Source organism: Durio zibethinus, chromosome 9 (genome assembly GCF_047325235.1).
Source record: "Durio zibethinus cultivar Kanyao isolate XHJ-2024 chromosome 9, ASM4732523v1, whole genome shotgun sequence".
NCBI lineage: Eukaryota > Viridiplantae > Streptophyta > Magnoliopsida > Malvales > Malvaceae > Durio > Durio zibethinus.
Window position 1 is genome coordinate 24,749,113 of NC_143170.1, and position 60,948 is coordinate 24,810,060.

Genomic DNA, 60,948 nt, shown 5'->3' on the forward strand with positions numbered 1-60,948 from the left:
AGATTCTCTAGCTAACGAAATATCTTAGGTAAATTACAAGTTTAGCCATTAAATTTGGAACTATTTTTTATTTTAATTATTCAATTATTAAAAATTATTTATTCATTAACATTTATAAAATTAATTTTTTTATCATTCAATTGCTACATACTGATATGATATTATCATATCATTTATTAATTATCACAAAATATTATCATGTTATTTGATTAAACATAAGATTTTTTATGAAGTGTTTTTATTTTTGTAAGAATGATTTTTTTTATATGGAATCCTTAAAATATGATCCGTAATTGTAATTTGTTTAATTAGTGAAATGAAGACATGGAAGATTAAAATTTGGGATGTTTATTCTATTTGTATCCATTTTTTTATTATAAAAATATCTCAAATAAAATTATTTAATTAATTTTGATAAATTATTTTTTAATCCCATTTATTTTAATTTGTAGTGCATACAAAAATGTATATTTTAAAAGTTTAAAAATCTTTTTGAAGCTTATAAACCTCACTTCTCAAACTCCAAATCACAAATTTCAAAATTTTCAAATTTATATTTTCGAAAGATTTTAAAAACATTTGAATTTATATATTCAAAAATTTTTAAAATTTTTTATAAATGTAAATCTAAAAATTTGTAAAAGCAAACAAAAAAGCATTTTAATAAATAATGATTTTACAAAAAAAATATAAATTATAACTCATAAAACCATTCAATTATTTAAACTTCATAAATAAAAGTATTAGATGAGTTGTAATTATTGATTTCATTTGAAAATTAACAATTTCAAACTTTGATTTGAGTGACAATCAAATAAAAGGGAAAGGAAGAGATTGAAATAAAAGGATTTAGAGGCTTAGATTGTAAATGGGAAATGAGGATAATAAAGGAATTGTAATTTTAGGAGCTTGGAGTGTATGTAGTAAAAATAAATTTAAGGGTTTGAATTTGGGGATTGTTACTAACAGGATGTGTACAGTAAAAATTAGGTGCAAATAAAAGCACCCAAAAATTTGCTTAAGTTCGGTTAAAAAAATAAAAAAATAAAAAGCTGAGTAAAAAAGTTAAAAAAAAAAACCCCGCAGAAAGTAAATAAATTAAAAAATGTAACAATGACATAAAAAAAAAAAGAAAGTACAATAGAAAGAAACGGAAACACCTGGCTGCCATAGTTAACCTTGATGACACAGTGCTAGAAGCTTAAAGCCTGCTGTGACAACCGGCCTTTCCCATGAATATCGCACCTTTCGTCAATTTTTTTCTATTTTAAAATTATTTTAATTAATTAAATAAAAATAAATTTAGTAATTTCAAACATAATATATAATATCATACAAAAATATATAAAAATAAAAATTATATAATTAAATTTTAAATAAAAACTATCATGTAAAAATATTAAAGTGATTTTGTTTAAAATATTAATAAAAATTGTATATAAATTTGATAAAAATTAATAACTATGTTTTATATTTAATAAAATTATATAAATTATAATATAATAATTTCTATATTTTATATAAAATAAATACAAATTAAATACATGAATTATTTTATTTAGGTGCAAATTTTTTTGGCAAGTATAATTTTTTAGTTAAGAATTAAGATTTTCTTAATATATAATAAAAAAATAGCACCGTTCGATTTCAAATCAAAAGTCCCGTTATTAGTCCTTTCAACATAATAATACTACTAGTAAATTACTTTTTTTTATTATAATCGGTGGATTTTTTTAGGATCGACCGACTTCTCCCTCTCTGTCTCTTAATGCGTTCCCTTGCTTCATAACCAAACTCTTTCCTTTCTTTCTCCTTCTCTCTTCGGAGAAATCTATAAAATTTCTCCTCATTTTCTCAGTATCCGTTTCTTTGGGAGGAGAGGGAAACTTTTTTTTTTTTTTGTGAAATGAAGAAATCAAAATCATCGAAGCTAGACAAATTAGACAGATTTGACATGTTTATTTCGTTAGCGAAACAACGATCGGTTCAGATTCTAATCATCATTGGTTTCTTGTACCTAGTTTTGGTCACTTTCGAGATCCCTTTCGTGTTCCGAACTGGGTTCAGTACTTTGTCTCAAGAACCGTTAGCTCGGCTTCCCAGACTCGCCAGCGAGGTCGATGTTCAGGAAAAAGAAGCACCGAGTCGTCCCTTGAATTGGGTTTCCCAAAACTCGCCTTCGCCAACCCGGTTTCAATATCAAAATCAACATCAACAGCAACTCAGAACTCAGTCTGGGATCGTTTCCAATTTGTCTTTCGATGCCAAATCCTTCTACCCGAGTGACAAAGACGGGTCCTTGGAGCTCCATAAGTCCGCAAAGGTCGCTTGGGAACTTGGGAGAAAGCTCTGGGAGGAACTCCAATCAGGAAAAGTTAAAATTGACTCGACAAAGAAGCCCAAGAATGGATCCGAACTGTGTCCGTCTTCGGTTTCTTTATCCGGGTCGGAGTTTTTGGCCCATCGCAATGTCGTGGTGCTGCCCTGTGGGCTTACTTTGGGATCTCACATAACGCTGGTGGGGAAACCTAGAGGAGCCCATGCGGAGACAAATCCGAGGATTGCGTTGATAAAGGACGGGGAGGATCCTGTAATGGTTTCGCAGTTTATGATGGAATTACAGGGTTTGAGGACGGTTGATGGGGAGGAACCACCGCGGATTCTTCATTTTAATCCGAGGTTGAAAGGGGATTGGAGTAGGAAGCCGGTAATTGAGCAGAACACTTGTTATAGGATGCAATGGGGATCTGCTATGCGGTGCGAAGGGTGGAAGTCTAAAGCCGACGATGAGACTGGTTAGTTTGATTTTTGTTGTTGTTGTAGCTTTTGTTTAATTGATTTTGTGAAAAAAGATGTGATTTTTTAAGCTTTCAATAGCTTGCTTAGAGGTGAAGTGTTTAGTGTTTAGCTTAGTAGATTGTTGTGTTCTATATGCAATTTATATAGGAAACTGAGTTGATGCATCATGCACATACTAATTGGAGGTGGAGGAAATGAATTGTGTTTCTCATTGATTTTTTCTTAGCATCTAATGGATAACAGAAATATTTAAGACATGTCAAATATGTTTCTGTTTGGATGTATGTTAAATCAAGAATTTGGGTGTTTTAGAATACAAATTTAATTACTACTGAAGTTCTTAGCAAATTTACTCGTCATCCTTACATGAAGAAAGGATAAGTTGGTATGTGGATTTGGAAATACGATTTCTTTCCATTTTTATTTTTTGGCTCTTTCTTTCTCGTTTAATTGATGGATTATGACACACATGGTGGTCATAATCGAGCTTTGCATTTGCTTTTGACTTGTGATTTTATAGATAGCATGTTCGATTTGTCTGCTGCAAGGAAAATGCTACCGTTGCTAGGATTGCTTCTTCAAAATCTCCTTTCTAAATTTGATGGGTTGCCATTTTAACTTGGGTTTTATCAAAATATGGGCTACTAATGTATGTAACTTAGAAGCCGATAGGAGAATCTTTAAACTTGAAATTAATATCAGGGATTTGTAGCCTGAATAGTAGCTGGAATATACCGATACTCTTATGTCATATGGAGCTATATTGCCCCCCCGCCCCCCCCCCCCCAAAAAAAAAAGAAAAGTAGATAAAATAAGAAAGAAAGTTTTCTTCTCGCATTTGAGAAACTCCATGTCTTGCTCTCTTTTCTTCCTTTTTCCTTGCAATCCTTGCTTTGCCACTGTATCTTTGCAACTGTTTGACAGCCAGCAAATAATGATATGTTGTTTTGAATTGTTCCAGTAGGTGTTCTTTATTTTCATTGATCCTTTATTCTCATGCCATAAAATGTCTAATTCTTTATATTTTCAGTTGATGGTCAGGTGAAGTGTGAGAAGTGGATCCGGGATGATGATGATCACTCTGAGGAGTCTAAGGCAACATGGTGGTTGAAACGGTTAATAGGCCGAACAAAAAAGGTGAATGTTGACTGGCCCTTCCCATTTGCTGAGGGCAAGCTTTTTGTCCTGACTCTTAGTGCTGGTTTGGAAGGATATCATGTTAATGTTGATGGGAGGCATATTACTTCTTTTCCCTATCGAACTGTAAGTTATATAATGTAAACTTAATATTATCCATTATGTTGCATCTTGATTCGTTCTTGATGTGATTCCATAATGTTGGCAGGGGTATACCCTTGAGGATGCCACTGGACTAACTTTAAATGGGGATATTGATGTCCATTATGTATTTGTGGCATCTTTGCCTACATCAAATCCTAGTTTTGCTCCTCAAAGACATCTTGAGATGTCCAACAGATGGAAGGCTCAACCACTTCCTGAGCAGCCTGTGGATCTGTTTATCGGTATACTTTCGGCAGGCAATCATTTTGCTGAGCGGATGGCTGTAAGGAAGTCTTGGATGCAGCATGAACTTGTTAAATCTTCAAATGTGGTTGCTCGTTTCTTTGTGGCAATGGTAAGTTAAGACTATTGTAGTGCTTAAAAGTTTGATAATTTCATGCTTAAATTCTGTATTTAACAACCTTCTCTGACTGTTTGGACAGCATGCAAGAAGGGAAGTGAATGTAGAATTGAAGAAAGAAGCAGAATTTTTTGGAGATATTGTTATTGTGCCTTATATGGACAACTACGATCTTGTTGTGTTGAAAACTGTTGCCATCTGTGAATATGGGGTGAGTAGTGAAATTCTTTCCCGTTTTAAAGAAATGAATACTTTTAACTTGTCTTGAGAATGTTTAATGGGTTTGTTTGTTATAGGCCCGTGTGGTGGCTGCCAAGTTCACAATGAAGTGTGATGATGACACATTTGTGAGAGTAGATGCAGTTATCAATGAAGCGAAGAAAGTAAATGAGGATAGGAGTTTCTATATTGGTAACATAAACTATTACCATAAGCCCCTACGATCTGGTAAATGGGCAGTAACATATGAGGTATGTGGCGGTCTAATATACTGTTGTTTATTTCATTTGTTCAGTTAAAGTGCAGTTAAATGAATCATGCATGATTTGGGTTGTAGAAAGACCTACCTACATAAGTTGTGCATTTCTGTTGTTTCATCACATAATTTTGCTCACTTGTGACTGTATTTTATTTGTTGAAAGTTTGAGCAATTGGAATTTTGTAAATAATTTAGGGTGAATGCAAAATTGCTATACCATAATTTGCTTCAGTGATTGATTTTGTGGAATCTGTGGGAAGCAATATGCATTTGTAAATAATTTGTGTTGATGTTCTTATTGGCTCTTAAGTTCTAACCCATGTATTTGGCGTTTTAGGAGTGGCCAGAGGAAGCTTATCGGCCCTACGCAAATGGACCTGGATACATATTGTCATCTGACATTGCGCACTTCATCGTTTCTGAGTTTGAAAGACACAATTTAAGAGTGAGTAAACTATTTCCTCTCCCTTTCTCTCTCTGAAGATCATGGTGTCTGGCACGTTTTACATAATATTTAAATAATTTGCAGTTGTTTAAGATGGAAGATGTGAGCATGGGACTGTGGGTGGAGAGATTCAACAGCTCAAAACCGGTGGATTATCTTCACAGCTTGAAGTTCTGCCAATTTGGATGCGTAGAAGATTATTACACAGCTCACTACCAGTCCCCAAGACAGATGATGTGCATGTGGGACAAGCTGCAAAGGCAGACAAGGCCTCAATGTTGCGACATGAGATAGTGTTTCTCTCATATGTAGACAGATTTTGCAGTCTTAGCCTCTCTCTCTCTCTATTGTATATTTTATGGAGGGATAGGTTAGTTGTATTTAGGTTGTCTTAATTCAAATTTATTCTTTATTTTTCCGGAGATCCTTTTTCTTTTCTTTTTCTTCCTATTTTTTAGGTTTTTTTCTTAAAGAAAGTGGGGAATCTTAGAGGCAAAAGAGGGCAGTGAATCATTCATATCAGAAAATGAAAGAGAGGTGGCAGATATAGGAACATTTTGGTCACAACTCCTTCTGTGATCTTTAGTATGATAAAGGCATTAGATGGGAATAATTCCTCTCACTTGGGCTTCTTTTTTTTTTTTTTTAAAAGACCATTCTTTCAGACCTTTAGCACTAAAGTTGTCTGCCATGCAACCAAAGCAGACTCAATTTAGTGCAAAAATGCCTCTAATTCTTCGACAATGTATCGACCTAAGCGCAATAGCAGCATACCATGATATCATTTATAATCATTTTAGTATAATTAATTAATTATAATTTAAAATTATGTGAAATTTATCAAAATTTTATATGAAATTTATATTTATAAGTGGTGAACTTTTACATAATTTTTTTATTATGATTAAATAATTGTAAGATTATAATAAAAATAATTATAAGTAAAATATTATTGCACAATACTCATTAAGTAATAAGTAATTAGTAAGTGACCCAAGCTTCGTATGGTTTTTTGTATGTATTGTATAAACATAGTTAAAGAAGATGAAAAGAAAAATGAAAGAGAACAAAATACAGAAGTAAAAGTTATATTTAGAGTTGTCAATAAAGTTCAAAAGTTTGATAGAAAATCTAAATAAATACAAAAACTTCCTCAAGTAAAGATAAGCACTTTAGAACAACAATATTTACTTTAGTAGTTACTAAATAAGTTAAAAGTTCCATGAAAAAGTTGAGGAAGTAACCGCAAAAACTTTCTCAACGAAATATTAGTACTTTAAGAAAACTATTGTAAGCAAGTTAGACAAATTATTGATTATTAATTGTTCTTATAGGCAATAAATTTCATTTTTTTTTTGGTCCAACATTGATGAAGATGCAATGGTCTCCTAGATTGAGGTTATTGTCATTTGCAAATTGGCACCAACCTCCAAAGAAAACTTTGTTTTCCCTTCACATATGTACTAGACCTCCCATTTTTTGTCACTGTTTGGAATGGAAAAGGTGATGAGGGATGGTTTTTTGGGTAGATGTTTTTTGACAAATCAATTTGGAATGTGTTGTTCTCAATACAAATGTTATTTAAGTTAGATAAAAAAATAAAGTCAGTTTATTAATATGTGAAAGATGAAGTTGTTCATTACCAAAACGTAGAAGGTTCGAACATTGGTTTTAGTTAGCATGCAAATGAATGTAGTTATGTCCTTTTCATTGTTGAAGTTGTTTTTAAAGTCATTCTTCTTTATCAAAATCTTTAATGTTATATAGAATGAAAATTTCAGATTGTGAAGCCAGGTCTTCCAGGTTGAAAGCTTCCATGTCAACATTTGTTAATTGTTATCCTTGGGATGAGTTAGCTTGGTTTCGAGTATCATGTAGTGTTGGTGTCAAAAAAAAAAAAAATGATTCAATAATTGTTTTGAAGTGAGAAGTAAAGAAATAAGAAATGAGAAACCTTTTTTGGTTTGGATTGCATTGGTAGTCAACATGATTCTGCTACAACTAAAGAAGTAAACATCAAATATTTTGTTGTTTTGGTTGTATTTAAAAATGGCAAAGTCTCCTAATTGGAGGCAGTAGGTAGCAACAAAGTTTCTCCAACCATTGTGGAAGTGCAAAGCATTATGAGTCATAGTCAAGTTAACTTTGAATGTTTGTGGGTCTAATCCTTTGAGGTAAACTTTTTTTTTTTTTTTAGTTTGTAAATCTCGCATGTATAGCTAAATAAAAGCTTATGGAAATGGTTGGATTTTTTTTTTCTTTTGTAAAATGAAGAGTTTGTTAGTTTTTTAACTGTAATTGTCCTAATTTTTTTTTCATAGAAAAGATAACATGCATGGAGTATGATGTTTGTTTACTATTATAATATACAAATGTAAAGAATTAATTTTTCTTGATTAAATAAATGTCAAAACACAAAATGCAAATAAGTACAAGAAATTTGGGGCCTATATCATGGATATAAAACAAATAGATGAATGGAAAATGTTACTTGAAATAGACATATTAAATTCAAACAAAGAAATGGTGTCGTGTTCGTGTATAGTTTTGGGTTAATAGGATTGTTAGAGAAACAAATAGATTATAATAACAAAGAAAAAAAAATTGATTATAGCAACAATGAAACAAAAAATTGTCAAGGAAAGCAATAATAATAAATCTTGATTGCCAAACAATGGAACAATGCAATAAAAGAAAATTAACAATAGTAAAAAACAAAACAGACTTGTGTAGAAATCTTGTATCTATTCTAAACAACAATAAGAAATTTTGTTATGATAGAACCCTAAATCTTTGCAAAGAAATAAACAATTGATCAATTTATTTGCTTACCATTGAGTCATGTATAACTGTTGATCGAAGCATAAACATGATGAATTGGGGCAAATTGTCTACAAATGCCATATTGAGAGAGGTGAAAGTAGTGGCACAGCCAACTATTGAGGAATAGATAGATGTAGAGTTTTAATCCTTCTATGTTTTATGTGCCAAGAAGATGAAGAAATTTGTTTTCGAATGGGTTTACATGGGTAAAGGCTAAAGGGTTTTGGAGAATTTGGTAAGAAAAAATTTTTTTTCAACAAAACATAGTAGTAATATATTTAAGACCATCATTTTAGTTATAGTTTTTTTTTTTCATTTTTATTAATGTATTATTGTGAAAATAAATTTTTTTACTAATATAAATATAATAATATATTTGTTTATTATGGAAGTGAAATATAATTAAAGTAATTATTTGTAGTTGTATTCATTTTATATTTCAAAGTTAAATTTAAATATTAAATAAAACTAAATATTTTATTGATGGAATAAAATAATTATCTTTTTTGTAAAATTTTTAGGAATATGTATGATATTATTTGCAAGAGTAGTTTACATTTATACAATCAAATGGTAAATTTGATTATGGAACAAAACTTTATTTACTTGAAATATAGTTAAAGTTAAAAAAAATTATTAATTTTAAAGCGTGCAGTTGTAATTTAGTGTGAATACTTGATAAAGAAAAAATTTTGTATTCAATTTAAACTTAATATTCTACATCTATATATTTTTGCAAATGTTTAGAGAAGTTATATAAATAAAATAATTCAATCAAGAATGCATGCTAAGTAGCAACAATTTTTTTTTTCTTGTGACATAGAACCTACAAATTAGGATTAATGTTTATATGTGTTAAACGTTAACAAATTAGCATAATCATAGAAACCTACAAATAACCATCACATTTTGGTAGTTTTGGAATAAATATTGAGGGCCAGCTGTAAAACTTGCTGGCAATATGACTCATTTACTAATAGAATTACGTTGAAGCTCACCTATTGCAATTCAGTTCCATATATCTTTATACATTTTAGATAAAATAGCTTTTTGATTATCTTTTATAAATTTGAGTCACATTTTTTCAACACTTGCATATGTATCCACAATAAACTGTTGAAACACTTGACTGCCCTTCAACAAAGTATTACCTAGGTCTATTCTGTTTTGGATTATATACGCATAAAATTCATTCATTGTCAGTGTTTTTCATTTACACCTCTCTTTCTTGGATGAACTGACATATTTAATATCAATATTATAGTCATCATCACCATAAGGAAATAAGAGAGAATATTACAAAGCCATTAAAGAATGATGAAGATTACTGATTCTCTTCAAACCATTAGTTCTATGATTAACAATTATATTATGCCGCCTATCATACTTACCTATATCTCTTACTATTAGTGTTGCAACTTTACCAGATGGAGGAATATAGCTCTATCTCTTTGTTCCCTATCCATATCAACCTTAATCTTATAGGAATTTAATTTGAATTCCTAAATCGATCCCTAGCTGATCTGAATATTTTAAAAATCTCATTAATTGTGTCAAGCACCATAATCAATTCATCCACAAGTGTAGCATCTATCCTTAAGCTTTCATTATCATCTATAAATACAGCCATGCGATTCAAAATTTCATGTTCATTATCATATCTATACATCTGAGCAAACTTAAGATTTTTACTAAGTAGTGGAATCGAAAACCTATCCTATAATGATTTTGAATACAAATCTTAAAAGCATAAAAACATGCTCTATTATTTATGCTATTATTAACCTTGCCCTCAATCGAAGTAAATTAAAACATTGAGCTATAAATTCTAATGTTATCCTTAAAATCATCATGACTAAGGAGATTATCTAAAAAATTTGGGGTCTTCCTAAAAGTAAGTAACCAAACAATTTCTTATTGACAATAAAAACTAAACGTAAGATTATAAATTTTTTTTTTAGAGATATCAACATCTCTTCGTACCACATTAAAGCATTACAAAAAAGGACAGATACATTTAAAACCACCAAAATTAAAAAAAATAAAATAGGTTTATAAAAGAATGACAAACAAAATAGACCCGTAAAACACTTATCAACATGGTACAAAATAAACCTAATATATTAAATCATAAATTATTAAAATAAATCAAATGCAACCAAATTTACTTGAATGTTGTATTAATCTTTTTCCCTACTAGAACAGTTCAAATCTCATTGACTTTTTAAGCAAATTGTCATATCATGCTTCTTTCCTTCACAAATTAAAGTAAAAAAATTGAGAACTAAACATAAATAAAGTATTTTCATAACAAAAAACAATTTAAAAAAATAAATGAATCGAAAATTATCAACATGCTTTATGACCACAATATATGAACCTCTACCATGGCCAAAATAACTCATTGAATCATCTAATGAAAGCTTAAATTTTTTTTCTTGATAAAAGAGTTATTGAATCTCTTGAAATAAGAGATTTAGATGATTCAACCATAATTATCTCTAATTCTCCAATAATATTAACCATTGAATACAACAATATATGATATTGATATTAATTATCTCCATTACAATCAACAAAATCATCACTCAAAACAATAATGGTAAATCACACCAAATCATCATCCAGAATTAAAGGTTTTTTTTTATATTAATACATGTATCACTATATCTTATAATACCCAGCCTTTACCTTGACCAATAGTTATATCATTCGAACATCCATCAATAATAAATTAAGAAAATATACCCAAAGAAACACCATGCTACCTTATTAACTTAGTAGAATTCAACATTTTTAATCTTTTAATTCTATTATCTTTTGCTTAATTAACATATCCATAATTAAAACCTACTGCTCAATAAACCAAAATACTAAAAAAAACAAAAAAACAACACAACAACTTCAAATACAAATGAAAACATTAAACAATAAAAGATAATAATAACGAACACTCAAAAACAACAGAAAGAAGTAAAAAAATAATAGAAAACAACAGAATATCACAGGTAAATAAAGAAAAAAAATAATAAGAACAAAACAAAACCTTAACAGTGAACTCACTTCAAACTAAATTAAGCAACAATATTCAAAAAATCATATCATTGAAAAAAATATACAATATTGCATTAAAAACGTTTATCAAATAATAAAAAAAAATTATTCAAACAACAGTTTTCACATATATATTTTTTAACATTTCTACAAAATAATCACCAACACTAGAATTTATTACATAATTTTTATAAAAAAATTATAAACATAAAATGGATTTTACAATTCAACTTAATATAAATAAATCCTCAAATAAACTCACATCAGATCAAAACAACACAAAACATCTAAAAATTCTTGCATAAAATATAAAATACTTATCAAAATGAAAAAATATTCTTTCTCACAATATGTAAAAACCTTAACCTTTCCAATCTATTAATCTCATTCTCTCTTTACCTGATTAACAACATCAATGATTTACAACAAATATAGAGATGAAAAAAAATAAAGAAACAATAAATAACTTGCAGCAACAAATGAAGACATAAAAAAAAAGAAAATAATTGTAAATACTTAAAAACAATAAAAAAAAATAGCACAATAACTTCCAGCAACAAATGAAGACAAAGCAAAATACTTATCAAATTAAAGAATAATTTTCCTTAACAACATACAAAAACCTTAACCTTTCAAATATATTCATTCTATTCTCTCTTATCAGATTAACAACATTTAGGACTTATAATAAATGTATAAAAAAAATGCATAACAACTTGCTACAATAAATGAAACAATACACCAGAAAGTAAATTTTAATTGAAAGCAATACACCAACACAGTCAAATAAATGAAAAAACAACAATAACAAAACAAAACAAAACCTTAACAATCAACTAATTTCAAACTGAAGTAGGCACTGACATTCAAGAAATTCTATTAAAGAAGAAAAAAATATATGATGTTACATCAAAACTCTTCAAAAAATATATAAATAAAAAAAAATTCCATTTAAACAATAAATCACACATGTATTCTCTCCAACATTTCTACAAAATAATTACCATTATTGGAATTTACTTCATAATTTTTATCAAAAAAATTATAAATGGATTATAAATTTTATAATTCAACTCAATATAGGCATATCCTAAACCAAGCTTATTTTATATCAAAACAACACAATAACTTGCAACAACAAATGAAGCAACACTATAAACATATTATTGAACTTACATTTTGACTCAACATAAATAAACTCTCAAATAAACTCATCTTAGATAAAAAGAGTACAAAACCTCTAATAGTTCTTGCATAAAAAAATAAAGTACTTATCAAATTAAAGAAAAACTCTTCTAAAAAACATGAAAAAAAAATAAATATACTGAAACAATTTTACCAAATATATAAACATAACCCCAAAAAAAAAACATAGATAATGAAAAAGAAAAAAAAATTAGAAACAATTTGAGAAAAATGGCCATAAACTAAGAACCTAAAAAATTTCTCACCAATTAAAAAAGAAACTCATTAATAAAAGAAAACTTGAAATTTCTCAACAACCAAAGGACATAGAACCTTTCATAAACTAAAAAAAATTAAACAAGAAAAAATTTCATTCAATCACAAATTTAAAAAATAATACTAATAAAAATCAAATAAAACCTACACATAAAAAAAATAGCCATCAGAATATCAAATATAGAAAAAATATCGAAGTAGAGAAAAACCTCAAACCCAAAAATAAATAAACATGATTAAAAATAAAAAATAAAGAAAGCAGCAATAAACGATAGAGAAACAACATTAAAGCTTGCATAGACTTGACACAATTGTTCTATACTTCATGCCACTTTTCTTCTTTCATTTCAAATCTCATTTAATGTTAGCTCAACTACCAAAATAAAATTTTAGAAATAGCAAAAACAAAGCGTAAAAATAATACAAAAGCAAAACAAATGTCATGCTCTATAGCCATCAAAACAAAAGCAAAGTAAACATCTACAAAAGGAAAAAAATCGTGGAAAGAAAATATTAAAACTAGACATGTATAAGTTCGATGATCCTTTGAGATCTTTTTAATATGTAGTTGTATAGATGTCCAAAAGTTTGTAAACAACAATGTGAACCCTCATACTTGAAAAATAAATACAACCAACATTATTAGATTAGCATTATTGTTGAAAGTAATTTTTGCCTTTAAAAATTACTATAATTCAAACATAATATTAAACAACAAAAAAATTAAGTTATGTTTGCTTGTAGAAAATATTTTTTTTGTTTTTATTTTCTAAAAACAAATTTCATTTTGTAATTGTTGAATTTTAAAAACATGTTTGGTAGATGAAAATGAAAAATTATTTTTAAAAATAAAAATTATGAAAATGTGTTTTGTATTTACATTTTCAAAAAAATAAAAGTAATAACTAAATAATTAATGTCAATAATTAAATAAAGCATCAAAAGTTAAACCAATCAAACCAAAAAAGAACAAAATCCAAATTCTACCATATCACTAAAAGCCCAAAAAGCAAAACTATAAAGTATAGCATGATTTAACCAACTAATCCCATTAACCTCATAATAATCCCAAAAAATGATAATAGAAACTACGATGAGTCCTTTTAAGGTAAGGAAGCTTTAAAAAGCTATTTATACAAATCTTAACTCCATTTCGCTTATAAGAAATCACAAGGAAAATGCAAAAGAAAATTTTTCAATTTTTTTTTGCTCAGCAAACAAACAAAATTCAATAAAAAAATAATTTACACAAGAAAAACTAAAATTAAATATCAAACAACCATAATTTTAATTGCATACAATGAGTAATTTGAGAGAAAATAAAAGGAAAAGAAAAAGAGAAGAGAAAGAAAGAACATAGAAACAAGGAAGGAGAATAAAAAAAAAACATGACTTATAGGTTGTTTCAGCTTTTACAAAAAAAATCATAAAATTTTGCATCATTTATGAATTGAACTTGGGTGTTTAGAAAGTTTACAATGAACAATTAAATTTTTTTTTTTAAAATTAGTGTTTTCTCATTTTTCAATTACTCTCTATATTTTCTTTGAAAATGCTCAAAGCATTTTTTTTCTTTCTCTCTAATTTTGGCACACATTCATTCTCATTTTTTTAAAAATTATTTTATATTTTTTCAACCAAACATATTTTTACCTACATTTTCTATTTTCTATAAAAAAATAAAAAATAACTATATTTCTTGAACCAAATACTACTTTAATTTTTTGTTTAAAAATTTGATTTTTCAACCCAAACCAAAAACTCATCAAGATATGCTTTTAAAGTAAAAATATGTTAGGGATATTAGGATAAAAAAAATCACTTTATTATCCTTATATTTTGAATATTTTATAATCTTATATATATTTTAAAATATTTCAATTCCTCAAAATATATTTTTACAAAATATCAAATAATTAAAATTTTAAATACATTTTTTCAAACGTAATAATAATAAGAAATTAACCCCTTGTATTATTAAGTAACGTTTAATTCACGCAATTTAGCAATGAAAAACTGCCATTTTTAGCCACAAATGCAGAGCACCAAACCCCAAAAACACTCCCTAAAAGTGGTAAAGTCAAATTTATAAATGGCACCAAAGCCTCCCGAAACTCGAAAACCCCATTGCCATTATTGCATCTTTAATCAGCTTTTCAAACTTACCATATTACCCCTCCCCTGTCTGCCACACCATTGCTCCACAATGCAAATTATTAACTCACTCTTTAGAAAACAAGCAACAAAACTGAAAACCACGACAAAACCATTAAAAAAACATTATTAAAATCAAAGTCAAGGAGGAACCCAAAGTTTTTTATTGTAATAATGGCAGACTTGTTCTGCCCAGAATGTAAGAAGTTTACCGAGGTTGTCTTTGACCATTCTGCCGGTGACACTATATGTTCCGAGTGTGGCTTAGTGCTGGAGGCTCACTCTGTCGATGAAACCTCGGAGTGGCGAACCTTTTCCAACGAGTCAGCTGATAATGACCCTGTTCGTGTTGGTGGGCCCTACAATCCTCTTCTAAGCAGCGGTGGGCTTTCAACTGTCATTTCCAAGCCCAACGGAGGTTCCAGTGAGTTTTTGTCTTCCTCTCTGGGGAAATGGCAGGGCCGGGGATCCAACCCGGACAGGAATCTTATTCAGGCGTTTAAGGCTATTGCTACCATGTCCGAAAGGTTTGATCTTAACAATGATGAAAGTTAGGTTCTGGGTTTTTTTTCGGGGTTGTTGGGTGCGTTTGGTTTTTGGAAACACTTTTTTTTTGGGGGTTTGTTTTTACTTTCTTTCTGATTATGGTTTGTCTGTGTTGACTGCAAATGTGGGTCTTACAAAAAAAGGTTGGCGGATAAGTCTGGTAGAAACCTTTTCAATGGACCAAACACGCCCTTTTCACTTGATCGTTGTTTTAGTAGGGTGGGTTTTTCTTGAAGATGCTCGACTCCTAGGGGCCTGCCAATCAACAAAAATTGGATCAAGCTTTTGATGTTTTCCTTTCTTTATTTCTTTTCAAACTGCAAGCATTTTTTTTTTTTTTTGATACAATAGCAAATGTAACTGATGCCATCAATTACTTTCTTTGTTTCAGGTTGGGACTTGTCACAACCATAAAGGTTTGTCACTTACTTTAAATTCATCTTCAAGCTTTTCTGCTTCATCAACTATCGACTTTTATTTCTCGGTTTGTTTTCCTTAACGTTCATGTTGTTTAGATTCAAACTCGAACTGTATTCTCAGGGGGGTTCTTGGTTATTGCTTTTGTTTAAAGAAATGGATATTGATGGAAAGTAAATATTGAAATGCCTTAGCAAAATGAAGAACTAGAAATGAAGATGGAGGTTAAAACGTGCAAAGTTGTGATAATGGAGTGAACAAGGATAAAAGTTTCGAGAAGGGAAAACTTGAAAACCTTTGTGGTTTATGTGGAAACGGGCTCATTCTTAGATTAAGATTCTTAGATGCCTTAATGGGTGTGATTCAGGGGATTGCTGATACTGAAGCAAGGGTGTCTGTACACACGATTTGCTAGTTGGGTTAACAACTGTCATTGCTAGTTGGGTTAACAACAGTCATTTCGAATCCGGAGTTTCAGTTACTCCATGCAGTCGCTTTAAGAGGTTGCATCCGGTAAGTCTGGGGTCTAAATCCTAGCAGTTGCAACCCCTTCTACTATTCCACCTCCTTTGAAAGGAAAAAAACAACAGTTATTTCAGAGCCTCCTTTAAATTTAGGATGGATTAGTGCTTGGAAAAGCTGATAGTGGCAGCCATTTGCTTTAATGAAGCCAGTTGAATATTGTATTTCATATTCTCATTATAACACATTGCCGTCATTGTTAATTGCTACTGTAATCACTTCTTCCTCGTGACGAAATTACACAATTGCTCAAATTTAAACATGCTTGAACTGTCGCTGCTCAGTGGATATTTGGAATCATCAGAACAAAGTTAATACATGATTAAACTGCAAAACGTCCTGAAGTCTTTTAAGTCTTAACTGTCTTAGCCATTCTGTTTGTTTTCCTCAACTTTATTTCTTTTAACTTCAATATAGAATTATCTATGAGTCCAGAATCCATGAGTTTCAACTTTTCATGCTGATGGAATATTCACTATAAATTTCTCTTTTTTCTCAATTCATTAGTCCTTTCTTGTTGTCTCCAATGATCTTTTGATTGAAAAGTGCTTGAATGCTTTGGCCCTTATTAATTGGGTTTGTTAGGATAGAGCTAATGAAATATATAAGAAGATTGAAGATCAAAAGCTTCTTAGAGGACGGAATCAAGATGCAATTATGGCGGCTTGCCTCTATATTGCTTGTCGGCAGGAAAACAAGCCTCGAACTGTTAAAGGTGAAGATTCAATTTATACCTTTTTCCCTTTTAATCAATTTACTTCATAAAGGTTTCTAAATGTGGATGGATTTCTACTAGAAATTTGTTCCATTGTACATGGCACATCGAAGAGAGAAATTGGTCGAGCAAAAGAGTTCATTGTGAAACATTTGGAGCTAGAGATGGGTCAGTCGATGGAGATTGGAACTATACATGCTGGTGACTATATGGTGTGTTTGCTGCAGTTTTATCATTTTATGTCATCCCTTTCCTTCTCTCAGATTTTTCATCCATTAGAAATTTTCTGGTTCTTAGTGTTTCATACTTCCATTATTATTAACTGTTCAGTATAACCTTTTACATATTTTCCAACCTGCAGAGGCGTTTCTGTTCCAATCTTGGAATGGCCAATCAAGATGTTAAGGCTGCACAAGAAGCTGTGCAGAAATCTGAAGAGCTTGACATTAGGTCAGTTCTATTTGATCTGACTTTTAACAGGGAGAAGTAGAACCTCTATCCATCGACAATGTCTGCTTGTCCTGTTAGAAAAGAGTGAAACCTAAACCTTAAGGTTTTCATGCTTTAAGAGAAATTTACTATCCTTAGAATATGCTCTGTCTAATGATATATATTGCTTTCAGCATCTGTTCTGTGTAATTCTTGCTTCATACTCAATAACACCACTTAAAATAATTAATAACTCCACTGTATTTAAGAGGGGAATGGGGTGAAAAGAAATAGAATAAAAACCAAAGGGAGGAAACGAAGCTGGGGAAATGAGATATAAGGTTTATCTGGCCTTTTTCTTTATGAAAGCCATTAATTTAATAATTTTGTAGACTCGTAGAATGTGATTCAAGGGGAAAAGAGGAGAGAGGTTGTCTCCTTGCTGACACAAATTATTTGGGAAGAAAAATTAGAAAAATTTTCAGGAAACTGCTATGACTTCTTTGGCTTACCGTTGCAGGAGGAGCCCAATTTCAATAGCTGCAGCTATTATTTACATAATATCTCAACTATCAGATGACAAAAAGCCTCTCAAAGGTTCGAAATATAAAAACTATTCTTTCCTGGTTTTTATAGCTTGCCGTGTAGTTGATGTTTATGCCCTGTGGCTTCAGATATCTCAGTTGTTACTAGAGTAGCTGAAGGAACCATTAAGAACTCTTTCAAGGATCTTTCTCCGCACTTGTCGGGGCTAATACCTGCATGGTATGCCACCGAGGAAGATATCAAGAATCTCCAGCCCTAAAAATGCTGTAAGTTGAAAACAAAGCTAAAGCAAGATTAGGCTTTCTTCATAGAGATGAGACTTCTAGTAAATGATCCTACCCTGTTGACCCCTTCATGTAAATAGAACAGGTTTTTCTTCCTTCTTGTGGTAAACTGGAATGAGGACCAAGCATTCCTAACTATTACAACTTGTTTTAATTTGAGCCCTTTGGCAAGTGTTTCTTCTGAGATGCTCCACATGCAAAATGGGACCATTTCACTTTCTTGGCATCTACTTATTACAAGGTTATCGTACCCTCCATTGTTGAAGCAGAAATTTTGCTTTTTTTTGGATAAATGCAATTCCATCCAAAAAGAAGCAGGGAAGGATCACCTACAAAGGGAACCAAATTGTCATCCTTAAGAGGTGGCATTCAATAAGTTAAGTTTGTAGTTCTAATCTCAACATTTACAATTGCTTTTTTTAATTTTAGGTTGCGGCTTCTTTTGTTCCCAAAAAAATAACCAGCCGGTCAAAACAAAAGGCGGGGGACAAAAGAAAACAAAGTCAAAATAAGCCCAATAGTTTGTTGTATGTTCTTCATCTCCTTCATAAGCCTTTATATTATTGCAAGCTAAAATCTTGAGCATAAACTTGGCCATGCATACATTCTCTCAGCCCCATCAGATTCATATTTATCTTTGTTTGGACAAGCATTCCACAATAAATAAATAAATAAATGAATAAATAAATAAATAAAAGGTTAGAAACAAAGATGATAGCAATGCTGTTGGTGAATGCTAGCAATAAAAGGAAATTCGTTAGTATTTTTTTTCTTGGGCCATTAGCTCATATCCAAAGCGTGCCTAAACTGCTTTATCTGACCTGTTCTTCTTTATCTGCTCCTGCTCCATCTTCCCTCTTCTTAGAGAGATGAAAATGGAGAACATTGTTGTTTTGGTGGGGTTAGCCTATCTGTTCCAGACCATTGCACAAAATAAATCTGTAAAACTTTAACTTAATCTAAACCAACCGATGTATGCTTCATGCGCCTAGACGGATTGACCAATGTAAATCCACATAAGTTTGTCTGGATTTGATATTAATGACCGTTTTAACTTTTACCAGTCTTCACGATATTAATGGAATAATGATGTTAACGGAGTAAAATCCTTTTTTTTTTTTTAAATTACTTTTATATACGTATATCTCTAAAGTGAAAAAAAAAAAAAAAAAAAACCAACAACAACTTAAAGTCAAAGAAGGAGAAGAGAATTGAAAAAAAAATGTCTATGTAGAGTTTTTTTTTTTTGAAAAACACATACCATTTTTTGTCATGTTATACAGGATTAAATATAAAAGTAACTCTCATACTAATACATTTTTTGTTAGTGTAACATTTAAAGAAATAAAATTATCAATTTGATACTTTAACTTATATTTTGTTATTCATTTTGGTATCTAACATTAATGCAATTAATCAATATCTTATTGTATTACGAAAATCTAATAAGATATTAACACATATCAAAAAAATTAGGTCAATGTCGTATTATTAATTGTTATGTTAGCATTAAAATAAAATTTCACAAAAATTTTTTAAAAAATTCTTAAAATTTTAAAAAATTTATAAAAAAATTTAAAAACTGAAATATTTTAAAAATTAAAAAAATGATGAAAACTTTAAAAATGAAAAAAAAAAAACTCAAAATTTTAATAAAAATCCCAAAAAAATTTAAAAAATTTGAAAAAGCTCAAAAAAATGAAAATTTTAATAAAATAAAATTTTCTTCAAATTAAAAAAAAAAATCCACAAAAACTTAAAAAGTTGAAAATAAAAAAATCTAAAATTTTTTGAAAAATTCTAATTTTTTTTAAATGTAAAAAATTTTAAAAATAATGAAAATTTTTTTGAATCTTACAAATTTAATTTTTTGTATATTTTATGAACATTTTAGATTTTTTAAATTCTTTTTGGATTTTTTTGTTAAATTTTTTTTATTTTTTATTTTTGAAACTTTTTTAAAATTTTTTAGAATATTTCATATTTTTGAAATTTTTTAATTTTTCAAAAATTTTAAGAAATGTCATAAATTTTTAGATTTTTTAAAATAATTTTTTTAATTTTTAAATTTTTTCAAAAATTTTTATATTTTTTATTTTAAAGTTTTTTTTATCTTTTTAAATTTTAAGAAAATTTTATTTTTATTAAAATTTTATTTTTTTCTTTTTGGACTTTTTATTAAAATTTTGAGATTTTTTAAATTTATGAGCTTTTCATGTTTTTAATTTTTATAATTTCAAAAAATATTTCATATATATTTTTTAATTTTTTATAATTTTTAAAAATTTTTATTTAATACTGACATGATAATTGATGACTGTTACTTTTTAAGCTTATAAGTGCATATGCCGCATACAAGTATCAATAATATAGTATTGTTTCCTCAAGGATTGTGCTTAGGGTGTAAAATTAATTACCAAAGGAGATTCTTCCTAGTTTTATATTTAGACAAAAAAAAAATGAATGATTGAAAGTAAAAGTAAAAGTAAAAGTAAAAGTAAGAGATAAAGTGAAAGTGAAAGTGAAAGTAAAAGTATTCAGAATGTAAAACCAAATGTCAAGTTAACCAACTATCACTTGGTAACTATAAGGAATAGGTCAAATGTAAAGAAAATATAATAAAGAATAGAACCAAAACTTCAAAGTTTTTAAGGTAAAGAAAAGTGGTTTTAAAATAAAGAATACATGTGCAAATAAGAAAAGAAAGCTTGTGATTGAAAATGGAAACAAACTTGTATTGAAAATAACTTAAGAAAACAAAAGAATATTGGTTAGTGTATTACCTTGGTTGAATCTAGAAAGAATTACAAGAAACAATTGAAATTGAAACTAGATAAAAAATAGGAGAAAGAAAGTAGAAACTAGAACAATGGATGATTTAAAAGTGAAATAACCTAGTCTATTTATAGCACAAAGGTTGGCTTAAGGGGATAACTCTTGAGAATTCCACTTTAGCTTAAACTCTTTTAAAATTGAAATGTGATCTTGAATTTGAGAAGAGTTTGGTCGAATGTGAGAAGCTCTTAGATAAGATGAAACTTGTATTGGTCAAATAGGATTCCTTCATTGGCCCATTTGTGCTTACTTGCTTAAGTGTCTTGTCAAGTCAGCATCTTTCTTTAATTCAAATAGGATGGTTGGCTAAGGTAAATTCCAAGACCATATTTTCTTAATTTGTTTCACTTGAATAGAAACACTCTTTTAAAAGAGTCCATTGTGTATAATAGCTCTTACCTTGACCTTTTTAATGTGTTTTACTTGCTCAAAACTCTTTTGAGATTAAAAAATATCCTCATACAATAAAACTTATTCTTTAGGCGAATATAATATGATCATCCATTGACTTTTGGGTTAGCTATATGTTGAGCTACATATTGCCAACTTTGTATGGGTTTTATCTTCTCTTAGGTGCATAACCGAATAGGCATGAGTATAAGTTTCTTATGTCTTGGTCGAATATTATCCATCAATGAAGTGTATTGGCCACCTTATTGCATAGTTTGCATTGATTATGCTATTCATTCTAACTAACTAAATTTTCCATGCAAATTCGAAAATCAAGATTTCAATACATTAAAGCACCAAATTCATGAAAATTTTCAAAATTTTGAAGTTAAATGGACTTATAAAAAGTTATAAATTCTATAGTCATCAATGACGTGATGTTGATTAAATTTTTTTTTTACATATGTCAACATCTTATTAGATGTTCATGCCATGTCAACAAGTTGACAGATGATGTTAGTCCCAAGTACCAAAGTGAATGATGGAACAAAAACTGAATTACCAAATAGATAATTTTATTTTTAAGTACCGAACTAATAGAAAATGCATGGTATAAAAGCTAATTTTATATTTAACCCTTTTATATACCAAGTCCTGTTCTCTTATTCCACTTTAAAAATTGAAGTGCATATACAAGAAGCTTTTTTTGCTAACTTGAAAGCCAAAAGCCAAAGAACCAAACAGAAAGCAAAGGACTTAACTTATAGAAAGGCCTGCTTTTGTATTAGGCTACTGAAAAAAACAAAAGAGAAAAAAAAGACTTTTGCATTAAACTTAAGAGCTGAAAAGAATCAAAGAAAACCAATGAAGATGATGGTGCCTTTAACAATGACAGAGATGTGGACAATAATGGGCTTAACCATTGCGAGCTTCATGTTCCTATATGTTGTAGTTTGACAAGATTGCCATTACAAGGTTTACTTTGAAAAATATACCCAATGAGGTCCATGTCATATTATCAAGAATAGGAACAAAGGTATTATAGGCTTATATTTTACAAGCGATATAGGGAGATGATAATTAAGGCTTACTTGGTGTCATAACGTATAGATCCATTGACCTATCGCTAAACATAGATTAATAGAGTTGTCACCAATTTTTTTTGTTAAAGTGTGATTGATCACCTAACAAAACCTGTCATATTTAAAAATGAGTACTAAGATTGACTTAGAGCATTTTTAAATATTAGATTCTAGTTCATAAAATCAAATTTTAGGTTCGAGAGTACGGTTATGCATAAAAAAGATTATAGCATCCTCACAGCGCCTATTCAAATAATGGTACTAGTTTGATTTTAAATTATCCAAGCCTTAAAATATTCTTATAATTTTACAAAGTAATTTAATTATTAAAAATTGATCCTAAAATTATTCCAATAATTTAGTAACAATTTAAGATAATTTTATCACCTTAAAAGTCTTTACAGAGACTAATGTCCCACTTTGAAGAGGTTCTGTCGTCGGGTTCATTAATGTATTTTATTTAAAAAATAATCAGTAAAATCTTCTAATAGTTTAGTAAGTTTTACTTTGATGTAGATCTTCTAATAGTTTGGTGAGATTTTATTTGAAAATCATTTATAAAATTTTACTTTGAGAAAATTTATTAAATCTTCCAATATTTTGGTAAGATTTAATTCAAGATTTGATTTTTCAATAGTTTGGTAAGATTAAAATGTATTATTTATTTTATTTAAAAAATTTATTAAATCTCTAATAATTTGGTATGACTTAATCTAAGATTTAAATATTTCAATAGTTTGGTAGGATTAGAAATTTTTACTTTTTTAAAACCCCTTTATATTAAAAAAAATCAAACAAAACAAAAATTATCATGCAAAATAATATTATGCAAATAATAATATAATATCATCAATAATAATATGAAATCATGCAATTAATATAAACTATCATGCAATCAAGATAAAATATCATGTAAATTTATTAATAATCATGCAAAAATGAATCATATAAACAAAATCATGCAAATAAATATATTAATAATCATACAATTAAATAAAATATATAATCATATAAGGAAAAATATATTATGCAAAAATTAAATACGAAAAATAGGAGAATAAAAACAAAGTAAAAAAAATAGAGAAACAAAAAATCAAATCAAATAAAAGAAAAAAGAAAACCTATGATCAAGTAAAGCTTAAAGAGCGAATCTTCACATCGGTCGTTGGATTTTACATGAAAACTTCAAAATTAAATCGAAAAGTTCATCATAAACCCAAAAAAACCTAAAAATGTTTTCAGATTCTTGAAAATCCAACAAAAATTCCAAAATAAAAAAACTAACAGAAAATCCCAACAAAAACTCAGAAACTCAACAGAATATGAAATCAAACTTAAAAATTAAAACCCAAATTTAGGAAATCCAAAAGCAAATCAAATCAAACTCAGAACGAATAAAATCACAGAATCTAAAAAGCAAAAAAATCCTAGAATTTGCTTGAATGATTATTTTCCAAAATTAAAAAACCAAAAAACTAAGATCTCTAGAATTTTTTTTTTCTCTCCCCCTTTGTGCGTGGTTTATGTTTATCTATAGGAATTAAATCCTTTTAATTTTGAAAAATAAATCAAATTAATTATGATTTTATTGTAATTTTGTAATCTGTGATTTGATTTTGAGTTTTTTATTTTGTAAGATTTGCTTTAATCAAGCCAAAGTCTTTCGTTTTCTGATTTCTATTTTTTTTTTTACTTTTTTTTTATTTTTGACTTTTTAAAAAAAAATCAAATCAAATCAAATCAAATTGAAATTAAAAATTTTCTATTAGGCTCAAAGCTTCCCAACTTTACGATCGAAGCTCATTTTTTATCCCAAAAAAAATTTAGACAAAATGAGATGTTTACAATTGCCTCTTTTTGCACAATTTCTATGAAATAGAAATTGCGCAAAGACAAAAGACATCCATTTTTGTTCGGGTTAAAAAAATCGAAAAAAAATCTTGAAATCCAAATATTCACAATTTGAAAATTCAAATGTTCACAAAATTTCAAAGATTCACAAAGCTCCATAAGAAAAACTGAAAAATTCCAAGACTTTAAGATTCACAAAAAATTTGTAATGATTTCAATTTTTCAAAGATTCAAGATTCGCAAAAGTTTTCAAATTCGCAAAAATTTTGAGTTTTGTAAAGATTCCAAAAGTTTGTAAATGATTTAAGATTTTTAGAAGTTTTAGATTTACAAAGATTCTAAGTTTCGCAAAGATTTTAGATTTGCAAAATTTCAAGTTTCGCAAAAATTCCAAATTCGCAAAGGTTTCAAATTCATAAAAATTTTTAGATTCGCAAGAATTTTCAAGTTTTGCAAAGGTTTCATATTCGTAATTGTTTCAAGTTTCGAAAAGGTTTCAAATTCGCAAAGGTTTTAGATTCGTAAGAATTTAGAATCATAAGAATAGAAGATTTGCAAGGTTTTCATATTTGCAAGAATGAAAAATTCATAAGAGTTTCAGATTATCAATAATTTTAGTTTTACAAGAATTTCAAGTTTGCAAGAAATCAAAGATTCAAATTTCAAATTCACAATAACTCAAATTTGTAAGAATTTCAAGTTCATAACAAATCAAATATTTGAATTTCATATTCGCAAGAACTTATATTTGCAAGAATTTTAGTTTCGTAAAAATTTTAAGTTCACAAAAAATCATATATTTAAATTTTAGATTCGCAAAAACTTCAGGTTTACAAGAGTTTCAAATTCTCAAGAATTTTAAGTTCATAAGAAATTCAAGTTCACAAGAACTTCAAATGGAAGATTCACAAAAACTTTAGATTCGCTAGAATTTCAAATTTATAAAGATTCACAAACTGTACTTCACAGAAAAAATTCAAATATTCAAATTCAAAATATTTAAAATTTCAAAAAACATTCATGGATTCATATCAAAGATTTGAAGGTTCATAACAAAAATTCAAATATTCTCATTCGAAAGTTTTAGGATTTTGTATCCAAAAATTAAAGATTTTTCTTTGAAAAACTTAGAGATTCACATAAAAAAACTTAAAAAACTTTAATATTTCACAACCAAAATTTTTAATATTCATATTCAAAAAATTTTAGAGATTCATATCCAAAATTTCAAAGATTTTCATTCGAAAAGAGGCTCATTTAAACAAATGCCCTATGTCTTTAAAAGTTTGAAAATTTTTCCTTATCTAAAAAGTCTCATCATGAAATATCTTCCTCATTCAAAGATTCAAAAGTCAAAAGTTTTCTCCAATCAAAGTCAAATTCTTGTATGTGACAAATGTCATGCTATAATGTAGATGCCTTCTAAATTATGCAAATGATGCAAATGTATGTCCTAAACAACAATACTGATGCCATATCATGATTCAATATGCCCCAACCATGATGCAAATGCAATGTGCAAACAATGATTTAGATGCTCACCAAATAACATAGATGCATGGTATAAACAAATAATGATATAAATGCAATATTCAAAAAAATGGTTTAAAATATTCACTAAATAATGCAAATGCATGATCCAATCAACTATGCAACTTAGAAATTCCCCAAATGATGCAAATGCAATTACCACAACAAGGACTTGTATATTTACCAAATAGTGTAAAAACAATGATCAAAACAAAGCATTTTTGTTGCCTTAGAAAAGTCACTCTTGTCATATTGATTTGAAAATCATTTTCTCACATCCATCAAAACTCATATATACAACATTTCAAATTTAAAAATTTTCAAAAACTCCTAAAATAATGACAATCAACTACCTAAAAAATTCTCTTATATAACTTTTTCATAACCAAAATGGATCAACATGTGACATTTAAATCTCTTGAAAGCTGGTGATTACCACCCAGAATGAATAAGAAGGATTTTAGTCTTTCCAAAAGGATGAAATGATTTGACATATCAGGATTTTAGCTATTAAGGACTTTATCATTAAAGAAAAGCTATATTTCTTCATCTAAGCTCACAAATGAAAGTTTAAATTTGAAAAATGAATCTTTTTTAAAGCACAATTCATTTTGGCATAGGCGAAAAATTTCTATGAGAGAAAAAATGTTCAAATTTCAAAACAAATATTCATATTAGGATTTATCTTCTAAACCTCTCTAATTTCTTCCTTGGGGTAGAATTACTTCATATCCTCTCAATATTCTTGTTTGACATCTTGATTTATATAATATTCCTTTTCTTTTTCTTTCATTGCCCTAAAATTTTTCTTTACCCACATTTTGTGGCAAATTTACCAAAAAGTCCAAATTATCCAATTTTTTTCAATATCTTTTCTTTTAGATGGAATCAGTTTCATCTCTTGACGTGGGTTGTGAAAATGAAAATGGTTACATTGATACTTCATTTGATGTAAGAAGATGATAATTTGAGTTAGAGCTACCAAAAAAAAAAAAGCAAAACAAAATGAAAAAAAAAAAGGTTGTAACATTATGCACATTAGATATTTAAATGATTTCAAGATCAAAGAAAAAATCTATTCTTGAGAATTGCTTTTTAATAAAGTTATCCATATTTGATAGGATAAATGGCTATCTTTCGTATTCCTTTCATAACAAGAAAATATCAATTTGTTATCCCTTTTAAACTTATTGAATTCTTTTGAAAAAACTCTAATAAAGGATCATCCTCCACATTGAGGGACAAGAATGTAAACGAATTTATTTGAGAAAACATTAGATCCAAAGTTAAAGACAAGAAAAAAATGTCTACAGTAAAAAAGCAAGTTTTAAAATTTTTGGCAATTTGTCAATATGTAGAAACATGAAGAAAAAGAAGAAAAAAATGAAAAATGCATGTTCTAAGAAGTGGAAAAGACAAATGGTTTTGAAAAGAGAAATGATCATTGATTTGATTATCTTTAAACACATTTTTGAGCTTATTTATCCTTTTTTGTCAAAACCCTAAACCCTAGCTTATGCTATGTTCTTTGAAAAGTTCATTTTGATCAAGTGTGAGTATCTAAATTAAAAAACTTTTCTTAGAAAAATCACCATCACTTTTGGATTTTGAATGAATTTTGAGTTTTCAAATGAATGATGGAATAGTAAAAAAAAAAAAAAAAAAAAAAAGATTGAATGAAGCTCTAAGGTGAAAACCCGAAAGGGCAGTTTATAGTAAGTTTGAAAGCAACTCAAGTAAGTTCATTAGAGAAAGTGATTTTGAAGGAACCAATGAACATTGTGAAGAAACATGAGTGGTGATGTATTTGGAATAATCTTGACACTTATCAAATTAACAAAATCTAAAATCTTTAATAAAAAGCCTTGTGTATTGGTTTATAAAAAAAATTTTCAAATAAGAATTTTCAAACTTCATTGCTCATAACCTTAATAAAGATCATTAACTTGGAAATCTTTCTTTGTCAAGTGAAAATTGGGATTATAAGACTTGAAAAGTCAGGCTTTGAGTGGTATGGTGTTCAACTAAATTGAAATCTAAAATAGTAAGTGAAACAACTGTGTATGTTTATTCTTGGTAGTAATCATCAATTCTCTTAAGATTGTTTTCATGAATTTTTTTTTTTACAAGGAACATTCTTCAATCATGGAAAGAAATCAGGTGAATTTTTATTGCCAAACAAAAATCAAATGGATGAAAAAAAATACTTGCATGCAAATCATAATGAAAAACAAGAATTCATATTTACGTACCAAAGATTGCCCCAAACAAATGAAATAATGTATATACAAAAATGTATATGTAAATACATGTATGCAATACATAAATGAAAATAAAAATTCATATGCAAAACCATGTACAAAATTGAAAAGGCAAAGATTTTTCCAAACAAATAAAATAATGCATATACAAAGATGTTTACATGGATCTATATGCAAATACATGTATACAATGCATAAATGAAAACAAAAATTCATATCCAAAACTATATATAAAATTGAAATGGTAAAGATTTTCCCAACAAATGAAATAACGTACATGAATGCATATATGCAATACATAGTAAAAATTTATATCACAACTATATACAAAACAAAAAAAGGTAAAAATTAGCCCAAACAAATGGAATAATGTACATACGTGTTTACGTGGATGCATGTATGCATATATAGTAAAAAAAATAAATTCATATTCACAACTATGTAAAAAACTAAAAAAAAAATTACTCTTTAATTAAGCATTCACATCTTTTAATATATGAAAAAGTTAAATGAAATAATGCATGAGTGAATGCAAGAATGCGTGAATGCAATAAGAAGAATTTAATGATGTAAATGCTTGCATATATAGCAAAAAAAAATGGTTAGTAAATATGATATATACAAGAATCAATATAAAGGGTTAGTATGCAAATAATATATAAAAAAATAAATTTACAAGCAGAATAAATATCTCATCATGTGTCCTATTTAAGATTTTCTAACATAAAGGAAATGATGGCTCTAACTTAGGTTTGGAACCTTAAAGTTTATTTACATATTAGGTTCAAAGATTTGACAATCTAATGGTTCTCAAATTATTCTTTATATCATTATTCATTATAAACTAATAAAGCACCACAATCCTCACCTATTATAGGTTATAAGCGAAAATGGTTCAATTTAAGGGAAATGATGGCTCTAACTTAGGTTTAAACCCTTAAAGTTTATTTACATATTAGGTTCAAAGATTTAGCAATCTAATAGTTCTCAAATAATTCCTTATATCATTATACATTATAAACTAATAAGGCACCTCAATCCTTATCCATTATAGGTTACAAGCGAAAATGATTTAATTTCAGTAGGAGTTTTTCGTTAGCCCATGAGGAGATATGAAATCTCATGAAGGCATAGGTATTTTACCCTCTCATAAGGGACAAAACTTAGGTGTAGAGCTCATGTATATATGTATGTGTATGTGAATTTTATATATATATATATATATATAATGAATAAATAAATAAATAAGGAAAAAAATCTTAAATTTATTAGGTTAGGCTTGGATAATAAAAAATTATTTACTAGCTTGACTCTTGATCTCTCTAACGAAGTCACCAAATTATCATAATATATAGATTTGTGGACTTATCGCTAAATATAGATTTAGGAAGTTGTCACCAATATTTTTTGTTTGGATGTGATTGGTTACCTGACAAAATTTATCCCATTTAAAATGAAATCCTAAGATTGACTTAAGTATTTTTAAATAATAGATTCTAATCCATAAAACTAGATTTTAGGTTCGATGATGCAGTTAAACATGAAGAAGGTTATTAACAACCTCACAATGCCCATCCAAATTATTGTATCAATTTGATTTCAAATTATCCAAACTTTAAAATATTCTTATAATTTTAACAAGTAATTTAATTATTAGAAATTGATCTAAAAATTACTCTAATAGTTTACTAGCAATTTAAATAATTTCTCACCTTAAGAGTATTCATGAAAACTAATGTCCCACTCTAAAGAAGTTCCGTCATCAAATTGATTAATATATTTTATTTAAAAAATAATTAGTGAAACCCTCCAATAGTTTGAAAAAAATTTACTTTGATGCAGATCTTACAATTGTTTGATAAAATTTAATTCAAGATTTTAATCTTCCAATAATTTGTTAAGATTAAAACTGTATTATTTTATTTTATTTAAAAAATTCATTAACTCTTCTAATAGTTTGGTATGAGTTAATTTAATATTTAAATCCTCTAATAGTTTGATAGGATTGTAAATTTTTATTTTTTTAAACCCCTTTTTAAATTAAAAAAATCAAATAAAAATATTATCATGCAACATAATATTATGCAAATAATAATATAATATCATACAATAACAATATCAAATCATGCAATTAATATAAACTATCATGCAATCAAGATAAAATATCATGCAAATTTATTAATAATCATGCAAAAATGAATCATAGAAACAAAATCATGCAAATAAATATATTAATAATCATATAATTAAATAAAATATATAATTATATCAGGCAAAATATATCATGCAAAAATTAAATACCAAAAATAGGAGAATAAAAACAAAGTAAAAAATAGAGAAACAAAAAATAAAATAAAATAAAAAAACCTGTGATCAAATAAGGCTTTGTGATCAAATAAGGCTTAAAGCGCGAATCTTCACATCGATCGCCGAATTCAAGCGAAAACTTCAAAATTAAATCGGAAAGTTCATTATAAACCTAAAAAAAGCCAAAAATGTTTTCAAATCTTTAAAAACCCAATAGAAATCCTAAAATAAAAAACCAATAGAATACCCCAGCAAAAATCTCATAAACTTAACAAAATATGAAATCAAACTCAAAAATTAAAACTCAAATTCGAAAAACTCAAAAGCAAATCAAATCAAACTTAGAACGAAATAAAATCATATAACCAAAAAAAAAGAAAAATCTCAAAATTTGCTTGAATGATTCCTTTCCAAAATTAAAAAATAAAAAAACTAATATCCTTGAAATTTTTTTTTCTTCCCCCTACACGTATAAAAATTGAATCACTTTAATTTTAAAAAATAAATCAAATTAATAATGATTTTATTGTGATTTTATAATTTGTGATTTAATTTTAAATTTTTCTTTTTATGAGATTTGCATGAATCAAACAAAAATCCTTCGTTTTCTTATTTTTCTTTTTTTTTTTAACTTTTATTTTGACTTTTGACTTTTTTTTAAATAAATAAAATCAAATTGAAAATTTTCTTATTGAACTCGAAGCTTCCCAATCAAATCTAATTTTACAATCAAAGCTCATTTTTAATCTCGAAAAAATTTTGAATAAAATAGGATATCTACACTTAGATCTTGTGGTGAAGGAAGAGAAGGAAATCAGTGTGAGGAACAGGCAGAGGCGGAGAAACCTTTATACCTGTTGTCCTGGATATAAGTGGCCAAGCTAGTCATGTTGTGTCTGAGCATCCGGTAACCAGTGAAGGATGCAAATGCAAAGATGGAAAACAATAGAATTTGAAAGAAAATTTTTAACACCTCAAAATTTTCCTTTGGACATCCCAAAATTTTTTCCTGAACATATCTTTTTAAATTCTCAATCACTTCAATCACTGCTACCACTCAATACCTTACCGCTACCCGCAGTCAACCAACATCTAACGTCTAAAAGACACTGCAATTAGTGGACATTCTACAGAAAAAATCCTAGATCAGCCACTGGAGGTAAATTTTAAGGTAATAGCATTGAAGCCTGACAGGAAGAAGGATGCTATTCAAGATCTTGTGACTTTTAGCTAGAATAAAGAATTTTATGCAAGGATGGTGAAGGTTTGGAGAAGAGGATTTCTTCTTTACGGGCCACCAGGAACTGAGAAATCAACTATGATTGCTGCAATGGCTAATAATTTGTTGAATTATGATGTTTATGATCTTGAACTTACCGCTGTGTAAGGACAACCCGGAGCTGAGGAAGCTGTTGATTGACACTACCCGAGAGTCCATTACAGTAGTTGAAGATATAGACTGCTCGCTTGATCTCACAGGTCAAAGGAGGACGAAAGCATAGAAACCTTTGGACGATGTGAAAGAAAAGATGGATAAAGAGATGAAAGAAACAACGGAAGAAGGAAGCAGCAAAGTGACTCTTTCAGGGCTATTGAATTTCATAGATGGGACTCCGGTCTGCTTGTAGGAAGAGAGGTTGATCGTGTTCACCACCAATTATGTGGAGAAACTCGATCTAGCTTTCATATGAAGAGGTAGGATGGACATGCATATTGAGCTTTCTTACTGTAGCTTTAAGGGATTCGAAGTGCTTGCAAAGAATTACCTGAATCTGGAAACTCATCCAATGTTTGATACGGTTCATGGGTTGATGAAGGAGACCAACATGAATCGTGCAGATGTTGCAGAAAACCTGATGCCCAAGTCTCCATTAGACAATGCTGAAAATGTCTTTCTAGCTTGATTCAAGCACTTGAGGAAGTGATGGAAGAAGCTGCCAAAAGGAATGCAGAAAAAGAAGCAGCAGACGGAAAGATAGCAGATCAGGGAGAAACTACTTCCAAGCAAATTGAGGATCCTGTTCCTACCAGGGAAGATGCTGCTCAATCCCAAGAAAACAGTGACAGAAAAACCATTCTGAACCAAAGATGTAACCAGGTTCCATTTTGATTCTAAATCAAGAATTACCGACTTCGGATTCATGCAGTGATTGTTAGAAGCGATTCTGTTCAGCTGTTAAAGCAAATGCTATGTAAGCGTCAGATTAGAATTAGTAGTAACACAAGCAGTTTCATTTAGGCAACTTTGAGCATGATCTGAATGTTCATTAAGTGCCGAAAAGCAGAAGATATATATCAGAATTCAGAACAATGTCATAACACAAAGTAGTAGTGATCTTACGCTACTGCTACAAACTTCATTCTAAGTATTAATAATATATAAGCAAAAAAAGATGGAGGGGGGGGGGGGGGGGGGAGAATTCCTAATATGATGTAAAACAAAAGAAATATTTACACGGCGATTTGAATAAGAAATGCTACATACCTTTGTGGGAGGATGGTTCCATTACAATAAAGAGAAGAACCAATCATACTTTCAGAGGGACCCAACCAACCCAGAAGCACGAGATTGATAAAAGATTTAAAACTACAGGGCTTGACATCTAAATCAAAATTTTCTCAGTTAAAATTTTAGTTAAAAGGTTATTGTACATTAATTGGATAAGCTAAAGAACTCCCAACGAATTCCCAAATCCCCATCGACCTGCCTGCCATAGGTTTCTTTCAATGTAGACAAGCTAAAAAAATGACTACCTAATCTGCACAACTCTCATCATGTTGCTTCCATGCTGCAAACTCTGAATGAATAACATCAGAGTAGAATAAAGCCAGAGGAATGTCGACGATAACTTCCTCTCTAGGCTTATTGCAAAATTTATAAATTTTACTATCATCACTTAAATTCCACCAGAAGAAATTAAACCCTTGCTCTCCAGCAGAGACGGAAGCTCTAGAAATCACTTCTGTTATCATCTTTTGTTATTGTATTAGGACCATCATCAAAACCAGAGCAGGGAGCGAGCTCATTTAGGTCAAGGAAGCGTCTTTTTTTTACAACATCCACTTCATCTTGCCCAAGGCCATTTGATTGCTCAGGTGGCTGGCTTTGTTCTTTCTCTATTGTATCAGAGTTATCTTCCACAGGTGGATCAACTTCCATTTCCTGGTCATCATCATTACCATTGGAATCTAGACTTCCTTCTGAATACTCCTCATTCTTACTTGCATCTGACTGATCATCTGATGGATTGGATTTTTCAGGTTTTGACTCTGTTTCAGATTCCGACAGCTCATACTGTTTATAATTAATACGATTTCTGGAGGCTCTTTTACTACGTCTTAGACCTGACTGAAGCTCATCAACTGACCTTAATTTAGTTTCCCTCCGAGTGCGGCCTGGCAATTTCTTGAATTTTGGGGCTGCATCACTGTCCTCACTGATACTTAACAAGTCCTCTTCTTCCTCTTCCTCCTCTTCATCTTCAGCATCTTCCTCATCCCAACGGTATTCCTCATCTCCTTCAGAGCTGCTGGATTGCCTTCCTCGTTTTCGTTTCCTCAGGTAGTCCTCATCATATATAGCTTCTCCAACTATATCATCATCACTGTCAAAGTCTGCCTCATTATCTGAAACAGCTTCAACGAACTCCTTTGCTGAATATCGTTGAGGTCTCTGCCTCCGCCGATTGCTACAAGTGATCATGTAAAAATTTGGTCACAGTTCTACAGCAACAATAGGAGCCCTACAGCAATGAAATTATCATACCTACGATCCAATTCTCCAGATCTATTATCATCAAAATCATCATATTCAGGTGATTTGGGGGACAATAGATTGTAATTCTCATGTTCAGAGGCAGGTGAAGGACCACTCAATTTACCGTTTGCAGATGTTTCAGGTCTGGAAACATCTCTTCTATTGAGAGGATCTGGGGATGGTGGTTTCCGCCTGATACATGGTTGACAGTGAGAACTATATCAAGGGCAGAAAATACAGTTATAGATGATCACAAAGAAATTTATACATAAAAAATCAATGGGTTCTGGAATATGTCCTGGTTATAAATTACATACTTGGTAATCTTAATAGCCTCATTTATTGACCAATCATAATCATCTGCAAAATCATAAGAAACTATATCAGCTCTGATAAAAGCATATATATTTACCCAGAATCTCAATGTTAATGATCCCAACATAAGTCAGTTTAAATTTATACTATATCCTAGAGTTGAGATTAATACTGCCAGTATCTATGACTAGAAAGTAGAAACCAAAAACCACAAGAAAACTTGGATATCTTGTAAATAACACAGCAAATATCCTGTAAAAAGAGGCATGTTGGACTTTAAAGCTCCTTACCAAATGTGTAAGTGACAGGTTTTCTGTCACGAAGGGAGCGTCCTGGAGCAAGCCCATCAACAATCAAGAAGTTATCAAGAAGAAGTGCTTGTCTATGTTGCTTTTTCAGTAACCTCTCTTTCCTCTAAGCAACAGAAAGAATCAGATTAAGAGAGATTTTACTTTAAGATAAGCGTAACAGTTCTGAGGTACTGCTTAATGACAACAAGAAACTTTTAGGTACCTTGTGCTCCTTTTCAATCTCAGGAAGCTTGTCATTCTTTAACTTCTTCCCTAGTGAAGCCTCTGTTCTATTTTTACTGGCAAAAAGTTTCTCCTGCAGAAGCAAATGGACATGATAATATGACTAGTAGATCAAATAAAAGCTAAAGCAACTTTGCATTTCTAGCAAATACAAACAATTTTCAATTCCTATATGCAAAAATCAGTCTCTTCATCACCCGTAGGTGGATGGAATATCTTCCTCTTTCAAAGTTCCATATGACAATTAACTTTACATGAATAACACAAGATAATAGATAGAATTAATTTCCAAACACCACTAAAGTTTATGCTAATGACAATAATATAAGATTAAAACTTGAAGGTCTTGACAAGGTGATGGGAAAAGCAGGCTATTCAGAAGACTAGATTAATTATCTCAATCAGAATCATTTTGTTATGATCCCCCCTCTAAAAAATGCTAAGGTAACACACTGGGAACTTCAGCATTGATGACATGCATAGATCAGAACTAGACGATGGCATCTTTAACTGTAGACATATACTCTAACAAGAATCCTCACCTATTACCTAAACAAGAAATGAAATTTCTCAGGGAATTTCATACAAGTAAGCAAGGTAGTAACCATTCAACTAAATTTCTTGTAGATCAGAATGATATCATCATTATGTTTGTTATTGCCTTCAAATAAGGCAACAAGAGAGGAGAAGAGAAAAGAAGCCATAGTAAACATGCCTGAAAACAGCATCCAGTAAAATCATCTGTGGCCTGTTTCTAACCTTATATCTAACTTTGGAAGTAGAAGAATCACAGACATACTCTTCTTAAGCCCATGCAATCAACTGAACACCTAGTGCCCTGCTCCATAAAGTTAATACCATACTTTAAACCATCATCCATCTCTAGTGACTATTTCTTAGCTCCAGTGAACTCCAAACCACTTCAATTCAAGGTTAGTAGGTTAAAACTTCAATAACATAGCTCTTCATTTTCAAATCTTTCTCATTGTCAGCAGGAATTCCCCTACCTATTTCTTCCACAAATTGCGATAGCAATTTTATTCCAAAAACCAATTTTCAGAGACCCTGCTCTTGGAGGTTGCCATTGTATTGAAGAGCTTGGTTTTTGCTAGATGATAGGGTTAGCATGACATATTTCTGGAGACTGATGTTTCGAGCTTCCTACCTTAAACAAACAACATTCTGATTTGTCCAACAGGGTACAGCCTGCCTACTCTGAAGGGTGAGTTAGCTATAAAGACTCATACTAGTTTCAGATTCTGCTCTTGTAGCCACGTTAAAAGAAAGAGCAACAATATGGTTCAACGTCCATGCTTCAGCCAAGTTTGACTTGACACTAGACAACATGGTGCATGTATCTGTTTGACCTTCTTTCTATTAAAAATCCCATCAGAATTTTCAACATACTGCAACTTTTAAGAAGCATCAGGTGTAATGAACCAAACTCAACAGAAGACTGCTCAAAAGCAAACTCTCCAATTTTCAACATTATGGTGCATGACATGAACTGCATAATAAACCCACAGTACATAAAAGAATTTCATACGTGTGTGTGTGTGTGGGTGTATCAACTCCTATTTAAGAGCAAGGCAGATAGGCAGACTTTTAGATCCCAATTTTAAGCATCATAGACATTTAAATTTCTATTGCTATAAACTTGTTTTAATATAGAAATCCATATTCATCGTTTTGGATTTCCATGTTTATATATAATAATGTCTAAATCCCAAACATTGAAAATAGATTTACTAGGAAGTCAATACGACCAAATCTTAATGAGAACTAAAGATGAAGATTATCATCCACAGACAGAAAACATACACGAGGATGGACCATTATAGCAACTTACAGAAACATCTTGAAATTCTTCCAAATTTGTTGCAACTGTTTCCCACAGATATGTTGCACTATTAGGGACATGGGAACCTTTCATCTTTGCTTTCTTCAACTCAACTTTCCTTATTTCCCGGTATAAGCGATGACCAACAACAGGATCATCTTCATACCTGTGCAAACAACAAACAAATAACTTACACAACAATGCCCAGAAGAGAAATCTCCATAATAAAACTATTATAAATTCTCTACCAAGTGTAACACTCAAACCAAGCAAGTAACAAGGGGGAAACACATAGAAGCTTAATTGAAGCTTTTTTACAAGCACAGAGACATTACCAGTAAGTAATTCCCTGAGAATCACCTCCGATACGTTCTTTACGAAAGGCTGAAATTTGAACACCATGCTTAAGTGAGTTGTCAATGTAGTTCCGAATGTCTTCTTGCTGCAAAAGATAACTTGGATTCAGCTCCCTCACTAATTGGAACAATCGATTTACACAATAAAGCACACAAAGGTTTAGATCTAAAAATCATTCAGGAGGAACTTTTTACTCTCTTAAGTTGATAGCAACGTGACTATTATAAGGAGGTATTAAAAAGAAGGAAGCTTTCATATACATGACAACTACTGTGAAACAGCAAAAACTGTATAGATCAGTATGTTAGTGAATCAATGGTTAATAAAATGCAACTGTAACACAGGTCCTAGGTAAGGTCAACTGGTGTCCAACCATCCAATCATCCAATCCTAAGCTACAGGAATTCCACCATTCAGGACTTATTTGAAATAATTGCAAACTTAAATTTTAGCACCACCAATATCACATGCATAGACTTGAAGCTGCCCTCAAAATTACAATATAATATTAATGTGAAACCAAAGTCAAGATCAAGATAAGAGAAGCATCAAGCATTTGCAATGGAGAGTTAAAGGACAATTTATTGGTGATGATCATACCTCAACACGAATGTCACATAGTGCTTTCAAGATCACAACACGAACTCCAGGATCAAGTGACTTGTATACTTCAAGCTCCACCCTAACAAATTAGTATTCATTAGAAATGTGAAAAGCATTATATGTTAGAGTATTCCAAAGATGCATGGCAACTCACCCATGTGAAGCAACAACAGGAAGATCCCCATCTGCAACCTGCAAACATGCATAATTTATGTGAAGTCTAAATATAAATGCAAACTATGCATGCCGCAATATTATTAAACATAAATAAAAGGACAAGCAGTCCAGTTACCCAATGCCACCAGTCTCTTAATTTTCTGCAAAGAACAGTAACCCAGGTATCACGTGTAAGGGAAATCCGAATAATTGGAGGGATTGCCTGCAATGGATAAAGATAAAGTTATATTGATAAGCCATCACAGTTGCAGAAACAAGTAAAAATACTTTTAGTGTAATAGATTTTCAAGCAGCCTGAGAAGAATAGTTTCAAAAGAAGGAAACAAATTCTATAAGAATAGCTATGGCATTGACCAACAAACTTAACAATATTCAGAAGCTATATGAATAGGTAGCAACTATATAGTTAAGGTAGTTTTCTGCCTGACTAATTCATTTAAACTGAAAGTAAACAAACCATCAACACATAATTAAAAAATACAAGATACGAAATGATATTCCAGTTAAAAAAGCTTCAGTTTTTCTGAATAGATTACAGACTGTACATTTACATGAGGAATTCAAATGATTCCTTATAATTTTATTTAAGTGACTTTTCCAGAAGAGAAGATAAAACAACTCAAATGAGCAATGATAAAGTTTGTTTTACAGAGTAGAAAGTTGCAAAACTCAAACAACAGATGAAAAATTAATGTATAGGTAATTATCGTAAATGTCATTACTGAATAGGATAAAGAACTATACTTTAATGATAAAAATCAGGCTAAACGGAGCTTATTTGGCTTTATATCCTTCTTTTTGGCCCTAAATAGGTTCAGAAAACTTCAAGAAACCCATTGAAATCAACAAATTCAACAGATATCAGTCTCACCCACCTTTCTTTTAAGTACATCCTGTTTTATTTTATAATGATTAATACTTCTTAGCCAACAAGTAAATGGACAATTAACATTAAAAGTACCAACCTAGAATTCCTTTGTCCAATCACAAACATGTACAAACAGCCATAATTCTCTAGAGTTCATTGTCATTCTAAGAGCAAAGTATCTCCTTTTAATGCTTGAAATGTAGAAACTACATACTAATTTCTGATGCACATTTTGCCACAAAAACTTTCTTACATACAGATGGAAGACATGGGCTACAGGCAACCAAACCCACGCAGCTGGAAGCCAGGAAGTACAGATACGATATACATTAGAACCAAGAAGCTGAACTACATGCAATGAGGTTCCAATAATTGACACAACATACTGCAACTTGTAACAATTACCATCCAACTACAACTACAAATACAAACACATATTTAGGATTTAGAATTATACTATTGGCCATTTCAATTCAGTAAGCGATAATAATGCCTAACTAACAGGTACTTAGGATCACTTAAGGTTTTTACTTCGCATACATGAAGCCATCTGCAACCTTTCAATCACAACTCTTCAGTGAATCATTGTTCCATCACACCTATGGCAAACCATGGTTCTAGCACAACTAGTGGTTGCGTCCTTGGAAGCTGCTTCAACCCACTTATTAACTCCTGGTATCATTCTTCGAAGCAATTATGCATTTTACAATGTTTGCTTCCATAAAAGTATGATATCTCATTTACAAACATCCAATATGTCATCTAACCATAATTCCAACAACAAAAAAGACACAACCCTGAACAGAACTATTACTTAAATTTACCATACTTAATCCAGCTCTTTCATGTCAAAAAAAAAAAAACACTAATCCAAATTAGTTAGCTATATCTTTCTTCATACTCTACATATTTAGAAACCAAGATATAAACTACACTAAGCAAATAGCATACTTAGGCATCTGCCAGAAAGCCCCAGAACAGCAGCTGATTTGGATAAAGAGTGGTACCAAAAGGCCATAAGTACATAAGACAAATTAACAAATTTAACCATTACTAATTATTGTACAGAAAGACTATGGTAGTCAATCCCAGAAGGCTCTTCACAGTTATACACACTGATGCTCAGCACCATATCAGAGTTTAATAGTACAACAAAAGTCTGAATGTGAATTATTTCAGGTCTAACTATGGAAAACATGAAGTTGTCAAAAAGCATCTCATACAAAAAATTCAAGACTTTTTTCCTTGTCTATTTCTATATCATTAAAGAGTTTACCCAAAAATTCAACCAAGTAAGCACAAAGCTTAACACATTAGGTTGTTTTAAGTTTTATCAATCATATCCAAAGAAAATAAACACTTCAATTCTTTATCTCAATGCTCCAGCAAAGATAAAATATCTCGACTTCAAGGATTTTGATCGAAAACACTTTTAAAAATTCAACCTTTTTGACAAAGAATCAAGTTTTCTCATGTCAGAACATATATAATCACCTGAATTATAAATATTTCAAAGGAGCAACTTAATCATTTAACTATTTTGCATGTTCTTTTAACTTCATTTGGCCAATATAGGAAGTCTGAGACCTAAGAAAATGAAAATTACCCTCAGACCCTCTCCAAGAAGAAAGCCAATTTATTTGTTATACAAAGATTTCCCGAGTCCATCAATAGCCACAGCTCAAAGAGCCCAAAGCATAGCACTTAAATATAAAACTAAAACAGCTCATATAACTGCATCACAGGAAAAGACTTGCATGGCAATAGCTTAGTAAAAGCATGAACCCCTTAATTGAAGAAAGTCATGCATCAAAAGATAGATTCCATAACCATCCAACTATGGCTCTACCATGTTCAAAGTGCTTAGTAAAAATCAACACTCATATATAGCAGTCAAACTAATAAACGTATAGCTAAAAGAAAAATCCGACTCTAAAAAGAACACATTCCCTCAATGAGAACTAAAGTAATAACAACAACCATGAAAAAAAGAACATATAAACAAAAAGGGCATGTTTTAAAGCACCTAAAAAAAAAGTTCAAACTTTTTAAGAGTTGAAGTGAAAAAGAACCAACCTTTAACAAAGGAATATGAATATCTCCCAAAGTATCATTAGGCGTAATCAATGCTGTCTCAAACTCCTCCGCCGAGAACTCCACAGCTATATTCAAAAGAGGCCTGAAAACCTATGACACTCAAAACCCATAAGTTCTCAACAAAAACTAACGCTTTCATAATAACTAAATAAAAACAACACAACGCAAGGGATTGAACTTACATGCAAGAAATTAAGTACTGAAGCTAACTCCCACATAGACCGAATGCTCCACCTAGGCAACTGCGAAGGCTCCGGCTGCCCCACTAAGGGAGTAACGATTTTGCTACTACCGCTGCATTGCTGCTGCGGCGACGAAGAACCATCATTCTCATCCTTGTATTGCTTCTGCTGCTGCTGCTCCTTCTTTGCCGGTTTCTGTCGCCGCTCGATAGCGGCTTGCTGTTGCCGCGCGTAGAGCCTTTGGGAGGCTCGGATTGTACAAGCTCGCGACGGGCGATTGCTCCTCGTTAAGGGGGGCGTGGGCGTGGGCGTAGTGTTTGCGTCTGTGGTTTCCCGGGTTTGGGCAGTCGAGGTGTCGTTTTGGGCGGGAAGGGTGTCGTTTTGAGGTGACTTGGGACGGATCGGAAGGGAAGGGGCAGTATCGAGGGACATGGTGTAAAAGGAAGAGATCAGGTGACGGTTTTAGGGGAATTATGGTGGGATTAAGTGTAGAAGATTTGCATTATGGAGAGATAGAGGAATTATTATTATTGTTTTTATTATCAAAATCAAAGTTAAAAAAAAATAAAAATTTAAGAAAAAGAAAAAGAGAGGAAAAAATTTTAGGGTGTTTTTATTGATGGAGGTTTGTTTGGGTTAAGAGGAGTGAAGAAGAAAGGAGAACCAAAGGTCCAAACCATCCTTCATTCATTCCTTTCTATTTTTCATCATGTATAATTCTTTTATGTTTAAAAAAAAATTTGGGAAGTTTTGTGTTTGGTTGGGCGGAAAGAAGGAATCAGAGAGAAAGGAAGAGTCGGGGGGAACGGGGAGGAAAGGCAGATGGAATTGGGGGAAGAGAAGCAGAGGGAGGAAAACACCTGGGAATTTGGTATGGAGTTGGGTTTACTATTTTTTTTTTCAGCAATTTTTGTTTTATAAATTTCTTTAGTTTTTTTTTTTTTTTTTTTTTTTTATTTTTGGGAATTTGGAACTCCTCTTGTCTTTCAACCTTCCCTTTTTTTTTTTTTTCTTTGGTTTTCACTTTTGGAAACCTTGAGTGTGGTGGGTTGTTGAAATAGATAATTTGTGATTAACTTAATTTTCTTGTTATGGTAATTTTAATCTAAAGGTATACTTGAATGTGTTAGGTTCCTTAGAGAGTTTAGATAAACTCAAAGAATTTGTTTTTTATTTTCTTCTTTTTAATTTTACATTCTCAACTGTAAAATTTTACTTGATTTTAAAATTGATAAATTGGGTTACTTTGAATTGAATTGATTTTATCAATTCAATTTGATTCATTAAATTTTTTAAATTTTTTATTATCATTTTAATATAGTTTTGCATATATTTAAATAAATTTATACATAAATAATTATTTTACTTTATAAAAATTAAAATATATATATAATTTGATTCAATTTAAATATTTTTTATTTTTTTACTTCTTGATTTAAAAGTCAAATCGAATAAAATAAAAACATATAATATTTAAATTTAAATCGAATTAAATAAAAAAGTGATTTTAATAAAATCAAATATTATTATTTTAAATTGATTTTAATTTTTTTTCCATTTTGTTTATTCTATCGGATGGACATCTTTCATTTGAGTAACAATATGCAATCTTATTTTAGTAGTACTTTTTTTTCACCAATTTTTCTATCCTTTCAACATGTAACATTTATTTTCATACAAAATATAAATACAAAATTAATAACCAGATGTTACTATGCAATAACAATAGACAAGAATTAGCCATCGAAATGCGTAAAATCAAAATAATAAATAAATTTTTTTTTATTATAAAAAAAATTAATGCTCTTACAAAAAAAAGAGAATGACGAAATAAAACTTACGTCTTACATGATTTTTAACTAATCTTTTAATCACTAGACTTAAAAAAAAAGTCGTAAATAAAATATTTCATATTTTAATATAAAAAAAGCTCATATTTATAATCTATATTTACAATTTATATGTATGTTATCTAAATGTAAGCCAGCTAAAACATTTCTTTTATTAATCCCAAAAATAATAATAGCAAGAAGATAAAGCAGTGACTTAAATCAGAAATGTTTTTTAGAGGGGTCAAAAAGTAATTGCATTTTTTGTTATATTTTTTTATCTATTTTTTTGTTGAATTTCTTAAAATTATATTTTAAATAAATAAAAAAATCCATTGATCCATCATATTTTGCAATAATGCTATGCTTAAAAGAATAGAATAATGAAAGTGGAGACAGAAAAAGGAATGCACCCAAAGCAGCTTCTTTCGATTTGATGGTGGCATGGGCAACTCTTTTGAGTTTGACCAAGGAAATACATATGTGAAAAAAAAACAAAAAAAAATTGGTTTCTAGATTGAAATTTACTGCTGAGTGGGGCATGCAACTTTTATCCCATAAAGATGATTGAAAAGGCCAAGGGTATGAAGATTTGCCTAGTTAGAGGAATGCCTTTCCCAAAATTTTTCCTGCGGGAAGGTAAAATAAAATTTTTGTTTTTTAATAAAAAAATTTTTAATTTAATCACCTTCAGTTTTTTTAAAAGTAAGTGTGATAGTGAATTCGATTGTCTTTATTAATATATAATATTTTAAAATTTTAGATTTGATTTAATATTAATTGATGTTTTAAAATCGAATTGATTTAAATAAAATTTTATTGATTTGATTTAATTTAGTTCAATAATTTTAAAAAAATTTTGTGTTATTATTTTTATATTATTTGTAATATTTTTAAATGGATTTAAATATAAAATAATTATTTTATTTATAAATTTTAAAATTTTATATACAAATTAAGAAATAAATGTAATTCAATTCCATTCAAATATTTTAAATTTTTTAAATTCACTACTCAAACCAAATTTAAATATTTAATATACAATCTAAACCAGACCAAATAAAAAAAAAAATCATCCGAACCAAACGCTAATATTTTAAAATTGATAGTTGTTTTTTCTTTCCCCTCTCCCTACTTAGAGAAGTGGATTTGCTTTTGAGATTTAATAGAAGAGCAATCTCATAAGCAGCTTGTAAAACAGATTGCATATCTCTACAAGTAAAGGATAGGTACTAGTACAAAGAGGACAAGGAGATCAATAAATCTGCAACTGCTCAAGGCTTTGCTAGATATGGAAGATGAAGAGTGTGATGTTGAAGTCACATTATAAGCAACAATTTCTTTAGAACATGTGTTTACAGGTGTTTACAGTGCTTGATAGAATATAAAGATCTTTGCTATTATCTTGGGCAAATGAGAACACAAATCCGAGGAAAGTGGAGGAACTTCCTATTGCGATATTGGTACATGGTATTGGAGAGTCATGAGCACGTTTGAAATGAATTCTTGAAGTGCTGAAGTTGCCACTGTTTAAAGGATACTCATTCCCTGCCCATATGGCTTCTCCATACAAATCCATGTATATATACCTGGAATTTAAATTGGTATTATGATGGTTATTGACGTAGGAAAAAGGGGGGAGGAAGAAGAACACTAGTAAAGAAAGAAACTTTCTATGCATAAGGGTGAAAGAAATTTTTGTTTAAAGACATATAACACATTGCTTAAAAGAACAAGTTAAGAGGTGGCATTTTGTAGGTTTGGGGTTCAAATCCTAGCATCTGCAACCCTTTTGTCTATTCTCAGACTATGGCTTCATTGTAAAAAGAAAAAAAAATTAAGACCAAGTTACTAACCTTCCATACATGCATGGATCAGTCAATGACCGATAGAAAAAACCACCTATTATTGATGCTGATCCATTAGTCTTATCTATCTCGGAGTGACCCATTACCGGATGATTTATGGAACTGGGAGGAGTAATTCCTCCTGGAGAGAGTTCTGGATGGAAAAGTAGGGGACCCTCATATACCCGCCAGCCATAATTTCCTCCCTTTGTGACAGTATCTACTTCTTCATATTGATCCTATTAGGAACATCAACAATCGAGAAGTAAGTCAGCCACAAATTAAACTCATTGATAATAGGTAAATAAGAGAAATAAAAACTTCAAGATCAAAGTCTGAGTCCTTGATGTTCAATGCTGAAATAATTTATTTCACACTATTTATAGGATGATCAATCTGTGGGAAGCAGCCGAACAATTCACATTCTAGATTTCAGAAGTCATATTATGTATTTATATTTGTTGCACTGTTGGTGTATAAATGCTATATACTGTCAGTGAATATATGAAGTAGATATTAATCTATTATAATCACCAAACCTGGCCAGTGTCTCCGCAGAGGAAGTAAGAAGGTCTTTGTGAATCAAAACTACAGCGCCAAGGATTTCTGAATCCAAAGGCCCATATCTCAGGTCCAAGTTCTTTGTCTTCTAAATACGGATTGTCTCTTGGTATAGAGTAATTTCCCCACAGACCGAGGTCATTTATTTCTTTTTCACCTGCTCATGTTTGCAAGTTATTGTTAGATTATTTATTGCCTAGCCCCCACAGAGTAAAAACAAGAACAAGATACTGTTGCAGACTACAGGATCATAGTGCAGCAGTAGAATTTATAACATTTTGTTATCAACATGGCTAGAGACCAACAGCAAAGCATCAATAGTAGATATAAAGAGTGAAAATTTCCTAAGCGATTCAGTTTTTGCTTGATACGTATCATAATCTTCATTCACATATAGAAATCTGAGTTGAAGACATGCCGAGGTATGTACAAGTCACCATGAATTTCTCATGAAGTTAAATTTACTTATTGAAGAACGAAACTGAACTGCATTGATACATTCATATGTTATGTATTTTCTGAGTTTTCTAAAATGATCATACAAAATAAATATCTTCTTTTGGAAACCAGAGTTGCAAGCATGCAAATACGGTCATATAAATTTATGTCTCTGCATATGCGGCATCAAGAACAAGTGAAAGATAACCACACAGTTGATGGCTCAAGAAAGCAAAAAGAGTTTTGGTCCACAAAAAGTTACTAGGAATGTTATCTATGTCAAATCTCAAGATCTTTCCGAGTAAGGATTTCTTATTCTGTGCAAAATTGTAAGGATCATCCTTGCGTGCACCATCTCCCATTGTCAAGTAGAGATACCCATCTCTAGGACCAAAAAGAAGCTGTCCTGCATGACCTCCTCCGTATGGCAGACCCATTGTCAGTATCCTTCTCACCTCCGATGGATTTGCTCTTTTTGCCTTGGAAAGCAAATCATGAATGCAATTTCATTGGAATCATATGGTGAGTGGTTTTAGAACAAACTAACAGAAATGTGTGAACGTGTACCATGGAAGGTTTTGGTGCAGTACCATTGACAGTGAATTCTGCAATAACACTATGGTACTGACATGGCTGGATCCCATTATCAGCTCCAATCTTTGAGGGATCACAATTCACATCTGTATTGCATAAACATCTAGCAAAACATCCTTGTTGTTTAATCTTATCACAATTGAATGACAAAAAGAAGCGACTATTGTTTGCAAAGTTTGGGTGAAATGCCATACCCATTAAACCAAACTCAGTATCAAAAAGCACTTTGTCACTTATGTCTAGAAATGGTTGGGATTCATCAATCCCCAAAATCTCACTTGAACCAACATCAGGAACATTTGCCAACCATATCTCACCTTTTTGGTTGGACAAGAAGACACGATCAGAGCCATCTGGATGTGGTATCAAATTAAGATAAACCCCATTTTCAAGTTTCTCAAGGCACAGACCTTCTGGATGTTGAGGAGCTTCCCCGTTATTAAATGAAACAGTTTCCCCATTGAAACACACTGCACCTTCATCAGAAGGCCCACCAAATGCTTCACAAAAATCTTTCCCAGACCGCCATTGATCCATTAAATTCAAAGGAGAGGAACTTAAGTCGATGCTAGCTCTAACTTCTTTTGATGGCAGAAATGGAGAACTCAATATGGATACATTCCCACAGGCATCCCACACCTTTTAACAGAAGCCAATTGAAGAACCAGTGCTGAAGTGAGGTGATTTTGTTGTTACTGTGGAGTTGCACAGAACTGGAATATCTTTGAGGCCTGAATTAATTCCAAACAGCTGAGCAGAAAATTGATTACATGCCTGCAAATTGCAAACAGAAAACTATTAGCATTGACATAAACTACATATTAAAGAGTAAACCAGCTAATCATGGCTTCACATTTGTTGAGCAGAGTAAATATAAAGTGAGAATTTTTAAAATTTTTTTCACAACCACCAGTTCTAGTTGCTTCTTTCCCTTCATCCATTCATGACAATGACTCTTGTTATGCATAGGAAAATGTAAGGATGTGTACAAAACTATGATATCAAGACACCAAATATTTTGGTTAAACCAAAATATAATCATGGTTGTGACACAAACATTTGAAGTCCAATCTGAACTTTAAAGTAAAAAGATAATTTTGGTTGCCAATTTTCACAAAACAAAGGGAAAACTTTGAGTTGGGAATATTTGCAAACAATGGCTTACAAAACATATACCATACGGAAGCACTAGCATAGTTCAGAAAACTGGGATTCCAAATTAATTTGTAAACTACTCAGAATACAGGACAAGGAAATTCATTTTGAATTGGAAGAAAAAAGACTGGAGAATTCCGAGATAAAATATAGTCAAACCAGAATATAGCACTATTTTAAAGCTGAGTTCCAGTGAGCTTACTGAGCATAAAATAGATTTTAGGATAGAAGCACATTCTGTATCAGAAACATTCAATGCTTGAAAACGTTCTTGCAACTGCAAATCTTTAGCAGAGTCACAGCAGGCACTTCCAGTGTAAGAACAAAAGTTGAGCGGCATCCCCGGCTTAATGGGAGCTCCTGCATCAAAAGACAAAGTATTAAATTGTAGAACAAAAAGACAAGCACAGAAAGATGACATGAATAGATAGAAGAGACAGAGAGGGAGACTTGAATCAGTGCACAATGGATATGAGGAAGAATGACAGGAAAACAATGTAGAAAGCAGGAAGAAAACAGCGAGAAGATCAGCCATCTCTTTGGTATCCAATTGACCATAGAACAAATAAATAAACATGCAGGCCAATCCCTTTTCGATTCCAGTGAGTAGTTTATTTTATTTCCCTAGGATCTCTCAAACAATGTATTGAACAAAGAAATTGTCTTTACAAAACTCATTTTGTTGATCTCCACGAAGGGGTTAGATTTTGACAAAATGAAATAGAAAGTATATTTTTTGGCCATCAATGCCAATTTCATTAAGAAAATGCAGCTAATCATTGCTAGGTTAACACTTATCCATCATCCCAATCAGGCGACATTTAATCAATAATACATACAATCAGTGTGTGCCTAAAATCGGAAGAGGAGTAGAAAGTAGGAAAATACAATTCCCAAACTAAAAATGTAAGTAAGTGCTTTGTTGATCGGAGCAGATATATTTTATCATTCACTTTACGAAAATTGCCTTGACTTACAGAGTCTCATTAACTGATAAGGCTTCAAAGTTTGCCAATAAAAAATGAGGCATTACAGTATGAGAAGCGTTCCCCTGGACAATACAACAACATGGGAACACAAGCCCCCAAGAACAATAATATCGTTCAAGCCACATATCCCTAAAAATAGCTTGTACATGCTTCAATCTGATTGTATGGAAGCTGCTTTTCCTTGACATCTCAATAGCTATCAGCTATCAAGTGCGCCAAGTGCCTTCATATCCTCCAAGAATGCCGTGTACGAGTCATCAATGCTCTGTGCCTTCGGAGCTGATGATGAGCTGGTTGATTCTGGCTTCACAATGATAGGAGCTACAGGGTTGGTGGTCGCTGTCATGGTTGAGAGTAAAGGCTTTGGTTTTGCTTTTGGGGCAGCAGTCTCTCTCCTTACTCGAACCGATGCAGGAATCTAAAACCATAAAAGCTTAAATCAGGAACACGTATGCAGCCCTTTTCTAGAGTTTTGGCAATATATGGACATATCACATTGGTCTTTAGGAAGTTAATAGGGTTCACATAAGTAGTATTTATTTGTCTGAAAATAGTTTTCAAGTATAGAGAACAAAGTTGGCTAAGTTCAGTTATCATATATGGCCGAAAAAAAAGAGCCAGTGCATACTTAACCAAATCCAAGAGCAAAGAATTCTTCCAAGATCTAACCCTGCTTACCCAATTCAACATCCCAAATCTAAATAAAATGGGAACAACTCACTGTTGATGTAGACATATCAAGGAGAGATGATATATTTATATGTGGAATGTATCTTAACCTTAAAATCATCTGGTGAGGCAATACCCAGGTGTTCACTCAAGATAAGCATAAACAAAAAGAGACCACCTTAGGACCAGAATGCCACACCCTCCCATGCTAACTTATGCATGACCAGAGGTCAGCTGGAAATATTTTAACCACTCAGAATCAGCAATGTTGTTCACTAAATTCCAAGTATTCTATTTCTCATGCATTCACGAATATATCATATATCAAATCTTGTTCATGGCCACAAATAAGTATAAAACAAACATAAAACTAGTAAAGGAAAGTGGACTTACCATAGCTGTAAGTTCTGGCTGGTGCTGAGCCAGTGGCCGCTTAACAACAGTAGATGCAGCAGATTTAATATATGATGGCTTCTGTGGTAAAGGTGGTTGATTTGCAGAATTATAATCATCCAGTGCAGTCGGAGGAGGACCAGGTGGAAGTGGCGGTCTCATCATTGGTGGAGGTCCCGGTGGAGGGCCCAAAGGTGGTCTTGGAATTAGTGGGACCATCATTCCAGGGGGAGCAGCTTGACCAGGAAGTCCACTGGCAGATAGGGGTGCCCGCATGTCTGGAGGTGGTGGTGGAGGGAAATGTGATATTCCTGGGGGTAATACATCGGGCTGTAAAACTTGGACCATGGCAGGTCCAGGCACTGGAGGTTGTTGCCTGGGAGGAGGTGGGGGTGGTGGAACCATTTTAGGAACCTCTTTTATCCCCGGGTGGTTATTGGCATCAGCTTCTGATGAAGAGGCACCTTCAGCCTGGTTAATTGCCAATTTAGGGGGCATTCCAGGAGGGGGAGGGAGCACAGGAGGCACCTAAGAAGGTGAGACAGAGAGAGATTAACACTTTTTTCACGGCCAATAATTCTAGATAATTACGAAACAATTTTTCTTTTCTTGGCATTTTGGACCAAGTGTAGATCTTTCTGGGAATAAAGATATTTGCATTTCCTAACTTTGAAAACTCAAAATATACTAAATCTATTGTTATATGCTCAAGTCAGAAAGGCAGCATGTCTGGAGAGGATTGAATAAGAGCTTACCTGAGAAAGTCCCTTGGAGGTCAAGTCATCTGACAGTACAGATATTTTCTCTCTTTCGTTTCCACTAATGCCAGGTGGAGGTGGTTGCACAGACTGTGGAAGAGGAGGAGGTGGAGGTAGCGGAGGGCGAACTGCAACTTGCTCTTTAGCTGGTGGCCCAGGTGGTGGAGGCAAAGCAATGCCCAAGTTTGCCGTGGCAGGCTTGGGTGGCATCGGAGGTGGGGGTGGTAGAGGCAAAGATGCTGGCAGAACAGAACCATCCCCTGAGTTTGATTTACCAGTATCTGGCAAAGGAGGCGGCGGTGGAGGTGCTACATCTACAGGAATATCCTCTGACTCTGTCTGTGAAGATGATGCAGCAGCACTTGATGATGCAGTAGTCAAGGGAATTCTAGGTCCTAAAGGCCAAAACCAAAAGCAGACTAAAAGCATGAGAGAGAGAAAATAAAACCAACTTAAGTATTTAAGTCAGAAATGCAGAAGAGAGAACTATGTTTCAGCAGAAAACAAATCAAAGAGGAAGTTACTAGACCTATTGATGATTTGTACATAGGTGGCTTTCCAGGTGGTGGAGCCCCCGTGGGATTCAGAGTAGGGTGATAATAAACAGAGTCCTGCAGATCAAAATTTTCAAAAAATAGTAAACGTTAGGCTCCAAAGTAAGCAGACATTATCAAAATATAACTGTAGAAGTTGATCATCCAATTCAAATCTTACTTCAGGCTTAGGATGCTTTGCTCTCTCTTCTTCTTCTGCGGTTGTCCTTCTCCGAGGAGGCCCCAAGTGACTGCAGCAGACGTCAAACTATAGTTGGTAAATGAGAATCTGGAGATGCTAACACTAAAGCATAAACAAACATTTCAAAAAGTGAATGTCAATTTACCTGAACATAACAGGAGTCTCACCCTTCTCCTTCATTTTGTCTTCATATTCCTGACCAAGGGAGTAATGAAGACTGTAGTTATCTCATGCAGACAACTAATTCTAATAAATGGCAGAAAGATCATAAGCCAATATTTCTTTCCTCAATAAAAATTCCAAAATTTATCACTTATATTATTACCTTCCTCTTCTTTAAGACAAGGTTAAGTGTGTCTTCAAGTTGTCTCTTCTTGTGTTTTCTTGCTTTGTCTAAAGCACCTTCAGCCTCTGCAATAATTCAACAAAATTGACCATATTTGGTAGTCCACCAGAATGCATTTCAAAATTAAAATTAGTAAAGAAATAACCAAATATACTAGTGAGAACAAAGTGAACTGCGGACACAAAATGCTTAAGCAATAAAAATTCAATAGGAGTACATTCTTGAAACCCACTTATAATACCCCTTTCAACCTTTCTTCAAATAAAATGAAAGAGAGAAAGAAAGAAAAGAGAAAAGAAAACTTTCGTAGAAAGTTATAACATCAATGCCGAATAGTCAAAGATAAACATTTTTCCACTAAGATAGCCATCTTGAAATGGGAAAAATCAATTGGTTTTCATCTTTATGCTGCATTTGATCCAACAACTACTTCATTGGAGGAAGATTTATGGCTACACCCCCTAGTTCTTGGCTTTAAAAAAAAAATTACTAAAAGGAAATAATGAATTTTTCCACCTGTTTTAAAAACTATGTTTTTCACATGGTTAACACTTGGTTAATGCAAAGCTCAAGGATATGTCTGAATGCCAAAACAGATGGTCACCAGAACCTCCTCCAAAGGAAGGCAAAAACAAAGCAGAAAATCAGTTAGATACTAAACTAAGGCTTGTTCAGCCCCTTGCATTAAAAGTACAGTCTTAAAATTTCCCGACTAAGTGGAAATGAAGGTACAATCTAATGCAATTTTTGTTCTAATTTAAAATCATAACCATCACCAATAAGCTCTATTCATTTTGAGTAAGTAATAATTCGCATCGAAACAAATATTTAATCATTACTCAATTACGAAACAAACCGATTCAAATAACGTACTCATCATTTCTAACTTCTCAATCTGTTCCATGATTGTCTGCGGATCCTTCTTCAAAATCCCCACCTCTCTCACCTTCTTCCTTTCCTTCTTGTTCTGTTACAAAAAATAATAATAATAATAATAACACAACAATAAAGAATTTATGTGTGAATCCTAAGCTGAAACAATGACTTAGATTTACGAATTCAGCTCCAAACCAAAGTAAACAAAATAAAATTATGCGACTTTATTAAGGCGAATATTAACTTTAAAGCCAATAACTTCCCTCATATTCAACACCATTCTCTGGAAATTCCTTTTATTTAATTAAATAGTAAAATACAGAAAAAAAAATCAAGTTTTTCGGTTTAGGTGAAATCGTTTTTCTTTGACTTTTAAGCCAAACAATAAATTAGGGCAATGAATGAGGGGCGAAATTAATTTTTTTAAGAAAAATAGAATGGAATGAATTAAAAATGAAATGAAGAATCGAGCATCATTGAAGTAAAAAGGGAAACAGAAAAGCCTAAAAAGAAACGGAACAGAAAGAGTGTAGGATTTTACCCGTTTAAGTTCTTTCTTACGGAGCTCCTTACGGTAGGCGTCCGTGGGGTTCATCACTTTGCCTCCTTTTGTCGTCTTCATCTTCTCTTTCCTTCAAACTTCTCTTTATTCCAATTTTCTTTCAACTTTTTAGGGTTTCTTCCCTTCCTTCTCTTACTCTTCTGATTTTTTACGATTTCAAATCGGAGGTGAAACAATGCAACTTTCGGTTTCAATAGGCCGAGAAAAGAAAAAAATACGACGATCCGCGACGAAAATTCCTCTCCGAGGAAGTGATGATATTTTCCTTCAAAGGATTTATTTTGTTTATTTTACTATGTGGTTACGTGTTTCCCCTTGGGCCAATCGATCAAGACCCACTCTCGTTGGACCTCAACTCTACGGAAATAAGATCCAGAAACACGCCCAACGAGCTGGTCACTGTTATTTTTTATTTTTTATTTGGAAGGTGGGTTTTTGTGTCCTCTAAATCAAATTCTGGAATGTCTAATCTAAAATCCAGTGCTCCAATGCTTTTTTTTTTTTTAAATTTATTTATGAAATTATAAATACAAAAAAAATTACAAGTATAATTAAGAATTACATTAATATAATTAATTATTATATTATAATTAAGTTACAAACATTAAATAATAAGCAAACAAATTAAAATATAACTAAATAATTAAATTCATATATAAAATTTGACACTAAAAAATCTTAAGATTCTATTGAATTTTCTTTTTCTAATTGATTTTTTTTTTATGGATAGGATGAAATAGTGTAAATAAAGTTAATAAAAGAGAATTATCTGAATTTTAGATTTCACAAGGGAGATTAACAAATTAACATGTACTTTTTATAGGTATATTAAAAAAATAAAAAAAAATTAATAAAAAAATAGATATGTGTTAATCTCTTAATTTCGTTTATAGAGTTAAATTTCACTACCAATGTGTATCAAAAACTATTAATAAAAGAGAAATTATCTCATCCTTTGTTAGTAAAGTTTTTAAATTATACAAATGAAATTAATATAGTGACCCATATTCATTAGATATATTAAAAAATAAAAAATTAATTTTAAAAAATGAAACATATATAAATCTCTTAACCCATATATAAAGTTAAAATCTTCATTATTAGTGTATAAAAACGAAGTCTTAATAGAGCCAATATTCAATTTCTTAGTTTGAGATAGGCTGAAGGCTTTGAAATATTTTTTGCTGAAATTTGAACTCTGATTAAACAATTTTCTATAAGTTAGATGGAGCTTAACTCTTTAGGTTAAATTCAATTCAAATAGTTTGATTAACACCATCAAGCTAGAATCTCAAATACGGATCAGAGTACCAATGATTGAATGTAGAAGCATAAGCTTTGAGTGTCACAAAAGGTTTGGCTCTATAAGCAGCTGGGACAGCTGAGTCTGCATTTGTGACTGTTGAACAGCTGAATTTCATGACCATAATGTGATGCAGCGGTGTAGATAATGTCAATGCAGTGGAAAACGAGGGCTCAGAGTGATTGTGATTCCAAGATGATCCAGCAAAGGGTTTTACAAGCAGTTGGTGAAGATCAGCATATATGAAAGCAATTCGTTCGGAATATGCAAGTTCCACTGCATTAATCCGAGTAAAGCAACATAGGCCTACAAGCCAGAATTATTCTAAAAGAGAATTAGTTACGAGCAGCAGAATTCATTGAACAACTAAATGAATATCTAACAAAAATCAATTTTATGAGAAGTTTTTGCAAGAAATTCCATTGTCATTTGATCTTAATGGCATTCAAGTAATAAACAGAGTAGCATTACGTTAATCTCTAATCTAACACCTTATTTTCATCAGTATATTCCTCATTACAACAATATAGCCAAGTTTTGCTTTACAGCAACCCTCATTTACCAAATTTCCTGCTCCATTGATTAGACGTCCAATTGATAGTTTTGGCAACTTCAGTTGCTAGAAAGATCTAAAGAATTTCGTTTTCCCTTTTACATTCTTTTATATGGATGAACATATCTCCTTTTGATTTCTAGTCTCCGGGGCATGTTCAAATCTATAGTATTCTCTTCGAAAATTGTGAAGCAAGTTTCCTGCCTCTTCAGGGACATAAAATATGTCAAACCAAACATGCTTCTTTTTTCCTCCTTGGATAACAATAATTGCATAATTTAGGCATGTTTAGCTGGGGCCTTTGTTAGCTTGATTACTAGTTACTACCAACAAATACTAGTCCTGGAAAAAAATATTTGCCAATAATATTGAAATCCGGGTAATTACTTGAAATGCAAATTATTATTAACCTTTTCTTTAACAGGGAAGGGAATGACAATGTAGAAAGAGCAATCTAAAAGCATGTCATAAGAAGCATTCAACGAAAGAATGAGGTACTCAGATATTACCTCACTCACTAATGCGAAACAAAAATTTTTACATGCCATGATCTGAAATTTGACTCTTCACAGGAAGTTTAAGTATTAAGGAATTATTGCTTCATAGAACGTAGCAGCCTTCTAAGTACAACCTGATTATAAAAGCTTCTGGTCAGGAAAAACAAGCCTAAAGCAGCAAGAGAACCCAATAAGGTGGCAAATGCCATTATAAGGAATGATAACATAAAGCAGTGAGTTCCATTGCAACTGTTCCCTTGTCCTGATGCCTCCATATCATAAATATAGCCAACCACTTTGACAGAGAAAATATATGATCCAACAGGACTAGCTACGGTAATGGCATTGAATATGGTGCCCATATGTCTCACACCAAATATCTCAGAAGCAATTGTCGGCATCAGGGACCACTGCGAGCCGTAACAAACACCCACCAATATTGAACCAGCATATAAAGCACCAGGCAAACCAGATGCGATCAGAGCATGACCAATACTCATGGTTGCTAGAGTTAGGACCATGAACAATGGCCTTGCCAATCCTCTAACATGCATGAAATGATCTGATACATAGCCAGCTCCAAAACGGCCTAGAAAATTCCAGATGCTCCACAAAGAGACTAAGGTATTAGTCTCAAAGCTTGAGTAACCAAGAGCTTCTCCAATTTGGCCAAGGTTATTCACTGTGGCAAGCCCTGAGCCCATCCCACATGCCATGGCAAAGAACAAAATCCAGAAGTTCACAGTGCACATGGCTTGTAAAAGATTAAGGTTTTCTTCCTCCCGGGAATCACTTGTATCATGAGCATACATCTCTTGATCAGTAGTAGGGAAGTGATGAAAGCAGGCAGGATCATGTGCTGCTGGCATTTTCCCAGCATCCGACTGCTCGGGCTTATCCAATAACCTGTTCTCATTAGACATCAAACTCTGATGAATCACAGGAAAGCCCCTTTCTCGTGCTCTTAACACAACACACACAGGAGATGCAACTAACACTAGAAGCACGACAAAAGTAAGGACCCGTACAAACAATTGCAAAGTAATGAGTTGCTCCAATATTATTAAAGCCATAAGATAAGCAGCAACAACCAGAGCAACAAATGAAATAGCATTGAGAAGCTTCTTCTCCTCCGGTTCATTTGTGCCATAAATTCTCACAAACCACATAAGCATCAAAGGATTGATAGTGGGCAACAGTGCCAGCATTAGAAGATATGAGGTGGGCTTGTTGTTGAATATAGTCTCATAAACTTGAATTAATATTGCTCCACTTAGACCTAGAAACCCCTATCCATAGAAAAAAGTAAAAATTCATTAATATCCCTCTCACAGCAGCATGCAATGATAAATTTCTTGAGCTAAAAGTAACAGATGTTCAAGAATTGACAATGTTCTAACAATTTCCTAGAATCAAAGCTGTAATCTTACCTTCATGATACCAACAGCAGTGCCACTATAATCAGGAAAGTTCCGTACAGCAGTGACCACGTTAGCAGTATTAAAGAAACTCTGACCATGCGCAGCCAAAAGCATGAAGAAGCACATGCCCACCACCGGAGGCCGAGGAATCAATCCAACTACAGAAGCCCATATCAGGAAATAACCCGTAAAGCATTGGATGGCACCCGCCAAGTGGACCAACCATGGGCCATCAAAATAAGCGTTGTGGCTATGATGGTCGTGATAAGGGGTGGCGAAGGTGTATAAAAGGCCGGAGAGGACGCCCCAGTTAGCGCCGATGTCTTTGAAGACGGAAATGGTGTCGAGAGTTGACTGATCATAGCTTTGGGTAGATTTGAGAGTTGGGGAATAGATGGAGAAGGTGTAGAGTGAGCCGCTGGTGCACTGAATCCATATACTTGCTACTGTTGATATCCATTTGTTTTTGAGCTTGTGTTGCAGATTCAGACTCTCCATCTTTGCTGATTTTGCTTTATTTTTTCAATTTTGTTTCATTGCATCATCTTATTTTTTCTGAGTTCGGTTTCCGTATGATATTTTGGTTTTGTACTTTTCCTGAGTTTGGGAAGCTGTGAGTACAGTGTGCTCTAGTTTGCCACTTGTCATTTGAAAGTACTAAAAAACTTTTGTTGACTAGCTTAGTGCCGCCATGTTGCAGATTATAATTTTTAAAAAAATTTTAATTAATAATATTAAATTTAATAAATTAATAAATATAATTTTATTTACGAGTGCTGATTTGCATCCCAATTTCTTTTTAATACATTTTAAAATTTAATCCTTAATTAAATTACTTAAATATCTATTAATCAATTATCTTTTTGTCTTCCACACTTCATTTCGAAACTATAAAGGTTCAAATATTTATTTTCACAAATCTTGAATATTTGAAAGATTTTAAAAAAATTTTGAACATTTATTTTCAAAATCCTTTAAAAATTTTTAAAAATTTATTTTCATAAATTTTGAATCGTATCTAAATATTTTAATATAAAATACTGTCAAACTAAATACAAAATCAAATAAAAAATAAAAAGAACATACTATTTATTTTTGATTTTATATTTTTCAACTTCAAATGAGTGAAATTTTTTTTTTAATTTGACTTAATTGAGGCTTAAAATCTTTTAAGTTTTTGATTGAGAATAAAGAAATGAGATAAGTGTTACTTTCACAAATCTTGAATATTTGAAAGATTTTAAAAAACTTTTGAACATTTATTTTCAAAATCCTTTAAAAATTTTTAAAAATTTATTTTCATAAATTTTAAATCGTATCCAAATATTTTAATATAAAATATTATAAAAGTAAATACAAAATCAAATAAAAAATAAAAAGAACATACTATTTATTTTGATTTTATATTTTTTAACTTCAAATGAGTGAAATTTTTTTTTTTAATTTGACTTAATTGAGGCTTAAAATCTTTTAGGTTTTTGATTGAGAATAAAGAAATGAGATAGGTGTGAAAGAAAGCGAGATGGAATGTTTAGGTTTTTGGTAAATTTATGTTTTAGATTTGGAGTATGTTGAGTAAAGAATTAGGTGTTAATTGTGGTGGGGTGCATTGAGAAGAAATTGAGGTGCAAATAGCAATACTTTTGATTTGTAATTTCTATACAATAGATTGCAAATCCCAATAAAATTATCATTTTATTCTTAAAATTTTTCACTAATTTCTTGACGAGAGCTTTTAAAAACATCAACCAAACTTCTTTGTACACCCTATCATTTTTATTCCAAAAAATACAAATATAACAAATATCAATTTTATCATTTTTTAAATGACAAAAATAACTTCTTTCATGTACACTAAACCCTAAAATCTTGAAAATAGATCTTTGAGAATTGTATTGCATTTTTTAAAATGGATTTTTGAAAATATAATATAATTTTTGAAAATTTATTTTTGAAAATAATAAATTTTTTTAAATATATATTTAATTATAAACTCTTGACAATATTTAATTTTAATTTAAATAAAATAAATATATTTAATATTAAAATAAATAATACTAAAAAAATTTAATCATAAATTAAGTATTTAAATCATATAAATATTCTCCTATCATTTCAAACAAATCTAAAAATTTTAAAACAAAATCAAAAGAAATAGAGCACCTCAGTTTCTTTGTTGCATTAGGTATGAAAAGGTATATTTCAATCTCTTGTAACCATAAAGAACAATGACTTTGACAATGTCTCTTGCTATGATCTCCAAACGGATTTTTAATTATTTCTCTAATGTAAAGCTATTTAAATTTGAATTTGCCAGTTAATATTATCAAGGTCAATGTTCTTTACTATGCTAAGTAAGAATTATCATGTCTCTTCCATTCACACACTTGATCAAGTATTTTGGTCTATAAGCATATATAAGTCACTCTTAATCAAGTCTCTTAGAAATGGATATCTAATAAATTTTAAGGCTTCTCAAAAATGAATTTTTAAAAAGACTTAAAGCTTTTCGAAAATGATTTTTGAGGATTTTAAAAGACTTCTCAAAAATTGATATTTGAGAATCCTTTTAGTTTCTCGAAAATCCATTTTTGAGAAATCTCAAAGTTTTTCAAATATCTATTTTTGATAAACTCGATTTCACATAAATCTACCATAATCCTCAAATAAAAAACACAATCAAACCAAAATAATCCAAAATAAGGTTGGAATCTTACCTTTAATATTGGAAAACTTAAAAACATAGGCGACTTAGGTTAATTTGATAGATTTAGGGTTTTTTTTTTAGATTGAAAAGTGAAAATAAAAGAAGAGAAAAAGGCTAAAAATAAAAAATAGAAAGTCATAAGTAGGGTGTATTTAGTAAAAATAAAAAATTAAATTTTAAATTTGGGATGTATTTAAAAATGGGGTGTATAGAGTAAAAAATAGGGTGTAAATAGAATTCTCTTTGCTTGACCCTGTCCAAAAAGATTACAATGCCTTTGCAATGTTAAATGATAAAAATACCCCTCTTTTAGATTATAAACTACTATAATGTCTTTCATTTCTTAAATAACAAAAATACATTTCTTCTAAATGTTAAATAACTATAATTATGTCTTAAATGATGAAAATACCCTTCCTATAAATGGCAAATTACTATGATATCCTTTTGTCATAATTATGAAAATACCATCATCCTATAATTGGCTAAAATTACAAAAATATCACTTTTCTAAAATAATAAACTACTATAATGTCCTTCTTTTCCTAAATAACAAAAATACCCATCTTATAAATATCAAATCATTATAATACCCTTTATATCTTAAATGATGAAAATACCCCTCTTATAAATGACAAATTACTATGATACCTTTATGTCATAATTATAAAAATGTCCCTCACCCTATAATTGGCTATAATTACTATAATATCTCTCTTACCATAATTACAAAAATATCCCTACTATCATGATTAACCAAAATTGCTATATTGTCTTTTTACCATAATTATAAAAATGCCATCATATAAAAATTGGTTAAAATTACTATATTGGTCCTTACTATAATTACAAAAATGTATTTATGATTGTTTCATAAGAAGTTGACATGTATTATTTCATTTGAAAATTACTATAATATCTCTTTTAATTTACGTATTAAATTTTAACGTAATAATATAAAATTAAACACATATTAAATTACTAAAATACCTTTATCATCGTTTCATAAGAATTTGATGCATGGAATTTTATTTGAAAATTGCTATAATACTCTTATTAAATTACATATATAAAATTTTAATATAATACAAAATTAACTACATATTAAATTACTAATCTTATTCAGATTATCAAAATATTCCTTTGGTTCTTTGACTAAGAGTTGACATGTCTCGTAAATGATGATAATATCCTTTTATCATAATTATAAAAATATCTCTCTTGCTGTAAATTAGTTGAAATTACAATAATTCTCCTCTTACCATAATTTGAAAAAATTACTATGACACCTTTACTATCATAATTATGAAAATATCCCTTCTACCATAATTTTTAAAAATTACTATAATATCTCTCCTACCATAATTACAAAAATATCTTTCCTATCATAATTATAAAAATACTCCCACCAAAAT

At 30.9% G+C, this 60,948-nt stretch overlaps 5 protein-coding genes and 2 pseudogenes across 7 annotated transcripts; 3 read left to right on the forward strand and 4 right to left on the reverse strand.

Annotated features, from left to right (window-relative positions):
* The first annotated feature begins 1,745 nt into the window (after positions 1–1,745).
* Positions 1,746–5,786, forward strand: LOC111312257 (hydroxyproline O-galactosyltransferase GALT6-like). The gene is made up of 7 exons (XM_022912358.2): positions 1,746–2,795; positions 3,830–4,062; positions 4,145–4,435; positions 4,524–4,652; positions 4,738–4,911; positions 5,257–5,364; positions 5,449–5,786. Exons 1-7 carry the CDS (start codon positions 1,907–1,909, stop codon positions 5,656–5,658), a joined length of 2,034 nt encoding a protein of 677 aa, XP_022768093.2. The 5' UTR covers positions 1,746–1,906; the 3' UTR covers positions 5,659–5,786.
* A 9,034-nt stretch (positions 5,787–14,820) lies between these two features.
* LOC111312263 (transcription initiation factor IIB-2-like) lies at positions 14,821–18,499 on the forward strand. Its single transcript, XM_022912372.2, has 7 exons — positions 14,821–15,383; positions 15,794–15,818; positions 16,927–17,056; positions 17,138–17,268; positions 17,418–17,506; positions 18,006–18,082; positions 18,160–18,499. The coding sequence occupies exons 1-7, from the start codon at positions 15,031–15,033 to the stop codon at positions 18,288–18,290; spliced, it is 936 nt and encodes a 311-aa protein (XP_022768107.2). The 5' UTR covers positions 14,821–15,030; the 3' UTR covers positions 18,291–18,499.
* A 10,655-nt stretch (positions 18,500–29,154) lies between these two features.
* Positions 29,155–32,681, forward strand: LOC149516889 (AAA-ATPase At3g28540 pseudogene; annotated as a pseudogene).
* Positions 32,682–33,033: 352 nt separating this feature from the next.
* On the reverse strand, positions 33,034–42,263 carry LOC111312267 (DDT domain-containing protein DDR4-like). Of its 2 annotated transcripts, none has more exons than XM_022912389.2 (12): positions 41,301–42,263; positions 41,098–41,208; positions 38,269–38,355; positions 38,131–38,168; positions 37,974–38,055; positions 37,352–37,458; positions 37,026–37,182; positions 35,157–35,249; positions 34,934–35,057; positions 34,646–34,688; positions 34,338–34,544; positions 33,034–34,260 (listed from the first exon to the last, which is right to left on the reverse strand). In XM_022912389.2, the coding sequence occupies exons 1-12, from the start codon at positions 41,730–41,732 to the stop codon at positions 33,522–33,524; spliced, it is 2,220 nt and encodes a 739-aa protein (XP_022768124.2). In that variant the 5' UTR covers positions 41,733–42,263; the 3' UTR covers positions 33,034–33,521. The 2 variants fall into 2 exon arrangements, with proteins under 2 accessions (XP_022768124.2, XP_022768134.2); XM_022912399.2 differs by having other exon boundaries at positions 34,338–34,520; positions 41,301–42,259.
* Positions 42,264–44,141: 1,878 nt separating this feature from the next.
* On the reverse strand, positions 44,142–48,841 carry LOC111312278 (HIPL1 protein-like; annotated as a pseudogene). The gene is made up of 7 exons (XR_016345204.1): positions 48,702–48,841; positions 47,927–48,084; positions 46,543–47,343; positions 46,238–46,454; positions 45,516–45,694; positions 44,986–45,215; positions 44,142–44,718 (listed from the first exon to the last, which is right to left on the reverse strand). The product of XR_016345204.1 is annotated as an HIPL1 protein-like (transcript).
* Positions 48,630–53,297, reverse strand: LOC111312283 (protein EARLY FLOWERING 5-like). The gene is made up of 9 exons (XM_022912425.2): positions 53,032–53,297; positions 52,488–52,581; positions 51,594–51,679; positions 51,414–51,463; positions 51,248–51,317; positions 51,063–51,144; positions 50,531–50,928; positions 49,776–50,303; positions 48,630–49,131 (listed from the first exon to the last, which is right to left on the reverse strand). The coding sequence occupies exons 1-9, from the start codon at positions 53,110–53,112 to the stop codon at positions 48,913–48,915; spliced, it is 1,608 nt and encodes a 535-aa protein (XP_022768160.2). The 5' UTR covers positions 53,113–53,297; the 3' UTR covers positions 48,630–48,912.
* Positions 53,298–55,291: 1,994 nt separating this feature from the next.
* On the reverse strand, positions 55,292–57,416 carry LOC111317282 (protein NUCLEAR FUSION DEFECTIVE 4-like). Its single transcript, XM_022919753.2, has 2 exons — positions 56,836–57,416; positions 55,292–56,694 (listed from the first exon to the last, which is right to left on the reverse strand). Exons 1-2 carry the CDS (start codon positions 57,322–57,324, stop codon positions 55,501–55,503), a joined length of 1,683 nt encoding a protein of 560 aa, XP_022775488.2. The 5' UTR covers positions 57,325–57,416; the 3' UTR covers positions 55,292–55,500.
* Between the last annotated feature and the right edge of the window lie 3,532 nt (positions 57,417–60,948).

Excerpts from the sequence above, each read along its gene's own strand:
- LOC111312267 (XM_022912389.2), bottom strand. The coding sequence starts at position 41,732 with ATGTCCCTCGATACTGCCCCTTCCCTTCCGATCCGTCCCAAGTCACCT. Across the intron at positions 37,459-37,973 it reads TATGTGACATTCGTGTTGAG|CAAGAAGACATTCGGAACTA; the intron begins GTATGATCATCA and ends TATCTTTTGCAG. Across the intron at positions 34,261-34,337 it reads TCTGGAGAATTGGATCGTAG|CAATCGGCGGAGGCAGAGAC; the intron begins GTATGATAATTT and ends GATCACTTGTAG.
- LOC111317282 (XM_022919753.2), bottom strand. The coding sequence starts at position 57,324 with ATGGAGAGTCTGAATCTGCAACACAAGCTCAAAAACAAATGGATATCA. Across the intron at positions 56,695-56,835 it reads CTGCTGTTGGTATCATGAAG|GGGTTTCTAGGTCTAAGTGG; the intron begins GTAAGATTACAG and ends TTCTATGGATAG.
- LOC111312263 (XM_022912372.2), top strand. The coding sequence starts at position 15,031 with ATGGCAGACTTGTTCTGCCCAGAATGTAAGAAGTTTACCGAGGTTGTC. Across the intron at positions 15,384-15,793 it reads ATTGCTACCATGTCCGAAAG|GTTGGGACTTGTCACAACCA; the intron begins GTTTGATCTTAA and ends TCTTTGTTTCAG. Across the intron at positions 15,819-16,926 it reads GACTTGTCACAACCATAAAG|GATAGAGCTAATGAAATATA; the intron begins GTTTGTCACTTA and ends TGGGTTTGTTAG.
- LOC111312283 (XM_022912425.2), bottom strand. The coding sequence starts at position 53,112 with ATGAAGACGACAAAAGGAGGCAAAGTGATGAACCCCACGGACGCCTAC. Across the intron at positions 51,464-51,593 it reads TTGTCTTAAAGAAGAGGAAG|GAATATGAAGACAAAATGAA; the intron begins GTAATAATATAA and ends TCCCTTGGTCAG. Across the intron at positions 50,304-50,530 it reads CCTCCAAGGGACTTTCTCAG|GTGCCTCCTGTGCTCCCTCC; the intron begins GTAAGCTCTTAT and ends TCACCTTCTTAG.
- LOC111312257 (XM_022912358.2), top strand. The coding sequence starts at position 1,907 with ATGAAGAAATCAAAATCATCGAAGCTAGACAAATTAGACAGATTTGAC. Across the intron at positions 4,063-4,144 it reads CTTCTTTTCCCTATCGAACT|GGGTATACCCTTGAGGATGC; the intron begins GTAAGTTATATA and ends TAATGTTGGCAG. Across the intron at positions 4,653-4,737 it reads TTGCCATCTGTGAATATGGG|GCCCGTGTGGTGGCTGCCAA; the intron begins GTGAGTAGTGAA and ends TGTTTGTTATAG.